This window comes from Miniopterus schreibersii, assembly GCF_964146895.1.
Source record: "Miniopterus schreibersii genome assembly, chromosome: 12".
Classification (NCBI taxonomy): domain Eukaryota; kingdom Metazoa; phylum Chordata; class Mammalia; order Chiroptera; family Miniopteridae; genus Miniopterus; species Miniopterus schreibersii.
Genome location: NC_138112.1, coordinates 56,847,320 through 56,919,408, shown reverse-complemented (window position 1 = coordinate 56,919,408; position 72,089 = coordinate 56,847,320). Strand labels below are relative to the sequence as shown.

The 72,089-nt window shown below is 44.3% G+C and overlaps 1 protein-coding gene across 1 annotated transcript; it reads right to left on the bottom strand.

Moving 5' to 3' along the window:
* Positions 1-28,630: 28,630 nt before the first annotated feature.
* Positions 28,631-66,951, bottom strand: EHF (ETS homologous factor). The gene is made up of 9 exons (XM_081154382.1): positions 66,715-66,951; positions 45,848-45,947; positions 41,856-42,101; positions 39,644-39,706; positions 37,024-37,092; positions 36,837-36,905; positions 31,739-31,801; positions 30,351-30,546; positions 28,631-30,239 (listed from the first exon to the last, which is right to left on the bottom strand). Exons 2-9 carry the CDS (start codon positions 45,942-45,944, stop codon positions 30,140-30,142), a joined length of 903 nt encoding a protein of 300 aa, XP_081010508.1. The 5' UTR covers positions 45,945-45,947; positions 66,715-66,951; the 3' UTR covers positions 28,631-30,139.
* Between the last annotated feature and the right edge of the window lie 5,138 nt (positions 66,952-72,089).

The following is a 72,089-nucleotide window of genomic DNA, read 5'->3' as shown; positions in this document are numbered from 1 at the left end:
GTGTTGTCTGTGTCCAGTTTTTGTTTTCTTTTTCGCTTAATCCCTTCACCTATCACCCAGCCCTTAGCCCCCCTCCCCTCTGACAGCTGTCAGTCTGTTTTCTTTATCTATGTGTCTGTTTCTATTTTGTTCTTTAGGTTCCACATATAAGTAAAATAACATGGTACTTGTCTTTCTCTGACTGGCTTGTTTCAGTTAGCACAATACTCTCCAGGCCCATCCAGTGTCTCAAAAGGTAGATTTCCTTCTTTTTTACGGCTGAGTAGTATTCCATTGTGTAAATGTACCACAGCTTCTTTTATCCACTCATCTCCTGACAGGCACTTGGGCTGCTTCCAGATCTTGGCTATTGTAAATAACACGGCAAGGATGATTTTCTTTATCCAGCTTGTCTTTTCTTTTTCTTAGATAATGTGCATTTCACTACAATAATTTTAGCTATTGATTTCTTTATATTAATCCTGTTTGTGATTTGTTGGACTTTCTGAATCTAATTGGTATATTTCTTAAAATCTGGAAAATTCTTAGTATGTATCTTCTCAACATTGCTTTCTCCAAATCTATTTCCTCCTTCTGCAATTCCAATTAGATATGTTAGCTTTTTCTTAGTGTTTTTCCTTTCATCCTTCCATGTCTTTTAATATTTATTTCAGATTTTCCATATCTTGATCTCTCTATGCAACATATTTGGGTAATTTCTTCAGATGTATCTTCAAGTCAAATAATTAACCCTTCAGCCAGGAGATTTTGATTCCTATAAAAATTTTAACTACCATTACTGTGTTCTTGTTTTTTCATTTCTAGATGTTCTATTGAATTATTATTTAAATCTGCCTATTGCTATTTATTCATCATATTTTTAATATTCAATTTTTATTCTCTATCTGTGGATCAAGTAGCTTCATCCTTTATGGGTCTTTTTCTTATTTACTGTGCCTTGTTTTTTCAGGTATATTGAATTTTTATTTATGTGATCATTAAAACATTACCTCTGGGAATCCTCTGTGGTTGGGCTAAACGACCACTCACCAGGGAGGACTCATGCCTTCACCTGCCAGTTACTTGGGAGAGCTAACTCAGGAACTACTTCTGATATTTGGTTTGAAGTGTTTTGTACCAGGCAGGTAGTAGGGATTGAATCCAAGTTCCTACAAGGGCTCGCTTGCAGATAGGAACCCTTGGAGGAAGCCGTTTCCTCCCCTACTCAGAGCCGAGGTGGAGACACACCCCCTTCCTCACCTGCCCTCTTTCTGGGTGGATCTTGTTTTCTTAGACATTGTTTTGCAGAGGGAGTAGTCCTCTCAGGGTCTTAGTTTTGTGTAGGGATCTCTGCTCTCACTCCCACCTTGAGCATTCAAGATCTGCCCCTTGTCTTCATTTGTTACAAGTGCAGTTGTCAAAAGCAAACCAAACAAAACAAACAAGGTTATAGGTTACTGGAGAAGCTTCCAGATTTCTTATTTATTTCTCTCTATAGGTTTGTATTCCAACTTTAGATTTCGCATTTGAAGGGTTCTCTTCTCACAATATCAGTTAGAATGCTTAAAAGATTTTTGTTTAACAACTTACCTATCATTTTTAGTTTTTTCCCCCTACTTCTTCACTCTTTCTGTCTTTTTCTTTTTTTTCAGAAGGATTTTACACTATCCAGTCATCTATATTGCTGGAAATAGAAATCCCCATAATGTTCTTGCCCTGTCTTTTCAACCTGGAAAGCTCAGTCATCCTTAAATTCCTAACTCAGGTATCATCTCTTCTGGGGAACATTCACTATCTCACTCTCCTAGAAACAAAATAAACTAGTCCATCATCTGTGTTCTCACATACTTGAAACATACCTTTAATAAAGAACTCTTACATTTTTTATTGTAATTATTTGCTTATCTGTTTCCTCCTAATATTCTGCAAGATCCTGGCAGAGATTTTTAATTATCATTCTAATTTAGATTTTTAACACAGTGCCAGACACAAAATAAGCATATTTATTTGAATTTGAATAAATACATGAATAAAACATCATTGTTTACCAAATGAAGTCCAAACTCATTAGCATGTCATTCAGGTACCATCGCAATCTAATTGCAACCTAATCGTCCAGCCTTATCACTCAATTAATGTGTTGTTAATTATTGTATAGATTATCTATTAACTCATTCATTCATACATATATTCAATACCCAAGTATTTTTTGAATAACTATTATGTGAAAGACTCTAGGCCAAATAGTGAGAATATCTCCATGAACAAGACAAATATGACCTTCCTCTTCATGGAATATGTTAGTAAAAGGGACCAAATATTAACAAGTAACTACATAAATATTTAATTACATTGTGATAAGTGTTATGAAGGAGAGGTAGAAGCTCTATGAGATACTCAGCAAAATGTGGTGGTGGGCCGGTGGGAAGAGCATCCCAGGCAAATGGAGCAGCTCACAGGAAGGCTCTGAGGCAAGAAAGAGCAGGATGAGGTCACCCCTCCTTCCTCTCACTCCGCAGCAACAGCAGTGAAGCAGTCATCGTCCCTTGAAGGGGTCCACAATGATGCCTGAGCTCGACGTGTCCCCTCTGTCTAATCTATCCTTATTAATTGTCTATCTCTTACCGCTTTTGTCTGTCAAGATATCATGCTCCCACTTCTTTCCCAAAGGTTTTATCCACGAAGTCTCCTTTGGTATGGAATTTATTTTATTTTACTGCTCTTTGTTCCCTCTTGGTTTCTCCATCTGGCATTTATCTCATAATTCAGCGCTCTGTGTTGTGAGCTACGTGCGGGCGAGGGATATATTTTGGCAGCTTGCTAAGTTTCGGCTGTGAAGCATCTCCGTTCGGCCACAGTTTATTTCTGTGGCAGAGTCACATCCAGACTGTTGTGCCAGACCAGAAACCGCAATGATGTCAGAGGAGAACTTCAAACTGGTTTACCAAGGGGAGAGTTTTTGAAAAATTAACCATGCCAAACCACAAGTTCACGGGGTTGTGGACAGGTAGGCAAGACTCAGGAACTCTTCAAGCTTCCTTCGCCTGTTAACCCATCAGCTTGGCATGAAATAAGAAGTCCTGAAATACTTGATTTGGTCATGTTAGATAACACAAATCATCCGGCTCTGAAGGCAGGCGGTTTAACCACCTGCTCCTTCCACAAGGAATGGGCTCCAAGGACTGTCTGCTCCAAATCATGCTGGATTGGAGGACAAGGTGTCTGGGGTGAGAGGACATTTAGGTGAGCTCAAAGCAAGAGTTAAAACGAAGACTCACATACCATATTTTTAAATACTTAAAAATTGTAAAGTAAGTTCACACACTGTTAAATAAAATATGTTCTGGCCTCCTACCTTGACAGATATACCTTGAAAACAACATAGAAGTTCAAATTTCAATTTGGGATCTCAAGCACTTTGGAACACGACGCTCTGGAGAAACCAGCTCCTGGCATTCGCAGGGAACCCCCTCCTTCTCTCCCCACCCCTGACTCCATCCCGCACCAAGAATGTCTTGCATGCACACGTATGGAGATATCACACATCCAACCTCTATCATACCGTTCACAAATTGGTTCCCATTGCTAGCTCTTCCAGAAGCAGTGATCCTCAGAATAGGCCTAAGGAAGAAGCCTATGCAAACCTAAGAAGCACGTTCATCATTTGAGCAGGGGAATTACTGGGTTTAGAAGCATGGTCTTGAAGGAAGGATATGGGTTCCAGGAAAGCCCCTTCCTTTGATCCCATGGACCCTTTACCTTATTGGGAGAATCCTAGTAAGAGAAGAGCCAGAGTGGAATCTTCTAAAGCGTAGGGCCTGGCTCAGGAGCCCCCTTACTTGCATGGAAAGGGACTGTGGTCTGGGTACTAAATTGTGGTAACAAAGGGGAAGACAGCTTCCAGCACTTGAGGGTAGTAAAGTCAATATATCTTAAAATATCTTCTGTATTTACACTCACACTTCAGATGATCTCATCCAGTTTTATAAGTGTCAATATTATCTCCATGCTGACAGCTTCCAAGTTTTTATCAGTAGCTCACATTTCTCCCTGACCCCGGACTTGTATATCCACCTGCTTGCTTAGTATCTCCGTTTGAAGGTCTGATAGGCGTCTCATTTAACATGCTCAAGCCTGATTCTTCTTTTTCCCCCCTAGATGCACCTTCAGGAAGACTTCTCATCTCAGGTATTGACAACTCCATCCTTTCATGTTCTCAGACCAAAATCCCCACCATCCCTGACTTCTCTTTTTCCTTATATCCCACAACAAATTATGACATTTTTACCTTCAAAATATGTCCAGAATGTGATAACATATCTGATCATTTATCGCCTTCACTGCTACCCCTTGTGGTTCCAGACACCACCATCTCTTCCCTGGATCGTTGCAATAGCCTCTAGCTGCTCTTCTTGTTTCTGCCCTTGCACCCGACATTGCCCCACTCCCCGGCTTTTTTCAAACCTGAGAGTATGTCCTGCCTCTGCTCAAAATACCAGCTTTGAATCTCATCCAAAGTAAAAGCCAGACTTCGAAATGCCCACAGGTCCTGTGTAATGAGCTCAGCTACCTGCCTGCTTTCATGCCTACATACCCTGTCCCTCTCCTGCTCTGCTCCAGCCACACTGGGCTCCTTTTATTTTTATTTTTTTTTAACCCTTACCCAAGGATATTTTTTCTATTGCTTTTCACAGAGAGAGGAAGGGGGAGAGAGAGAAACATGGATGTGAGAGAGACACATCGATTGGTTGCTTCCCACATGCACCCCAGCCGGGGCCGGGGATCGAGCCTGCAACCGAGGTACATGCCCTTGGCTGAAATCGAACCCTGGACCCTTCAGTCCTCGGGCGGACACTCTAACCACTGAGACAAACTAGCTTAGGCTGGGCTCCTTTTATTTGAACACATCAAGCTGTCCCTTGCCTCAGAGCCTGTGCTATTGACTCCTAGTATATAAAATACAATTGGTTTTTGTATGTCAGCTTGTATTTTGTGATTGCTAAATTCACATTAGTTAGAATGATCACTTTATAGATTTCTTCAGGATTTCCTATGTAAGAAAAATTTTCCTCTGAATTGTAGTTTTCACCACTTCTGTCCACTCTGTATGTCTTTTATTTATATTTGTTGGATGTTGTTATTAGGTGAGTTCTAGGTAGCAGAATTCATTCTCTCGGTTTATTGTGTGCTCTTGAGACATGGTGAACTCTCATGGGCTCACCTGTCTTTGCTGATATCCTGAGATTATGCAGAGGCAGGCAGAAGCTGCTTCTCTCATTGGTGATTCACATAATTTTCCTTAGAAAATTATTGCTAACCATTTGACGCAATGGTTTAAGCAAGCTATGGGCCCAGGGACAAAAGCAGACATAAACTTGTGACCTGGAAGTAAACCAAGCCACCTTGGGTTTATCTTGGGTTGGGTTCCCAAGAAGCAAAGTCTGAGATGGGGTGACTGATTAACCGAGAGAGTTCTCTCAGGACAAACCTGTAATGACATGAGGACAGCAGGGTGATTGATGTAGAAGCAGCTCGGCATAGACATCATTTCAGGGAAAGCCTAGTCTCGGCCTGATCCCACAGGAGCCCTAGAGCATTCACTGTGTCACAAAGGTTGTCCTTCTCAGAGGAAAGGGGGATAAGCTCGTATACTCCTGCTTTCATCAGTCAGTGGCCACATGCCAACTTCCAAAGTGAGGTTGTGAATCCTTCAGCAATAGAGCTTCTGTCAGTCAAGGCGACTGGCTGGAGAAGGGTGCAAGTGTGATCCTTTAGCACCAACACCCAGAACAGCTGATGGAGCAAAAACAGCATCTGCTGCAGCGGGTGATTCTATGTGTGAGATCCTGAGTCAAGGTAGGAGCAGGGGCTCCCAAATGCCACTGTGAAACCTGGTTCCGAATGGGAAGGCTCAGGAAAGCCAGATGGAAGCAACCACAAAACCACAAAACAGTGTGGATACGGAGGTTGCGGTGTGAGGAACCAAGAATGAAAGTAAAAAATTCACACAAAATCAGATTTCATACCAAAATTCTACCACCAAAGAGAAATCAAATGCTAAGAGAAACAGCGATGAAAATCAACAATCGAGGCACAGATTCACTCCAAGTGAAATCAGTGTTGTGCAGCAATCTGACAAGGACTTTCAAAGACTTTCTTAAGAAGTAAGTCTTCTTAAGATACTCAAATAATTAAATAAAAAGTAACTCCCAAGGAAAAGCAAAAAATCATACAACAAAAAATAGAAATGATACAAGTAGAAGGATGAAAAAGAAGCAGTTAGAAATATTGGACATAAAAAAATATATAGTCATAATGGAAATAAATACAAAATATAGGATCAACTCTAGATAAGCACAGTCAGAGTACTAGTGGATTATATTATGCTGGGGAACTCAACAAAAGCACAGCACAGAGAGACAAAGATTTGAAAAATTAAGAAAGCAGCTAAGAGATATGAAGGGTGGATTGTCCAGGCTCCAAAAATCATTTACTAGGAATTTCAGGGGAGAGAAAACAGGGAAGGTGGGGAAGCAATATTTGAAAAACTAGTAGTTAAGGATTGTTATAATTAAAGAAGAACCTTCAAATTTGAAATGTTGTCTAAATATAAGTGGGATGAATAAAGATAATTTATACTTAGGCAAAATGTGGCAAAATTTCATAACATTAAAGCTAACTAAAAACATCCACTGAAAACACAGGCGGGCTACAGTGATGATCTCATTTGCATATTGGCTTCCAGAAGCAATAATCTCTTCTAACTAGTGAGAAAAAAATAGATGTCAGTTTAAAATTTTATAAGCAGTTACTCAATTATTTAAGAGTGAGGGCAAAATTAAGACGTTTCAGACATAAAAATATCAAGAGAAATTACCTCACAACTCTAAGAACTATTAAGGGATATGTTTTATTAAGAAGAAAAGCAGACTCATAAAGGGACATGAGAGCAATCATGAGTACAAAGATGTATAAAATACGTCAATAAATTTAATTCACTGATAACTGTTTTAATAACTGCATTTTTGTGTATTTGGGAAGATAAAAGTAAAACTTCAAACAACACAAACAAGATGAGGGATATGCAATGAACCAATTTAACATGGGCTAAGTTCTTTGTCTTGCATATAAAAAAGTAGACATACAATGTGTTGACTAACTTTAGACTCTGCTAGAAAAGATATTGTGTTTAAAAACGTGTGGCACGTTATAATTCTGTTCAACATATTTTATGTTTCTTGTGAGGTTGCCCTCCCTTTGGAACAATTATAATTCTCTGAATTACTGACATAAGACTTGGCCATTTGACTTCTTTGGCCATATCATTGGCAATAATATGTGCTATTTCCAAGTGGAAATAATATGTGTATTTCACCATGATCTCATCACCCAGAGAAGCAATAATCTCTTCTAACTAGTGAGAAAAAAATAGATGTCAGTTTAAAATTTTATAAGCAGACTGAGGTTGCCAGATAAAGTGCAGGATACTCAGTTAAATTTAAATTTCACATAAAAATAAGCAACAAATAATTTTAGTATAAGTATGTCCTGTATAATATTTGTGACGTATTTTTACTAAAAATTACTGATTATTTATCTGAAGTTCAAATTTAACTGAGATAAATACCCTTCACAAAAATGAACTGAAAATGGATCACAGACCTAAATGTAAAATACAAAACTCCTAGAAGATAACACCGGAGAAAATCTAGACTACCTTGGGCATGACAGTGACTCTTTAGACATAACATCAAAGGCACAAACCATGGAAGAAATAATTGATAAGCTGGACTTCATTAAAATTTAAATCTTCTGCTCTGCAAATACAAGTGAAAAGAATGAGAAGGCAAGCCACAGACTGGGAGAAAATATTTGCAAAAGGCACATCTGATAAAAGACTGTTATCCAACATATACAACAAACTCTTAAAACCCAACAATAAGAAGACAAATAACCTGATTTTAAAATGGGACAAAGTCCAAATACTTCACCAAAGAAGATATACAAATGGAAAATAAACATATGAAAAGATGTTCCACATCATATGTCATCAGGGAAATGCAAATTAAAACAAGGAGATACCTCTACACACCTATTAAAATGGCCAAAATCCAGAACACTGATAACACCAAATGTTGGCAAGGGTGTGTAACAACCAGGACTCCTGTTCATTGCCGATGGGAATGCAAAATGGTGCAGCCCCTTTGGAAGTCAGTTTGGCAATTTCTTACCAAAGTAAACATACTCTTAGCACATGATCCAGCAACCATGCACCGTGGCATTTACTCAGAGGAGTTGAAAACTTATGTCTACACAAAAACATGCTCATGGGTGTTTATAGAAGCTTTATTCACAACTGCCAGAACTGTGGTACAGCCAGACAGTGGAATATTATTCAGAGGTAAAAAGAAATGAGCTATGAAGCCATGGAAACACATGCAAGAACCTTTAATGCACTATATGAAAGAAGCTAATTTGAAAAGGTTGCATGATTCCAACTATGTGACATTCTGGAAAAAGAAAAACAATAAGAGGCAGTAAACAGAACAGGGGTTGTCCAGGATTCCTGTGATAGGGAGGGATGCATAGGAAGAGCACAAAGGGTTTTTAGGGCAGTAAAAATACTCTGTGTGATATTATAATGCTGGGTATATGTTATTACACATTTGTCTAAACCCACAGAATGTACACCAAGAGTAAACCCTAAGGTCAACTGCGGGCTTTTGGTGATAATGATGTGTCAGTGCAGGTCCATCAGTTGGAAGATATATACCACCCTGGTGGAGAAAGTTGATAGTGGGGGAGGCTGTGCCTGAGGGGGGGCAGGGAGTATATGGGAAATCTCTCTACCTCCCCTTCAATTTTGCTGTGAACTTAAAATTGCTCTAAAAAACCAGTCTTGATTTTTTAAAAAGACAAGCTATGTACTAAGTATAGATAGTTTTAAAGTATATAGCCAAAAAATGGTTCCTATCCAGAGTACGTTAAAAATGCTTACAAAACAACATCAAAGCAATGAAAAGTCAATGCAAAAAAGTCAAGGCAATGAAAAATGGACCAAGTGTATTAGCAGAGACTTTACAGAAAAGAAAAACTGAAAAGACAAAAAATACATGGAAATGTGCTCAACTCATTAATTTTTGTGGAATGCAAATTTTAACAATAAGATACCATTTCACATCCATCATATTAATAAAAATTCAAAATTATAGGCATGCCAAGTGTTTGCGAGGACATAGAACAATGGTGATTCTCATGCCTGCTGGGAGGGCGCGTGGACACCACTGCTTTGGAAAACATTTTGGCGTCATCTAGGAACACAGAAGACACACTCTTCAATATAGCATTCTGGATAAATTCTAACACATGTGCAAGAAAATATGGGCAAGAAAGTTTATTGCAGCTTTTTCTTAGGAGCAACAATTTGGAAATGATTCAAATATCTATCAACAGAAGAATGGGTAAGTTGAAGTATATGTATATGGAATACATGAGATTTATATATTTTTACATTTTTTGGTCTGTCAGTAATACGGGTTATGAAATGCCAGGAAGCATGTGACATACTTATTGGAATATCTATTAAGTGCTGCTCACTGTTTCATATGTGGTTCACACATTTGTCAATGTGAGGCCTTCATCCATGACTTCAGTTCCAGAAAGTTAAAGCAAAGTAACATTAGCATGGGGGTGCTTCAAATCGTTCAGTACCTTAGAGGTAAGAGTTATTCATCTTACCTGCCTTAGAGAAGTGTGTGTGTGTGTGTGTGTGTGTGTGTGTGTGTGTGTGTAATGAGAGTTTTATTTATGACACATTACATTAACTCCAGGAAAATAAAGCCCAGCCAATCTATTTTCAAATTACATTGCACTTAAAACAAAGGTAAAAGAAGAGCATATGTGAATATTGAGAAAACTTAAATTACAAAATGATACAGACAGCATAAGACCATCTCTATAAAGTTTTTAAATGCAAAATTTTGTTACTTACAGCTTAGGGGTAGATACATAGATAGCAAAAGTATAAATTAAGCATGAGAATCCAGGAGTATAATTCTCTCTCAGAAGAGAATAGTACTGAGAGTTGGGCACCCAGGAGTCTCCAACTGTATTTGTTCCTGTCATTCTTTATTTCTCAAAACAAAAAAACTATACATTTATTTATGTTTGAAATATTTCACAATCATTTAAAAAATCTAGAAGGGAAAGTAAAATTAAATTTATATTGTCGTTTTTAACAGTGATTATAGTGGGTGTGTGAATTCATTTTGTGGTTGTTTTAGGATTTCATTTCCTTTTATAAAATCTTTTTGTTGTTCAGAAGGACATTTTTTTTCTGAATGTGAAATAATTAGGATTTCTCCCAATCTGAATAATTCAAACATGTGTATATGTGTGTGTGTATGTATGATATAGCACATATTTCTTTAGTAATAATAATGCCAGTTAACACAATTGGAGAAATTTTTCCTCCATCAATCATCTAGAACATTTGGTGGAAAAGTGATTTTTCTGGACTATGCAGATAATAATCTCACAAAGGTCTTGGCATCCATGGAATGACCTCATCTACGGTGGTTTCCAGGGTTTGGATGGGAATCAGTTTCTGCCTATTTCACCACCTTAGGAGAAGTGAGAGGTGTTGCTCCAGGGGCCCCAGTCAGCACCGCAGCTACTGGGAGGCCCTGCCCAGTCATGCTATTGTTTCTGAAACTAATGAGATCAGCAGCTTTTTACGAAACCGTGAGTCATCTCTGCTGCTGAAGATTTCCAGGAGCCTGAGGAGTGCCTTGAAGTGCTGGCCTCACCAGAGGCGCTGGCATCACCAATCCTTCTCCTAACACCGAGCGCCACATCCAACCATCGCCAATAGTCACAAGGTCACCAACAGCCAAAAAAACTCCTGGGCTCCAGATGAAGTCCTGAAAATGAACGCAATCCCAGTTGAAATTCCCGTTGGATTGTGTTTCAGGAACTTGATCTTCTGACATTTATATTGGCTCACAACTAATCAAGACATCATTAATTTTAAGACATAGTTGAAAACCAATAATAAAAGCAGTGTGATTTTGGTTCAGAAACAGACAAATGAGCCAATGGAAGAGAAGGAATTAGTGTCTAGATAAAGATAGACAACAGATAGATGGATAAATAGACATAGATGGATAAACAGACCCACAGACTCACTGAGAGAGACACCTTTAATAAATAGCATTGGGAAACTAGAAAACTAACAATTATAGGAAGAAAATCAAAACTAGATTTTTATCTAACTCCACAGATTAAAAACCTAAATGTGAACAGTAAAACTATAAAATTAATAGAAGAAAATGTAGAATGCCTCTGTGACCTAGGAGTTGGTGAATGGGGGACGGGAGGGGGTGGCGCTCATAAAACTTCCAGAACACAAATGCTATGGAAAGGGAAAAAAAGATGGATTTGACTATAACAAAATTAAGTAATTTTGTTCCCTGAAGGACACCATGAACAAAAGTAATAGGTGAATAACAGAGTAAGGAAATACATCTGCAATCTCTAAAACCAATAGCTAAAATTTTCAAGGAAATTCAATGTTAGACAATAAATAGCCCTAATAGATAAATGAGCAGAGGGTGTAAAAGGCAATTTACAGAAGAAGAAACACAAAAGGTTATTTAGTATATGAAAAGTATTAGTAACCAGAGAAAAGCAATTTTAGACAAGATAGCTCTTTATACCTGCTCTAAGTACTTTTGTTCCCTGAAGGACACCATAAACAAAAGTAATAGTTGAATAACAGAGTAAGGAAATACATCTGCAATCTCTAAAACCAATAGCTAAAATTTCAAGTTTCCCGAAGCTGCACAGTGGAAGTCTTGGTGAGCACAAGAAGCCACAAGAACCTTCGTGAGCTGTGAGTGGGAGTTTAGACCCAGCAAGTCCACTCCTAAAATGTGTATCTTAAATGAATCCTGTACCAAATCCCCTGAGAGACCAAGCGCCCGAATATTACCTGCAGCGTAGCTGCAGCGCAGGCAGAGCCCTGCAGACGGGCGGCCTGCTCGTGGGTGCACCAGGGGAGGGGCAAACCTTGGGCATTACTGGCGTAGCAGTGAGGTCAGCCGACTAGGTGTAAATGTACAGGCACGTGTCGCTTAGCGACGGATACGTGCTGAGAAATGCCACAGTAAGCTATCCCGTGGCCGTGTGGACATTACCGAGTGCGCGTACGTAAACCTGGATGGTCTAGCCTACTGCACACCTGGGCTGTATGGCCTAGCCTATTGCTCCCAGGCTCCAACATGTTACTGTACTGAAAACTGTAAGCAACTGTAACACAATGCAAGTACAAAATTAATAGAAGAAAATGTGTATCTAAACATAGAAAAAATACAGTAAAACTATAGTATAAAAGATAAGAAACGGTGCCTCCGTAGGGCGCTTACCATGAGTGGAGTTGGCAGGATCGGAGTTGCTCTGCGTGAGTCAGTGAGTAAGTGGTGAGTGAATGCGGCGCCTTGGACGTTCCCGGGCATTACTGTCGATTTTCTAAACGCTGTCCCACAAGCCCTCCCCCTGCTGCCTTCCGAGAGGGTGGGAAATAGAACAGCGAAGCTGCCAGGGCTGCTCCCTGAACAGGAGTGGGCTGGATTGGTTGGAAGTGTCGGGGGGACGCCGGCTGGGTAGGGTGTAGGTCAGCATCACAGCCTGTCGGGAGGGAGTGAAAGTTGGCCTGAGGATCAATAGGATGAGCAATCAAGTTGGGTGCTGCCCCTGAACGAGTAAACAAATGCACCGATTCGAGGGTCAGCAAATGTGACGACCAGTTGTCTTTCCTACCACTTCGCATTCCAGCCTGAGGACACCGCTAACAAAGCGCAGCCTCCTGTAAATCTCTCCCTGCATCCTACCTGGAACTTACAATTCTTCTCAGTAGAGTCGTCAGGCTCTTTCCTTCTATCATTTGAAACATTACAATGGTGAAGCCTGTCTCTGGCCTCATACATTCTTCCTCCCCGGGACATTTATATGTTAACTGCTAATATATTTAATCACAAGATCGAAACTTTAGGCTCAAGACAAAAACCCAAGGTGGAATTCCCAATATATGGGAAAGGAGATGTGGAAAGAGGTGGCTTTCAGTCCCAACAACTTCATTTCCTTTTTACCAAGACATAGGATTAATGGCAGAGACCCATGTTTTAAATCTATGGCAGAATTCCAGATTTTTCTAAACAGTCATAATATCAACTATTCCACCACTCCCGCTGGTCAGACGATGTGTTCCAACCTTGGTTTTTCCTCTAAGGTCCCATGAGCTCATCCCTTTTTATGTTCCAGGGACCTGGCTCTCAACAGATTCTAAATTAATTGGTTGTCCAATGATCAATTTCTCTCAGCAAAAAGGAGATCTCCTTTCCCACGAAGCCATGAATCCCCCTTGCTCTCAGACTTTGTTCCTCACTTCCTCCAGTCTGCCCAACCATAATGACACAGTAAATTAGCCCTCTCAGGGATGTCCTAAGAGCCAGTTTCTGGGGAGACAGACTGACAGAAAGGGTAGTCAGGGCCGTGCCATGCCCATGCTTTGGAAAGACACTGGAAATGACTGGTGGGTGAGTCATGTGGTTGTGTCACTGTGTTTGTTTACAGGGACCAAAGCTGCATTTGTGTCCATCCAAGCTTATAGATTCGGAGGAGAAATGATCTCAGGAAAAAAACCAGAGGCTCCTATTACTCCAAATTACCTGCAAAAGGTAGGTGCTAAGCTGCCCGAGGGTGGAGGTAGGATAGACTTGGAAACTTTAGTGAAAGGTTGCAGGCAGGCACCTGTCCCCAGTGTAGTGGGCAGTTTGTAAAGAGATGTTTACCTATGCGAAGGTTGAAGAAAAGAGATTTTGTTCTTCCACATACCCCGTGGGACATGTGGGAAGTGAGTCTAGGACAGCCTTTGAAATTGCTGGTTGATATGATAGAAGAATACGTAACCTGGTTGCCTTCAAGTTCTATATGGCAGAATAATCTTGGGTGAGTCTCTTAACCTCCCTGAGCCTCAGTTTGATCATCTGTAAAATGGTGGCAATAATTATAGGGTATTGAGATGCAAGGCTGAGACAGCTTATATGAATCTCCTGGTGTGTAGTAGGTGCTCAATGAACATTTCATTTCTTATTCATCCTCTTTGCAGTTTTTTCAGGTATAGAAATTTGGAAAGATTCTACAATTTGCCGAAGACTTTTCCACATCAGTAGTGAACAGCAGACGCCTGCTCTCTGCCTGGAAAGTGGGCGATCTAAGGCATTTTCTGAAAACTCTTTTTGCCCTCTCGCCTACCAACGTCCACTGGTGGAGGCCTGGCTGGGACTGAGGCCGAGGAGGGGAGCACCGGTTCTTCGGGCTGAGAGGGGAGAAAACCCTGACAGGGAGAGCTCACTGAGAGCAGTGCTTAGCTCTGTGGTGCTATCATCTTCCCCAGCCAGGGAACAAAGCAGAGGCAGCCCATGGGAGGGTCCAGCCCAGCATCATGGCATGTGGGTGCTCACAGCACCCACCTGGCACAGCTGACCCAACGCCATGTCACTGGAACAGCAATAACCATGTAATGACAGCTCCCACTCACTGACTGCTTCTTGCGTAGCCAGTCACAGGCCAAACATCCAGCCTCGCAAGGTGGTTGTGACATTGCAAAAGGACATCATCTCAAACACTTAGTAGAGCCCGTGCATATAGTAAGTGTTCAACAAAAAGTCGCTGCCGGCCCTTCACAAACATGGTCTCATTTCATCTTTGTGAGAACATTATTAAAAATTATTACCATTGTCTCTATTTTAGCAATGATAATACTCAGGCTTAGGTGGATAAAGGAACTTGGCCATGGTAAAAAAGCCAGCAATCAGTGGAAATCAGGATTGAAACTACATACGTCTGAATCCAAAGCCTGTGCATTTAACTGTTAGGATATACTGGCTCACAGGCCTGCTCGTGGAAGTTGGGACCTGCTGGATAGTCTCAGTTTAATGTTGCCAGAGTGTCCGCTTTTCCTTGGGGCCTGGGCCCTGAAGCTGAGCACAGTAAGAGGGAAGCAGATGCTGCATTTTGCCCAAAAGGCTCTGGCTCCGTGCTCACTCTTCATTGCCAGGAGGCCCTGAGAGTGAAGGCTGATGGCTCAGAGGAAGGGCCTGGAGTGAGTTTTATAGTAGGGCCCGTAGAGGTTACCTAATCATCAGGGTCAGTGGACTCATTTGTTCAGTCCAGTTTGATTTGGTTTGACTTTGCTTTGGAACGCTTTGCTCAAATGAAATTTTATAGGAAGGCCCAAAGTGTAAAGTCAACAAAAGTGGAACCACTCTGTTGAAAGTGAGTGGGAGATCCAGAGCCTCACCTGCTCCAAGGAGCCCAGGCATATGCACCTCTTAATTCACGAAGGGTGGCCATGCAGCTGGGGACTAAGGGCAATGTCATCGGCCTGTGGATAGAGACAGTATGGATAGTGGAAAGTAGGTGGGGCTTTGAAGTCAGGCGGTCCTGGGTTCACATCTCACGTCTGCCCTGTACAATGTGCGTGATTTGGGCAAGGAAAAGAGCCTTTCTGACTTGGGACCAACCCAAGTCAAGGAGCCCATAGATGACTGTCTTGCCCCATCTGGCTGAAGGCAGGATGTGAGCAGAAGGAAGACCTAGGGAAACACCATGATCATTAAGAAATTTCTTAAGAGTCAAAATGAATAAAGAAAAATATATCTTAAAGCAAGCATTATAACCACAAAGGCTGAAAAAATGCACATCCTTGCTTTCACTCAACATTCATCATGTGTTTAGAATTGTTTGGTACTGAGATTAAATAGGCAATATGACCAGTGCCTACCCTGGTGATGCTTACAGTCCAGTGTATGTACAATCACACACACACACACACACACACACGCACACACAATTTCCCAACTCTTCCCAGTGTGGCAAATAGTAAATTATGACAATGCAGCAGCTTGGAACCCTGGACCCTGGGAATCCCTGTCCTGGTTCTTGTTACTGCAGAAAATCACCAGAGGCTTCTCATATGGGTCAGGCTTCCCTGAGGTCAACAGCTCAGATCTGTATCTTTCCTGGTCTGGTTTGATTCTAGGATTCATTACCAACCTCTGCCTTGATTTTGCTCAGGTCCTGGTATAACAGGATGACTTGGAAAGTCTTTTTTCTTTCCCATGGGTGTCCCTTCCACCTCAATCTACTCTCTGGAAAGCTATATAAGGATCAGAACGCAACAATTTTAAAACGATACTTTCCTCAGGAGCTCAGACATAAGCTTAATTAGTTAATGTGTTGAAATTTGTCACGAAAACAGGTACCTGGAAGGAAACAAATGTTTTCACAGCTTCTGGATGCATAATAAGGTCAGGAATATTATCTCTTATGGGAAACAGGCCCAGTCACTGCTGTGGAGAAGACCCAACCCAAGTCAAGGAGCCATAGAGGACTGCCTGCCCCATCTGGCTGAAGGCAGGATGCGAGCAGAAGGAAGACCTAGGGAAACATCGTGACCAAAAAGGCAGGAGGCAGCTCATTGGTAAAGATGAGGCAAGTTATTCCATTCTCTTCAAGCTTCTCTCTTTTCTTAAATCATGTTATTAGTCTTCTTTATCTCTAATTACTTTTAAGGTGGTTTTTTTTTGTCTCTTATCTTTGTCTTTGTTTTTCAGAGTTTAGCAATGAAAGCTTAGGTTTGGTTTCCTTCTGGTTCTTTCTTCTTGGAGTTTGAAGGAATTATTGAACCTGTGGGTTTTAACCGGTTGGGAAAATTCTGGCCCATTATCTCTTCAGTGTTGCTTTGGCTTATTTCCTCTCATTCTGGGACTTCAAGTATACTGTTTTTAGATATATTTAGGCCTCCATATATCTTTTCTATTATCTAGTTTTTCTCTAGGTTTTGGGTCCTAATAATGTTTTACTGAATTGTGTCTGACAAATTGTCCAGACTCAGAATAATGTTATCTTCCTCCTGAAAAGGTTCACCTTTTCCTCTGCCAAGCAGATAGATTGGGGCCATTAACTTCCACCAATCAAGCACTAAGCTGATTTGCAGTAGATCTGCAAGCACGGCAAGGAATCTACCCCTTCTGGTTTGTTTCCCGTTTGTGAAATTCCCAGTAAGATCCTGGGGTGTTTATTGAAGACTTTTCTACCTGCTTGGTCCTGATCCCTAAGTCTTGTCCCTTTGGCATTATGACACTAACAAAATTTTATTCTTCTTTGAGAGCCTAGGTTTTTGTTAGTCACCTTTCGTAAGCAGTTGTAGAATTGGGCAAATTCTGAGGGGTGGGAAATCTGATGGAATATTGGGGGGAGTTCTCCAGCCCTCTCTTCTCATTATTACGCTAAAGCTTCACTATCTTCTATTTATCGACTGTCCCAATCATTAATTCTCTGACTCTCAGTAGTTGCCTCCTACCTGGGCCCTTTGTTTCAGACCTAAAATTGAAAAATGCCCTGAGAAGAAAAAGTCACTTAAACTGTCAGCTCACTTTCTTGCATGATGATTCCCTTTTCCTTGGGATTCTGTCCCCTCAGGTAGGTCCTGGTTGCCTTAGCAGCTCTCAATGCCTTCACACTTTTTGGATCATTTTGCTGGGAGCTACTGTATTATAGTTGAAAGTAGAAGTCTGTTGTCATGTTATTTGAAATTTGAAGAATGTTTTGATTTCACCGGGCCAAAATTGTATCTTATTTTTATGAAGGGTAAGAATAGGAAATGCGGATGAAGGGTCTGATCTGTAGATAATGGGAAGATTTGGCTTTCAAGCTCAGAGATGACATGACTGAGGCTGCATTTTATGTGGAGTTTCTTGGCAGATGTGTGTGGAATGGAATGGAGATGGGAGAGGCAGGAAATGGAGAAACCAGCAATTGTTTCCCGACTGCTTGCCCCTGCTTGAGAAATGACCCAACCTTTCAGGCTCCTGTTTCTTGCTCTGGAAAAAAAATCAGGAAAAGGTGTTCTCTTTGCAACAGTGAGCTTATGGATGACATGTCCTAACAGAACTGATAAGAAGTAGTTCAAAAGTAAAAATAAAGACTTTGAAGCCATGTAGTCTTTCGTTTAAATCCTATCTCTGCCACTAACTGTATAAATTTGGTAAAATCACAAACTTTCTGAACCTCATTTTTATCTGTAAAATGGGAACACTAACACCACACAGAGTTATTTCACAGATTAAATGTGATTTTAGTGTCATGGTTGAACCAGGATTCAAACTCAAGCAACCTGGCCCTGGAGCCAAGTGTTTAAATCCTGCAGTATATTGTCTCTCTGAGAATCATAGATTATTGTGAAATTCCTCAAGTCACATATTCCCAAAACACAATATCCTGCATTTTGCAGGTCAGTTTGGAGGCAATAGGAATCCCTTCAAGGTCACTCAAGTCCTGGAGTTCTTCTGGCTCATCCAGATCAGAGATTCAACCAGATCAGAGATCAGTAACTCCAATGCTAGACTCATTCAGGAGGTTACAGGAAAAGACTTTGTCCTGTACACAGACAACTGCAATCAAATTTTCTGATACAACATTGTCACCTTTATTAATACGAGTTAATGTTTCTCCTACTCAGGACTCTGTCTCTACATGTCCCAGGACTTAACGGTTCCCAATGCCATAAAACACTCCACAAGGGAAGGAAATGAGCTCCATCTATTTGCCAGGAAAAATCCTTTCCCCCATCTCCCATCTCTCCCACGGGGTTCTTCTTGACCCCCTTGTATTTTTCATCCCCAGGTAAAATCTTCCTATAAGAAAATAACTTATACTATGGTAAGCAAGCTGTCACCAAAATGTTCTACTCTTCTTTAATAAGAAAGAAGAGAAAAGGCTAAACTCCCGAAGACTAGACCACATGCTCTGTGTTCTCCGCCTGCAAAGCTTTGTTCATGCCTTTTCCTCTGCAGAATACTCTTTCCCTCAGCCCCTGTCACCAGCTACTTTTATGGTTGTATTAGGTAGTACTCTGTGATTTGCAATCAACAGAAAACACAGACATCTAAAATTAGGATCTAGCCCAGCCAGGCGTGGCTCAGCGGTTGAGCATCGACCTGGGATCCAGGTGACCAGGGTTCAATTCCCGGTCAGGGCACATGCCAGGTTGCGGGTTCGATCCCCGGTTGGGGGCATGCAGGCGGCAGCTGATCAGTGACTCTTATCATTGATGTTTCTAGCTCTCTTTCTCTCTCCGGAATCAATAAAGATCTATTTAAAAAAATAAAAATAAAATAAAATAAGAATCTATTGTCTCCTGTTAATGAAAAGCCTAGTGGTAGAGAGGACTTCAGGTGCAGCCTGATCCAGGGATTCATGATGCACCAGGGATCCAGCACTAGTTTTATGAAATTTGATCTTCTCTGCATCCCTCCATATATTGACTTTATACAAACGAAAAAAAAAGTTGCAGTAGTTTTATGATACACATCCTAATATCACAGGATCTTGAGGAAGAATGTTCCTCAAGAGTGTTGGGAATCCCAGCATTCCCAGCAAAGAGTCCTGAGACTCACTCTGATTGCAGCAGCTTAGGTCATAGTGATCACCTTCACCAAGAACACAGAGGTGGGCAACCATGCCAGGGAGGTAAGGGGAGCCATTTCTAAATAGTTTGGCAGATATACACGATGGAATATTATTCAGCCATGAAAAAGGAAGATATCCTCCCGTTTGCGACAGCATGGATGGACCCTGAGCACTAAGTCAGAGAAAGAAAAGTACTGTATGATATCACTTTATATGCGGAATCTAAAAAGAGGAAACCTGCAAAAGCCAGAGTCTAAGGGGGAGAGTGATGGTGTTTAAGGATATAAATTTGCAACAAGTATTACATAAGCCATAGAGATAATGCACAGTGAAATAAATATCAACTATAATATTATACTATAATTATGTACTGTGATAAATACTGCTACATCGACAATCATATTACGCAATATATAAATGTATTAAAGTAACATGTTGACCACCTTAAACTTACATAATGTCACACGTCAAATTCATTTAATACAAAAAGAATTTAGCCCTGGCCAGGTAGCTCAATTGGTTAGAGTGTCGTCCCAGCACACCATGGTTATAGATTTGATCCTGGGTCAGGGCACGTGTGGGAATCAACCAATGAATGCATCAATAAGAGGGACAAAAAATCGATGTTCCCCTCTCTCTCTCTCCCCCTTCCTCTCTCTATCTAGGATCAATTAAAAAAATTTTTCTATTTACAACTCACTTTAATAAATATAATTTAATTGATTCTCAAAATAAATAAATAGCTTCACAGAATTATAAACATTTAAATAAATTTCGGACTAGATTCAAATTTATTTTCATAAATTCTTGGAACTTTCTATTTGGAACAACCTCAGAGAGGATCCAGTTGAACCTGTCAATTTACAGAAGGAGACACCAGAGCAAGAGTTTAAGAAACTTGCCTAAGGGCCCACGGCCAGTTAATGATGGAGCCAGGACTGAACCCAGTCCCCATGTTCCTGCATTTTCCTGTTATGGCTCATACTGCCGGGTAATACCCTGGTTACTTGGCTGTCTCCTCCATAAAGCCTAAGCTCCAACTTAGAACGCCAGCTTGTTCGTGAGGAAGCCGAGCTCAAAGAGGTTAAGCCACTTGCCCAAGGCCATCCAGCTTGTAAGTCAAAGTGTGAGATTTGGAACTGGGGGTGTTCCAAATAAAAACGTGCTTTTTACTCTAGTAGCCTGTTTTTCAGTCCTGGAGACTTAAAGATATCTCCTTCCCAAAGAAAGGAGGGGCATCAATGGGGGGAGTAGCGCTGGAACGCAGGTGGGCTCTCACGCTGACCTGCTGTGGGAACCGGGACCGGCCACTTGACCTTGCCTTTGCTCCGTCTCGGGCTCTGTGGCAGCCGCTGGTGCAGTGCCTGGCACCTTGGCCGTGATCAATGCGTAGTTAAAAATTGTTGAATATGGGAAGCACTTCCTTCCTTGTACACACAAGACAGCAACATCCTTTCCTTCTTGCTTTCTCTCTCATGGGGAACCTCGGGAGGGAGTCCAGCATGGGCCCGGAATCCTGCGTATCCCCATTAAGGTGACTTGTGTCCTCAGGTCAAACTTAAGAGATGTCTTCTTGTTTTCACAGCTTCAGCAGGGATCCCAGGCTCTACCTCGTGTGAATACACTGTTTGTTTTTCTTCTCTCTGTTTGCCATTGGAAAAGTCCATTAGTGCTGAGTGACATGACTAAACAGTCAAGGGGAGAACAGTTGGTGTGTTTATAACTCTTGGGTAAATACCACTTGTTATTGTCACCGCTGAGGCTTTCAGAGAGGTGGCACCATTCCTGGTCCGGGACTGTCCTCTTGTCAGCTCTGTCTTTCAGCAACCTGGAAAGACAGGTTTGGAGGAAAAGAAGGAGTCTGAAAGGACTGGTGAGCAAGAGGAAGGAAGGTTTGAGAAAGAAACCGGGACCCTGAAAGAGACACAGGGAGCAGGGGCGGGGACAGGCTCACACACACACGGATACACACACAGTGAGGCGCAGGAGAACCGTCAGAGAGCTGATGATCTCACGACCAGTGGTATCTGGTGCCAGGTTCCACACTCTCTTGTGCTCCTTCCTTAGCACTCCCAGGGACCTCTGCATTCATCATTTCTTAGCAGCTCTGACTTGGTCTTTCTGGTTCCTCATGTGCTTCCACTAACAGCTAGGATGTGCGGTTTTTCCTCCCAGACCTGGCTGGCACCCAGAAGGGAGACGATGTTGGCTGGATTAGCAGAATCAGCATAAGGAGGTTGCAGGGCATCCCCATGAAGGCCAGGAGGAAAAGGAGCTTCCTTGAGGATGTCTCTAGGTGGGGGATGGAAGATGCATATGACTGTGAAAAAGCCATGACTAGGAAAGCTCACACTTGGATGAAAGAGTATATGAGTGGGAAAAATGGAAAACTGGCTTCCCCTACTCGCCAAGAGCCTGGGTGACCTTGAATCTGTGCATTAAGCTCTCTGAGCTCTTATGGTGAAAGTTTGGACCAAACGATCTTCAAATTCTAAGCATCTCTGGGGCTATGATTTTAAGGCAGATCAGACACCAAATCCTCTTAGAATCTTAGTCCCTGGCTAGAAATGATCAGGCATGACTTAAACTCAGGGTAAAATGGCTTGAAGATGCCTCTGTTGGCTAGATATCATTGCGTTCCCAGACTCAACACTCTAAATACTTCTCTTTGAGTTGTCACAAATTCAGGAATAATTCCTTTACTTCACTCAGTGCTTCATTCTTTTCATAACACCTTCCCAGAGAGACAACAGAACATCAGGATGAAGACCTCAACTCTGGACTCAGCCAGACAGGAGTTCAAATCTCAGCTTGGCCCCATACCAGCAGGGAGAGCTCAATCAAGATTCTCCACCTCAGTCTCCTCATCTTCAAAAGGGAGATAACAGTAGTACCTATCACATGGGATTAACATGAGCATTAAAAGAAAAAAATAAAAGCTTAGTGCTTAGCACAGTGCCTTCATGTATAAACCATCCATAAATTATAGAATAATTAAATATTAGAATCTCTCCATTCCATTCCCACAATACGAATGGGAAGTAGGTATATGTCCCCATCTAAGAGATGAAGAAACTAAAGAATAGAGAATTTGAGTGGCCTGGCCACAGTCTGCAGCCAGTTAGAGTGGAAGCCAGGACCAGAAAGAAAACAACCTGTACCTACCTGTAGCCTTCTGAAGTCTCTGAACTGAGCTTTTGAGGGGCTAAGCTTTGAGGGAAAGAGCATGTAGAAAGAGAAGAGGTGAGAGCTGCGGGTTTAATTTTGGGAAACATATAGTTAGAAGGACAGGAAGAGTAAGAACTAAAGAACGAATACTCAGGAAAGCAGGGGAAGAAAACTGTTACGGAAAACAAGGGAACAGATCTTTTGGAAAAGTGGAGAGACAGGTCATCAGTGTCAAAAATCATGAAGTCAAAAGAAAGCCCATGGAATCTGAAAATAAAAAGGGTCCTTTGTTTATTCAACAAAGAGTTATGGAGTCATGTACATATGTTGGGCACCTCCTAGCTCTAGGAATATGTTGGTGAACATGGCAGACAAGGCCCCTGCTCTCCTGGGCCTCACTTTTTGGCAGGAAAAGTAAAATGCTAGAAAAGTAAACTAATAAATTAAAAATATAATTTCAGATAATGTAAGCTCTGAGAAGAAGATAAAATGAGGATAATGTTCTAGGACATGATGGGAGGTAGGTGAGGTGCTGGAGCCAGTGTCATCAGTTAGCAAAGGTGACTTCTTGAACCGAGACCTGCATGACCAGAAGGAGCCAGGCCCACAAAGACCCAAAGTGCTTATAGAAAGAAGGAAGAGCTAAAGCAAAGTCCCGAGGCCAGGATGACTTTATGACTTTTAACAAGGCATTTTCAGGGACTTGATGTGAACAGAAGCCAGATTCCGATAGTTAATGGAAGAGAATTGACTTATAAGGAAATAGAGAGCCTATGGGTATACTACTAATTCAGGAAGGTGGTCTTAAAAAGAAGGAAGAAAATGGTATTCGTGACATTTACAGCAGAGAGTGGGCAGTGCCAGACATTCCTATTTGGGGATCTTTTCTTTCCTTCTCATGTCAGTCATCTCCCCCTATTGCCAATATTCTCAACCAGACGGCTACATCCTTGGAACAAACATTCATATTAATGACTGGAGGGTATCTGTGGGATTTGAAGATAAACTCCAAGGCTCCACCGACAGCATCAGGCTTGTTTGCACTGGTAGGTACTGTCACCTTTCCAGCAAACACAGAGATATTTGCTTTGGACCTTTCCTTTTTAGTTCTCTGCAATTCCGGGTCACCTTTGATTTCTAAGGCTCACTGGATCTTATTTCACTGTTGGTTAGTTTTGCTCACTACCCTTCCCACCCTCACCCCATCCTCCCGGGCTAGATTCTAGAGTAGTTCTGTCCAACAGAGCATTCCTTGATTATGCAAATGTTCTATATCTGCACTGTCCATTACAGTCACCACCAGCCTTGGGTGGCTAGTCAACACTTGGGAGGTGGATAGTGCAGTTAAGAAACTACCTTTTTTATTAATATCATTTTAACTACTTTTAGCTTAAATAGCCACTCTTTAATTGCTAGTGCCTGTAGTTTTGCACAGATAGTTACACAGAGTTAAAATTCAGGAGACTTTATAGTTCCCAAAGAAGAGTAACTTTGCAAGTTCATGGTGAATACTGAGAAATGCGCCAATGCAAATACATAATGCCCAGGGAAGTAAGGGAATTTCTTTTCAATGAAGAAAAAGAAAAGGGATATATACAAAGTTGGCCAAGCTTGATGTGCGTCAATATTATCAACATACTAATTCGGCCTGTTATGAAAATTCTGCGTCTTCTAAGTCAGAGAAGTCACCTCTAAAGAACATCATTTCCCTAAATGTGTTTTAAAGGGTCCTGGTTTCATAAAATCTTCTTTGATAAAAAGCATCCATTGTCAAATAGGCTTGGGAAATTGGGGACACTTTTTCCCTCTCTTAGATTCACAAATCACATCATCACAATAAAGACGCCAAGAAAGCCTAACAGTAAATAACTCTGAACTACATTGTTTAATTCAGTATTAACCACGAAACTCTGTGTGTGTGATATTAGCATCCTGACAAACTAGAGAAATATTAGGGTTAAGTGTATGGACTTTGGGAAAAAGAGATCTGAGTGAGCAATGCCAGCTCTCCCACTTATTACTAGCTGTGCATCCTCCAGAAAGTCATTTAACTTTTTTTGACCTTCATTTTCCCTCATTTGAAAGCTGGGTATAAAATCCATATATCACAGGCTTCCATGAAAATCAAATGTATGTAAAGAACATAGCACAGTTCCTTGGACCAAGGGGATCTTCCCAACATGGTTAGCTATTATTATTCTCATTACTATTTATGAAGTTAAATGACTGAATGACTGGGACTTTCTGCACCCGGGAGAAATATGTCATGAACTGGCAGAGCTCGCTTACTGCCTGGAAATGTTTTTAAGTCTTGTGTTGGAAACCTGCATGTGAGAGCAATCTTTGCTACCTCCCTTAGTTCATCCTTCACTAAGAATGTACACTCAGCACTGAATGCCTTCTTGCAATTCATTCTCAACACCACAGCCAGAGGGGTCCTTTTAAACCAGAAGTTGGAGCATGTCACTCTTCTGTGGTCCTCCACCTCACCCAAAAGAAAAACGAAAGCCCTTATGAATGGCCTCCAAGTTCTACATGACCTGGCCTGCTGGTGCCTCTTTTACACTATTTCCTACTATTGCTTAATCTACTCTGGCAAACAGATTTTCTTGCTGTTCCTTGGACATGTTAAAAATGCACTCACCTCAGGACCTTTGCAGTTGCTGGTCCCTCCAATAAGGAATCATTCCCCCAATTATCTTCAAGACTCCTTCCTTTATATCCTTCAGATCTTTATTGGAATTTTTGTTCTTAACCCTGCCTAAACTTGCAATATATCCCTCCATGCTCCAGCACTCTCCTCTTCCTTGCTCTTTGTTACTTGACTACACATCTGACAAGCTCCGTTTTAATCATTTGTTAGTGTTTCGTTTCTTGTCTGTTTCCATTCGATAGAACATAAACTTCATGAGAGCAGAGTTGTTTGTCCCTCACTCTCTTGCCGTAACTCAGGGTCTAGGAAAGTGCCTGGCACAGAGCAATGCTCAGCAAATGCTTATTAAATAAATAAATGCAGGAACTGCACAGGTTTCGTCGCTAGAGACTAAGTGCGTTCCCTCTGAGCCCAGCTGCAGGTGGCTTGTTGAAGCACGAAACACACAGTTACAAGATGGTCTACGTGGTTTTTATTAGTGTTTTCTGGGACCCATCAAACAAACAACAACAAAACATAGTTTGAAAAATAGAATTCTTTCCTAAAAGAGAAATACTCAATTTGAATTTAACATTGTTTAAAAGGGCAAGATTTCTGATTTTTTAAAAAATAGCTGCAGTAGGGTCGTTTCCTACAAATTGTCTACCCAGAAACCAGATGGGAAGAAAAGGAAGAAATTACGCAGGTAGCTATGAAAAGATTAATCCAAATGTAGCTAAACTTGTGACAGCTTATACGCTTCAGGGGTTCATAAGGCATCATTTCAATAGGTTTTTATTAAATTCTCTACCTCTTATTGCAGAAATGGGATCCTGAGAACCAGCGCTGAGGTTAATCAGCTCTGACGCTGTGACTGCTCTGCTTCTTTCTTTCACACAGTAAGTGCTCATCCATTAGGTTCCTATGGAGTCTCGTTACACCCCATACAGTTAAATAGTCTCCTGCATACTTGGTTTCATGCAGTGCATAGAGTGGGTACTCGACAAATGCTTTTTCTTTTAACTACAGAATAATAATATAATTGCTTTCCCTCTTACTATTTTACCTTTTCCTATATTTTATACATTTGAAAAACAACACACTTGTGAAACTAAAATCTAACATGCACGACTCACCTTATCAAAATACCCCTCTGTAGTTTTCAAAAAAGAAAAATATATATATATATAAACCAATCCCAAAATACTAAAACTTAGAACTGCTTTACACTTAAATAGCAATTTACATCATATAAACACATTCATAATCTTCATTGGTTAAAACAGGGCAAAGGTTCATGCCTGGTTTCTTATACCAGGTAAATCTCACAGTTCCTAATAAAGCAACAGAATTCTCGTCCAACACAAGACTCGCGGAAGCGAACGGCCTATTGTGGTTGCGTTTCAGCGCAGGTAAGAAGGCGAAGTAAGGGGTCTCACAATAAAACGTTCCTCTAGTAGATAACATGTCCTTGAAGTTATGGCCGTTGTGCTTTTATTCCGGTGAAGAAATGATTCACATCCCAATTCTGGATATGACCTCCCGATTCGAGGAGTCTTCCAGAAGACATTCATTTATTAACTCAAAAATATTAATATCTCATGCTAGGTACGGGAAAAAAATATTGATAAGATATAGTCCCTGCCCACAAAGAGCTTACAGTCTAGAAAAGCAGAAGTCTTAGAGAAAGGACCAGCTTGTCCAAAGGAAAACTCATAACCTGGGTCTGCCCGGCTCAGAAGGCAAGTTCAAGAAGGTACAGGTCTGGCCCTGGGAGCCAGGGCCATACTCAAGTTTCATCAAGTCAAATATCTAGGCACCACGAGTGATCTGAGTCTGATAAAGTCTTAGCGATACATTTCCTGCCGCAGGTTCCCATGAAAACTACAAATAAGAGCCCGAGCCTTTAGCTTAAGGACGGCTCAAGGAGACCACGTGGAGTGACCGTGTGAGCATCCAGGGGAGAAGCCGTGTGTCCCCCATAGAAGGGGGTGCATGACCTGATGCTGTCTTATCTCTGGGGTTTTACTCTCCCTTTCAACACTGTGGTGGGAAGTGTTCCGTTCACGCCCCAAGCTGGCATGGCTTTGATTACCTTGAGTTCTCCAAGTCACGAACAGCCCATAGAAAATGGATCGAACTCAAGCCAAGACAACAGAGAGATATGCTGAGAACTTAATACTCCAGCCTGTTTAAGTAGGAACCGGGTGCCAAGAAACCGTCACTCTCAAGAAATAACACAATCTGCTAATTATCTGCAGCACTGTTCCAGTGAGTACTCCCCAGACTCGCTCACCACCTAGCAAAGATCGCTTTTCAGCGGAGAGGGTGCAGAAAGAGCCAGTTTGGAGGAACGTGGGAAGGGCAAACTCAGAGAAAAATCTAGCCACCTTAGATGACAAACAGGCAAAGCCAAGGAAGGAATGGCAGAGAGAGAATTCGCAGGTGCCCCTAATATCTTCACACAGTTCAAATGCACACAGACGCCCAAACATTCACGTGGTTACGCCGGTTCAAATAGCTAGATGTTTAATTTGTTCTGTGTGAAGTATAGTCAAATGCTGGGAAGGCCTCAGAGTTCGTACGTAGCCCGGCTTGGAAAGCAAGGTGTGTCATTTACAGGAATGTCTCAGATCTGGGCTGCTCACTGTTCTTTCTCTCAGTTCCCTCGGTAACTGTTACTTAACAACACTAAGTAACACCTTTGTGGAGGCTGACAAAGCCAGGCAGAAACAAAAATGGACTTGGCTGTACCTCCAGAAGGCCATTCATCTCACTCCCCTGGTACGCCAAGGTCACTATTCATAATGGCTGTCATTTTAATTAGGGCAAATGGCTAATTCTTCTTACTTCCAGCCTTCTGAATACATTACAAACACTTTACAACCTTTGACTAAGAATTGCTCACCTTGCTGGCTAAGACACAGTGGCAGGTGACCCATTAGCTGATGAAGAGCGCTCCCTCTTCTTGGTACGTGTCCTTAGCCTCGTATTATTGCTCAAGAGAGGCAGGAGAGAGGAGAAGGCCAAGGACATGGGAGCCAAAAAGAAAAGTTGCAAAAGGGATCTGGATGCTCCAATCCATTTGCAAAATGCCTGCCTGCTCACAGTCTTCCCAGATCACAGGACCCAGTGATGTCTCCAGGTACCCCAGGCACTCCCATCATTGAACAAGTCTCCAGTTCCTACTGCCCACAACTCCTGCACTGTTCTCTAATTTTCTCTTACATCTTTCCTTTCTTTTCTATATATGTATGTACATATATATATGTACATATATATGTGTGTATATATTTTTTTTTTTTAATTTTTTTTTTTAACATTCCTCTGGTGGCAAACCTAGACAACACACCACTCACTTTCGGATGAGTACAAATGAGACAGGGAAAAGGCGATCCAAAAGAGGAAAGACTATAAAGAATTAACATCTGCAAAGGAGATTTTCCCTGGAACTCCCCCCATCCTCTCTCTCTGACACACACACACACACACACACACACGCACACACACTCCTCTCTCAGCATTTCCTTCTACAGTGTAATTTTTACTCTGCCTTGTGATTCCAGATTTTAGTTCTTGCTACATTAGCTTGTTCAATTTATCTGGCTTTGGCTCTCATCTGGCGTTCTGAGAAGAAGTCCCTCTAGATATTTAAACCCATTTTCCTTAATATTTTAAAAATTAAACATAGACTGATTTTGAGCCTTGCCTCTGCCTCTTGCTGGAGACTAAAAGACCTTACGTACCTTATTGTACTGCGAATAAGTCTCCAGCGTCATCCTGACTGACTGAATCAGTGGTTCTCCGCCAAGGGCAATGGGAAATGTCTGAAGACATTTTTGGTTTTCACAACTTCGGAGAGAGAAGTGCCACTGGCGTCTAGCGGACAGGGGTCACAGATATTGCTAAAGGTCCTACAACACACAGGGCAGCCAAATAATGCACAACAAAGAATTATTCGGCCAAAACCGCCAGTTGAGAAACCACGGACTGTAGGAGCACAAGAGCAAACTCACCGCCACCTCCGTTTCCCATTCCGTTTTTAAACAATCGGGATAAAAAAAATAACCAAGACCGACCCTTCCTTAGGTAACCAGAGGTGAGCAGAGGCGGTGAGTGAAGTTTTCCCACCAGTCGTCCAAAGGGGAGGGGAGTGGCCTTGGCCTCAGGGCAGCCACCCCTGAGCAGGCTGAGGCCCCGCGCTCTCCTGCCGGGTTCAACCCTGCAAGTCCTGTGGGTGCGCGGCGACTGCACCCCCTGGGCTGTGGAAGTCCTCACTGTCCCCTCAGCGGCCCCGGGTCAGGCTCCACTGCCAGCCTCCTCGGCTGCACCCCGCCAGCCTGAGACCCCGGAGTTCGCCCACCAGCCGCGCCCGCCTCTCCCGGGGAGGCCTCGGGGCTGCTACTGCGCGAAGGACACGCCACCTTCTGCTAAATCATTTGCATATAAAAATATTTAATGCCCTCTGATATTTTTCCCCCCCTTTCTCTCGGCAAGAGAAGCCTAAGGCCACAAAGCCGGGTCCTCTTGCAGGGTGAAGGACTTCACAACACAGGCAAACAAATCACCACCACGGACAGCGTCCCGGCGCCCAGGAAACTGCGCTCGCTCCGCACACGGGATACACTTCAAAGCAACAAAGTAATTCTATCAGCTGTAGTGTTCCTTCTTCCCGTTAGAAGTCCGTTATTTTTTTTTAAATTTTTATTCTTTTTTGGTCTCCTTCCCGCGGTGCATAAATATCAGAGAAAAGCCGTCTTTGCAGTATTTGCGCCCAGGAGCTGTCGGCTCGGGACACGGGGTGCGCTTGGGTCTGCGTCCCGAGGGTCAGTTTTCGTTTTCTCTCCACCCGCGCGCGTTCTTCCCGAATTTATACACCAGCCTCCGGCCGTCCACGCGCTCCAGGATTTCTCTTTTGTAGTAATACCTGCAACACAGGGCACGGCGTCAGGGGGCCGCCCGGGGGGCCCGCCGGGGGCGAGCTGGCGGCGCCCCCCCCCACACACACCCTCGCGCCCCGAGACCGGACACCCCGCACCTCATGGCCCGGCTGAGCTTCTCGTAGGTCATGCTGCTGTTGTTCTTCTTTTTCCCCCACAGCTGAGCCACAGCCTCGGACTTCAAGAACCTGAAGATGCCCTCCGACCTGTCTTCCCACTTGATTAACCCGGGGTTCTTGTCGGGGTTCAGCAGGATGTCGCGGATGAATTCCCATAAGTGAGTCCCCCGCGGGTCTGAGAGCGGAGAGAGGAGGTGAGCCCGGGCCCGGGTCACAGCGAGGGCGGCGCCGGGGACACTCGGCTCTCCCCCGCCCGCCTGCAACGCCAGGTCGCAGAATCCCCAAGGACTGTACATTTCAGAAAGGCGTTTGCGAATGGAATGCACGGTTTTCTTTAGTTTGCAAGTCAGGAAACCGGGACACAGAAAGTTTAAGTGGCTTGGCCGAGGTTACCTAGTTAACTAGCGGCAGAGCCAGGAGGAAAGAACAGGCGTTCGGTGCCCTATTAGAGTGTCTTCTAAGTATTGATGACAAATTGTCCTGGATTCATGTCAACCTGTTCCTTCCCCAGAGGGCACCTTTCAACCACTTTTATTTAGCAAGTACTTCAGTTAAATCGATGGCACCCAGCACTGGGCTTCAGCGCATCAGTGTTTTCTGCACATCAATTGGGGTCTAGCATTTCAACTCCTAGAATAGACCAGGGCGGGGTCTGGCTGGGGTTGAGGGGGCCAATTTGGGAATGAAGGGGTAACGGTAATAAGATTAGCAACCAAATTCAGCTTTACCCCCGCTGGACTTGGGACACACAAACCCACCCCAGCCCCCCCCCCCCCCCTTGAGAGGCTGTCTTCATTCTGTTCTGCAGAATGACCTGGAGTAGGCACATAATGAAGAGGTCCAGTTCCCTGCAATTTCTAGATTATACCGTCTTGATTTATTTCTCCCCCCCCACACACACACCTTGTCTCTGATATTTAATACACTTTCATCAGTTCTTATTACCTGGGGAAATACAACTCCCAAGGAGCACTTAAGAATAAATACTCATTTCTTGGAGCAACAACTCCACAAAGCCAGGAAGCCAGCGTTCAGCAAAAGAAAACACTACTGCATCTCAGCGCAGCTTCTCTCCTACCTTCCTCCCCCTCCCACTCCGTTTTCTGGAGAAAGGGACACCGCGAACCCCACGCCTACAAGAGGTTCTTATTCACTGGGTGTCTCAGTTTTAGAACAAAATGGGAGCGATACTCATTCACTGGGGCTCCACTTGAGAAACAACTGCGGGGGGTTTCTCACCCTCCCTAGTCTGGGGTGAAGCAATAGAGGCAGCAGGCAGAGGGTGTATTTGTCTAAAAACTAGTGGCCTCCGATTACACCCAAGGTGAAGGGTTGGCTGAGCACCGTCTGAAAGCCGCACAACTCACTGTGCTTCTTGGTGTGGGACTTGGCAGGGGGGTCTTGTTCCTTCTTCACATCCGGTGACTCTGCTATGGAGAAAAACGAGAGTTAATTTACCTCTTTCCTTCCATTATCATGTATTCATCCACCCACCCACTTAACTAATATTTATTGAGCACCTACTACATGCCTGGCCCATTTCCAGTATGTGGCAGTGGAAGAAAATATTGCCATGGAAGATATTGTGCCATGGAAGAAAATATTTCAGGGTAAGAACTTGGGTTAAAAGTATGGAGACGGGACTAATTGATAATTTAATATAAGGTGGTGGTTACAGAAGAGACCAAAAGGGCGTGAGGGAAACAGCCATGCAGAGAGCTTGTGCAAGAGTCTTCCAAGAACATGAAGAGTAAGTGCAAAGGCCCTGAGGTCAGTGTGTGTTTGATATGGCCACAGAGCAGCAGGAAGCCAGTGTGCTGGTGAGCAAGGGGCAGAGGGTAGGGGCTGAGGTTTGGGCCATTAAGGCTTTGTGGGGTTTTTAGGATTTTAGCTTTTATTCTGAGAGAGATGGAAAGCCACTGAAGGATTTAGGTCATTGAAAGGGTTTTTGTTTTTTAATACAAAAATGTAAACATTTATAACAAAGAAAGATGGCTTTTAAGCCAAAGGAGTCCCTTTTTGGGCATGCAAAGTTACATTTTAATCAGCCTGACAAAGAAGCCATTGACTGGCCTCAGCTCAGTACAGAGGGCCACATGGACTATGGAAACACAGATTAGTTTAACAAATGACTCATTATGGTAACCCTGTGACTATCACCAAGGAGGAGATGACAGAAGCGGATCTGTGAAATAAAACTTCTTGGAAAGAAAACTAAATAATCTAGCTCTGTGTGTGTGTGTGTGTGTGTGTGTGTGTGTGTGTGTGTAGGCACTTTAGGTGTCCAAGGCAGAACTTAACAAAAAAAAAATCACACAATCAAAAATCTACCAATTTTAGTACAGAGTAATCCCTAAATGCAAACCAGTTTTGTTAAGAAACTGGGCCAGTAAAATGCATCTCTTCTGTGTGAGGTACATCGGGGCTTCCTAACCTAGGCTCCACTAACCCAGATGTGCCTTCAGGGGCATTTCAGACTGACTGAACATATATGCGAAGGGAGAGGGTCCATGGCATTCATTCAATTGTCAGGAGTGGTTCATTACTCAAAAAAGTTTGAATAAACATTAGCTCCTGTTTTCAATGTTTAAGAACAGCTACTATTATTGAGCATTTACTATGTACTAGGCACGGAACTAGGCACTTTACATGACTCATTGTATTTAATTCATACAATAACCCTATGAGGTAGGTACTATTATGACGCAAAGCTTATAGCTATGGAGAAACTGAGACACAGAGAGGTCAAATGACTTGTCTTAAAGTCACACAGCCTGAGAGTAGAGCCAAGATGTGAACATGGTCAGTTTGAACCCAGAGGCTTTACTCAAAACCACTATTCTGTGCCATTTCTTAGGCTGGTGGCACACAACAGTTTTGATGAAAGTCTTCCCTGCCAAGAATCGGGTTCAGTCCTCTAATGCTCTAGTTAGTGGGAAAAAGTAATTCCAATCTGACGATTCTGTATTTCCCAGTGCGTACGGACACACTTGCCTGTCTGATCACCAGCTTGTCACCGCGCTCCCAGCAGTTTCTCTGAGAGCCGTGGCAAGATGGGGGAGAGGGATTTAATGAGATCTGGTTAGAAAAGAAACCTCTTGTTCTGGTTAAGAATTCCTCCCCTGGCTTTGTCAGCAAGAGACCTGCACCTGCCTTGGGTTTCTCTGAAATCTCTAGCAGGACAAATTCACAGGAAATGCAAGGAGACTTCACTCTCCCTCCCTGTAGGTTTCAGGGTGAGGTTGCAACATCCCATCAGGATGTGACAATGTTGCGACAGGTCTGGCACTCGCCCCGCTTCCCAAGTGATACATCACTCTGACAGGGCCACGTTGTTCTTCAGACAAAGAGTGGCATTTACCCAGCGGGCCACAAGCAAAGCTCATCTCCAGATGGCAGCCAGGAGGGATGCAGGGCCTTTATGTCAAAGCCAGGGTTGAATTCAGAACAACCTAGTGTCTCCTAGTTTATTGGCCCCAATCGTTGCATGTGGGTTCCAAGCTGGTGTAGAATCAATTACTTTGGGGTTAGGGTAACTTTGTGAATAAGACAGAAAACTTAGACCCTCTTCCCAGAAAAATGCACATAATTATACACTGGTGAAAATCTGTAAGCAATTTCAGGGGTTTGTGGCTCACTAAAGAGTCCAGATTTGAAAACCCCAGGCCGGATAGACCACGGAGAAATTTTCTCTTTGAAATGTCAGGTGTTTTACCTAAGCTAGACCTCCACCCAGTTTGAGAAAGACCAAATAAAAGAAAAGAAAACCCCCAAATACAAATGTTTCCGTGGTCCTATGGAGGTATATGCAGCCAAAGGCTAAAGGAAACCCTAATTTCTTCCAGCCCCCTTGTCCCATGCTGTGTGGCAAGCTGTGGAATCCCTGAGCTGCCTTAGCACTAAATTCTTTTGATCTGAAGCCTCCCTTTAATATGCTGGCCTCTCCCCCGATGTCTCCCCCTCACCCCCCAAATAAAAGCCAGAACCTTTGAAGGCAGCCATGTGGTTAGGTGACTCATGCCCATAAAAGAAGGGCTCGCTCTGGGGAAGTGGTCCAGCTTGGCCTTCTCCCCCAGGGCGGCCAGGCCCTCGGCCAGGGTCCGGCCAGGGCAGGGGCAACACCAAGCCTCGGGTTGATGGTGCAAGAGCCAGATCGTGACTTCAGCTAAGCTGCTTAGCAAGAAGCAAAGATTAGAGGCATTTGCATATGATTCAGCTGTGAGCCATTTCTTTACGGGATATACAAATTTCAGTGTTATAATAGACTGTGCCACCCTCGCTTTAGGCTCAGCAAGACAGTGAGCACACACAGGGGCCTGGGTTGGCGTGATTGGCTCGGGGACTATCGGGCAGATCAGGAGCACTGGCAGCAGCCATTTCATGAAATGGGCAGATGGCAGGGAAATCAAAACAACCCGCCTCCCTCCTGCCTTTATCACAGAGGGCATCAGTTTACCCGGCCTCGCCTTCGCTCGGCTTGTAACTTGCATTAAAACATAGAAAGATATTTAACTGCATTCAGCTTAATGGGAGCTTGAAAGGTAAAGACTCAGGCGAAGGACAAAGGTCCTTCTTTGGGGGGGTGAGGGGTCTGGTCCCGTCCAATAGACACTAAACTATACTGAAAGGGATTGACCCACCCAGGGCTATAGTTAAGTATCCTACTGGCGGGCTCTGTTATTCTAAAGAATTTGCCAACCCCTGACCCTCAGTGGACTCTTCAAGTAATAATTCTAGTAGAGGACCTCAGTGTTATAATCGTGGAATAGGAATGAGGGATGGGGGATCCAGGATTGGGGGAGATAACCTAGAGCATATTTGTAAAGCTCATTTTAAGACTTTTCAAAAGTAGAGCAGGTGAACTCAGGAGACTGGGTTTTCAGTTACTGCCAATATGAAAGCAGAACTGGCCTCTAAGGCCCCATAGACTCTGAGATCCTAGAAGTCAGGATAGGGAAGAGAGAAGAGAGGCCTGGCTGCGAGGGCTGTAGAGACGTGATTAGAGCTTTTAGGTTTCCTAGGTGTCTCAAGACCTAACCACCCCTGAGGCTCAGGAAGTGGTTGGTTACTTCTAGTTGGAATCTTTTGCCATAAGCCAGAGACCCAACCAGATGGACGTGGGAGGTGACACCTTAGGAAGCATGCGAGGAAGTCAGAGGGTGAGCAGGTGAGTGGTTTCCTCAGCTCTGAAACCCTTGCTCTTGACTGAGTGGTGGTGATTGCCACAGAAATTTCACCTCGATTGGCTCAGTTCCCCCAGAAGGGCAAATCTACTCAGAGCCTATCCAGTGTTGGATCTGTTTCCTAATTTCAACAGATACTTAGAGTGACACATAGTATGGGTCACCTGGGGGGGGGGGGGGATAGAGAAATGAATTGGCCTCACTTCTTAACCTGTTCCAGAAGCATTTACACTGGCTCCCAGCCCTGTCTCATTCAAGGGTCCTGACCTGAACAAAACCTCAAACCGAAAGCTTTCATCATTTTGGTTCTCAAAAACATTCTCAAAAAAAGCAAAAAAAAAAAGAGGGAGAAGGGGGTTGATGTTTGATTCTGTGCTTTCTTTCCCAAACACTCACTTAAATCCCAGTTCTGAAGTTGTCCCAAATTCAATTCCAGGAAATTAACAACCCACTTGTGACAAGTCTAAGCTCCATTTCATAGACCCAGACAGATCCACAAGTTCTCACACAGATCAAGGGTCAACATGAACCCTCTGTTCATCTCCCCAATGCACTCATTCCTACACGGTACATGCCAATGTACCTATTTGTAAAAGGAAGGGGAAATCAAATCTGAACCCCCTTTCCCAGATTCCCAGCAGACCAACCCCCTCACTCAGTGTAACCTTGATTGGGTCATGGATAGCCCCCAGGTGCATCCAACCTTAACCAAACACAACTAATGTGAACATAATTCAAAAAGTGTAGGTTGTCTGACTGATTGGAGAGTCCAGATGAGCCATCAGGGTCACACTTCAAAAACTGACAAAACAGTGTGATTTTCAAGGTCCTGAAAATTTCCAATCGCTACCCCCTACCCGAAGACCATCTCCACAGATTCTCGGACTTCTGTTAGACATTCTTTCTCTAAAGCCAAATACAGTGTGTCAAAAATTAAATATAGCCTCTTACCCCATAAGTATACTCAAGTATGAGCAATTTTTTCAGATAATTTCCCAAGAGCAAGTTTTTGTTGAAAAGAGAGTTTTTGTTATCACAAGAGAGTCACTTGGTTTTACAGGAGACAAACACTTTTCTTAGAGTCATCCTTGCTGGTGATTTTCAATGTACAAATATTGGCTCAAAAGGAGATCTTGTATAAATAGTAACTCCCTTCCTTTCCTAGCCTAGGAATCAGAAAGGCTTCCAGCAAAGTGGAAATGTAGGATGTCTGTAATTCTCATAATGCCCAGTAAGAACTAGCATGAGGCACACTTAGCCTTTTGATATCAGGACAACTTACCTACAGGAAGGTGACTTGTGGTTGTCATGGAGATCTGGGCCCGGCAGAAAGTTTTGCTGTCCAACAAATCTGTAGCAATGAAAAGATAAAGGATATTGAAAGCCCCCTCCGGACGACAGAACTATTTGGCTATTAGAATAAGAAAATGAGGATGTGAAAGAGCATTAAGTGCTGGGGAGTTAGTTACCTACTGTGCTACCATAGTTGGTGTCATATAAATAGTTTTCTTCTTTCCAGGTGTTCATGATGGAAGGGTCTGCAAAGGACAGAAAATGGGAATGGTCAGCAATTGTCATCCCTGGGAGAAGAGTTTTCCTTTTCTAACTCACTGCTCATCAGAGAAGCATGAGGCGTAGGGGGTGGTCCCCAAAGAGAAGGGATACAATTCTGCTTCAGCCACATGTTACTTTATAATAATGCTACCCCATGTTTCTTCCAGTGTCCTGGGGAAATGGACTTTGTTATAGCTCTATCCATGTGTTCTGCACCTCTTGCATTTTGGGGAAAGTTGCAACAGTGAGATCCTGTCCTAGACCAATGCTTGGGTTTCCTGGGGAATTTTTTTCGTCTGCAAACAGCAGTGGGTAGGGTAGGTTCAGGAGCCTGGTGTGGTCTTGCATTCTACTATATAATGACCAGAATATTTTTACACTAGAAAAAGAAATTGTTGGCGACAAATAGATTCATGATTAATGAGCATCTTTTTCCAGTAATATGTCCCTGGGAGAATTAACGATGTTTCTGCCAGAAAAAGTTTAGTCAGATAAAGATCATAGTGTCTTTATTGCTGCAAATCCAGAGAGATGTCTCCTCAGGTTGGGTGAGAAATCCCTCCCTCTAGGATTTCTCCAATTAGGTTACAGGGCAACATAAAATTCTCAAAACACAAATCCAACAAACAACTTTTAAGAGTAGGGCTCCATTGTCTCATCTTGCAAAAGCACCTCTCTCTCTCAGCAAGCATGTCTCACTCTGATTGACTCCAGATTTCAGATTCAAAGGAAACTCCCCTCCACCTACCCCAAATGAAGCCCAACTCCTACACAGCCCCACAGCTGGGCTAGTCTCCAACAGAAGCATTTTCTTTCCTGGCTGGCCTAGAGCTGCAAGACCTGGCAAGGAGTTCTCACCTCATCCCTACAGGAACTCCCACCTTTCTTCTCTTCACAGATCAAGGCTGCCCTGGGCTCCCCTCCTGCCCAGGTTCTGAATTTCTGGGCCGGGCCGGGTGGTAAGCCACTGGCCGAGTTTCATTTTGTTTTTACAACATAAAAGGTATAAAACCTGAGTCACTGGCTAAGTCCTCTTGTTTACGACACAGGGATTTAGCTGGTATTTTAACTAATAGCTACGTGTTTGGGCACCCCAAACCCAATCTCTCGGGGTTACACCCTCTCTCCTTGTTGGGTCACCTCGTACACCTGTTGTTGTCTCTGAAAACAAACTGAACCAAAAGACTTGGAGGTGTTGGCCCCTCTGTGAGCCTCTTCTCCCCTCCTCCCTGGGTGGACCTTCTCCACCCTTTGGCTTAGCTTTTCTGAACTGGAGACACAAGAATGTCTGGATAGTTGAGGAGGAATTATCAAGTTATTTGGGACCTCTCTGTACCATTCTGGCTACGGTGGGGTTACCTGTCAGGTCACTGTGGGGTGGGGCACACCATCTCTGCTGAATTTTGTGTCTGCCTCTAGGGCAATCAGACCCATAGAGCACAGACAATCCAGGTAACCCAACCCCTGGTCTGTGGGGGAAGGGCAGGGCTAGGAAAAGCTAATTAACATGCTTAGCAGCTATTGTTTTTTCTTTAATAATGGTAGACTAGCCCCCTTATAAAAGAGCAAATAACTGCATGGGGCCAATTTGGGTTCTGAGTGACTCACAAATCACCCCTGGGTGAAATTCTGTCCTTAGCGACTGGCACTCAACCCTCAGGCAGGCCTGTGGCAAACTCGGTTGGCCCTCATGGCTTGCAGCCTCACTGATGAGGACCTGGGGAGCAACCCTGGAGCAGTGGCAACTACACAGTTTCGGGGTGCCCAGTGAACTTGGGAGACTTGCACAGGTCTCCTTATACCAAGGGGCTATAGGCCAAAGGTCAATGTGCAAGGATCTCTGGTTGGTGCAAGGCCACAGGGACAAATTCTAGGCAAGTACTGCCCCCTGCAAGACTAGGGGGGAGACCAAAAGCGCCCAGGTGAGAGGCTGGGACAGAGGAAGGAGAACAAAAACGAATATAGATACCATGGGACTGCAGACCCCACTCAGAGCCCAGAATAGCCTTTCATCTAAAAGTACACATAAGGGAGGAGTTGGGTTCCACAGCTGCCTTTGACAGCACCTCTTAGAGCCCCCTAGAAACCACGGCAAGTACAACAGCAAGCCTGCAGCTTCCTCTTTTCTGTGTAACACTCCATGGGGGGGGGGACACACCAGCCCTCCCCCTTCCCTCCCCTTCTCCTAATGTGGTCGGGTCCCGGACTCTGTGCGGTAGGAGGAGGCCCACTTAGACTGCATTCTCCCCAGCTCCTGGATGATGCCCTGACCAGGAGTGGGAAGCAGGGAAGTGTGGGCAGAATTAGTCTCACCATCAGTCTAGAAATCAGAAAGAGTTGGCAGTCACTGGGCCCAAGCACAAGGGATAAGGCTCACAGAGGGTGGCCCATTGGAGACAGCCAGGGAAGAGGCGTCCCTGGGTTTCCTGCCAAAATACTGGCCCCGTCCTGCTCCCACACTCCCTCGCATTCAATCCCAATTGTCCTCCCCAGGGCTCTGCCTACCAAGTTGGCTCTCTGTCTGCTACTACTCACCCGTTTGTTCGGTCTTGACAATGACATTGTGTGTGGACTGGAACAGGTCACTGCTGCACTGGCCTGTGAAGGACAGATTGGGAAAGTCAGAGCGGGCCCCCATGGAGCCAGAGCTTAAGCAAGGATGCAGCTGGCTTCTTGGAAAGGCATCTGCCAATCCCGCTGCATGATCACCTCTGTTTGCTTATGGGAGGGGGCTTCCCTCTCTTCATCTACAACTCAAGCTTGAACTTCCTGGCCCAGAAAATCAGTATCTCAGGCACCCACATTAGATGGAAATATTTGGCCTTGTATAGGGAAGGCATCCAGTATGGTGGAAATAGAACATCAGAAATCAGAAGGCTAGTTTTCCACTAATAACTGCAAGAACTTTGCCTTCCTGAGTCTTGGTTTCCTCATCTGTAAATTTAGGGGATTAAACTAGATAAAGTCATTACTAGATGGCATCTAAGGTACTTTTCCATACTAAAATATGATATGAAATGAAAACAAAATTACAAGGAAAACCATTTAAATCTAATTGACTATTCCCTCTGATCTTAAATTTAATCAAATCCATTTTGATTAGATCCAATCTATGAGATATGTCTGGTAAGTGCAGTGATTCTTCTCATCTTTATGCCTTGCAGCTCCTCTCTGGATGTGTCATAAATAAAAGCACATATATACATATGAGGAAATCTCATACGATTTTCCTCTCTAGCCAGATTATAAATATCTCAGGAGCAGGGTCATGCCTTTAAACCCTCTGACCTTCAGTTGTCCCATCTGTAAAATGGGTACAATATTTATTTTCTCAGAAAGTCATTAAATGAATCAACTCACTTAGCGTGCCTTAATAAATATAAGTTAATGGAATGTCCACAACAAGGTAAACAACAAATCAAAGGGGAGAAATCTTGCCATTAGGCACTTCCAGAGGCACCAGCAGCACCCAGTGAGACCAAACAAGTCCTGGGAGGTCAAAGATGGAAGGTCAAAGACAGCCACATCATCTCCCAGGGCTCCCTGCCACAGGCTTCAATCAGGGCAAAGCTTTAGAGGACTGGATTTCATTGGAGGTGAGGAGGTAAATATTTTTAATTCCTCAAATGTAAGTCTGCTCTTTCTGAAGATTCCTGGGGGTTATTTATAGAGCCTTGTTTGGTTTGGTTCTAGTAAGAGAAAAATGTGCAGTTGCAGCTGTGAGGTGGGGGAAGAAGGAAGTTCCCAGGAGCTGAATGAGGTCACCGCAAGTGGCCAGCACCACAGCCGGCACTGTGCCCAGGCTGGGTCCTGCTCAGCGCTGGTGGCAGCCGTCAGGGCCTGAATACGGCTCGGAGCCCTGGGCTCGTGCTGTCCAAGCGCAGCTGGCCGCCTCCGTAGGGGTCCTGCTGAGACAGGCCACTCGCCCCTCGCGTGTATCGCCGCTTTCCAAAACAGCGTGGTTCTCGGAGGAGCTAGTCTTTTTCTAGCCATTATCAGGGCAACCTCATGCCAGTGTCAAAGACATTCTGCAAGACGAGTCATGTGCCCCACCACGTCCGTGTGTGTCTCAGCTGTCACCGAGGCACAGCGTTTCAATGGTGCCTTCCTGGGTGCTGGGTGAGACCTCGAAAGAGAGACATTTGCCTCTAAGGGCAGCCCCGGCTCCAGAAATCACTGCAGAAACACCCTACATGTGTGCCGACCATTAGCTCTAAAACCCTCCCCCTGCCTTTTTTAATTAGTTAATGAAACTTTTAAGAATCTGTTGAAATATTGTAAGACTTTTCCCCTCCCCAAACACAAACATAGATCTAATTTTGTGTATCTTCTTACCATCTTAGGTTCCATCTTAAGAATCTAGGTCTAGAAGTTAAAAAAAAAAAAAAAAAGTAGCCATGATGACCTTCACAAGCAAGTAACTGGGAATTAAACTATCAGGCCCTGTTTGCAAGGCAGAGAAGAAAAGGTTTTCTGAGAGTAGCAAGTATCCTGTGACTATCCTGCTAGCACATCTGGCAAATTAACAGTAAGGAAAGAATTAAATTATATTGGGTTTGTATGGGATTAGACACACGTCGAAGCCTAGGCTTCGTGCCTGTTCTCTCACCGCCCTTCTGCTCCCCTGTCTTGGAAACAGTAATTTGGAGGAGGTGAGCCCGTCCTTTGAGTCCCTGGCTAGGAATCCTGCTGGCTGCAGCGTCCCAGCTCCTCCCACTGGCTCCGGGGGGGTGGGAAGGATAGTCACCGTTCCACTTGAGGTGCTGCAAGTTGCTGTAAAGGAGCTGGCCCGCCGTCCCCGCCGCCCGGATGAACTCCTGCAAACTCATGTTGCACAGGTGCTCGCCGTTGATGTCAAACTCCTGGAAGGGGATGCAGCTGGCATCCAGCTGGTTGGTGTCCAGGAGGTGCTGGAGCCATTCCCACACCTGGTACTTGGTCCAATACTGAGGATGGATTTCATGCCACTGGCCTCCAAAAAACCCGCTGGAAACTGCAAGACAGAAGGTGGTTCTGTGAGTGACCCGTGGCTGTTCCTGGGCCGAATTCCAGGCAGGAGGATGCTTTGCTGGCTGCTGGAAGTCATGAGGGTCACAACCACCGTCCCTGTGCTCCAGCGGGGACTGGGGCATGGGACAAGCTCTGGAGACGAAGCTCTGGGAAATGTGGCTTTTTCCAGCTGAGGTGGGGGCCGATCACTTAGGCTCCGTGCATCTTGATGCCCTCCTTAGTATAAAATACTTACTCCTGGGAGCTGGAAGAGGTCATGAGACCTGAAACAGTCTGAGATCATGAGCTCATTCCCCACCCTCCCCAAAGTCCCATTAAGGCTAAAGCATGGCTACAGTTTCAGCAACTTATTATTAGCTATTGTTCGTGCCCATATAGTTTTCTTTCTCTCTTCTTCCCCCTTTCTCTCTCCCATCTTTTTCTCTCTCACACACACACATATACACATATGTATCCCAAATTCAGACCATTTCCAGCCAAAAATGAGGCCTGAGAGTAAGGTTCTTTTCTCTGTGATGCCTTTGCTTCTGCCCAAAGTGGTCCAGGTCCCTTACCTGCTAGCTACGCTGATCTCCCCCTGCCCCACTGTTTTTATAGCTACTACAAGGTCATTACCTTAGGTGGATTCCCATTTTTTTATCCACTGAAATTAGGGACAAAACTGCCAAGCCACCCATCAAGGCTCTTCACTAGCTATTTATTCTTCAGGTGACCTATAACTTTTGCCTTTTTTTTCTATGTTGTTCTTTCAGGCCAGTTTCTATTCTACCAATCACTCCCTGTTGAATTCCTGTGCAGCTTTCAAACTCTGACCACCCCGTGAGGGAAGTCATCACAGGTTTCCAACTGACTGTGAGGGCTGCTGACCTCTGAGTCTCCAGGAGATGTGTTGGGCGTTTCTCCTAATGGCTTTAGTTATGTCCTGCTTTTCTTTAGGACTATCTAAGTACAGCCTTATTCTCCTCTATCAATTGTATGCCCAAGGTCATGGACTCTGTCTTACCCATCTTGGTATCTCCTATGAAAACTACCTTAGAGGCCTTGCCACCTAAAGCACTCTCTTTAGATTTTTTTAGTGGAATTTGTTGCTGAAGAAGAAATAATGTGGAAACCTGGAAGAGTGTGAGGTGCATTCACCAGATAGTCCATCCAAATACCAGTGCAGAAGAGAAGTTCATTGGAGCCAATAAAACTTGCTAAGCTTCATTTGAGCTAACCATTTATGTCTGGTTACCATCTTGTGCTCCCTTAAGAGAACATCATCAGCCCAAAGTCCTGGGGGATGGAGAAGGGAGAGCCAGCCTCTGGGGGCATGTAACAGGGCTGAGGGGTCTCACGGTCCCCTTGTAAACAGAGATCTAGGCAGAATAGCACTCTTCTGAAAAAGTGAGGGCAGGGGTAAGAGGAATACACTATTTCAGCCCACCAAGCTGAAGCAGAGGAAATCCAGCTGAACACGGCACACAAATATTCTCACAAACTCAAGGATGGGCCAATAGAGGAATGCATAGCACAAGAAAACTGTCCCTAACTTTTGCTTCAAGGTCACGAGAGGTCAGTACTTCTCAAACTCTAATGTAACTATAAATCACCAGGGAATGCTGTTCAAATGCAGATTCTGAGTCCACAGATCTGGGGTGAGACCTGAGTTTCTGCATTCCTAACAAGTTTCCACATCATGATGATGATGATGATGATGATGGTTTGTTGATACAGTTTGTGTTGCAAGAAGCTAAAGAACCCCTAAGGATTGGATTCCCATAACGCCCATGGCCTAGCCCTCAGTACCTCCAGAGGAGAGGCCGAAGGGGGAATGTTTCCAACCCAATCCCACTTTTCTCCCTTCTTCAGAACCCACCCACTGCTTCCAGACTTCAGAAGCACTAAGACCAGTAGGTTGAGATGATTTAGGCATGAAGGTGACTGCCCTGGGTAATAGCTGCCACTCACAGTGTGTACTTATACCTCATGGCTGGACAAAAGCAGCCCTACACCCTCAGCTTGGGCCCTGAAGGGGAAGCCAGTGGTGGAGACAAGGACTGGGAAAATCTAGTCTAAAATTTTAATTACATAGAAATAGTTCCAAAATATAAACACACAGTGGTTACACGGGATGTTTCCATTGCCTTTCAATCTTGGAGGTCTCACAAATATGACCGTTTAAGGATGGGATATATTTTTTGTGGTTCCATGAATCTTTGTTCCATTTTTCTAAAAGATCTGTGTTTCTATGACAGTACAGCTCTCGTAGTACAGACAGAGGCAATAACTCTCAATAACCCAACAACCGGCCTAGAATATTTCTTCACTCAACCTCACATGGTCCAGATTAAAGGATAGTTCCTGGTAGTGCCTCCTCTTAGTACTTGAAAGAACCAGAGAATTTTATATGAAGCCGACTGGGAAAGTCTCCCCATCAGCCAGTGGACTCATCAGATTCCTGAAATTTCAAGAGGAACACCTAAACTCCTATGAGTTCAGCTCTTCTCTGTCATTCATCCCCCACCCCATCAATCATGACCAGGAGCTGAGCCTTCACTGGGGCCTCAGGAAATTAAGAAGTAAAAGTGGCACCTAAGTTCTACTCCCTGCTGAACAAATTGCCTCGGTTTTCTCCAAAGCAAACAGAAAGAATGCTGCCTTACTCGAGGGCCCAGTCTGAAGAACCTCCCTGCCCTATTTGGAATCCTCCTTGGAGGTCCCTCAGGCAATCTGAGGCCAGGAACAGAAAATGTCACTGCCCAGAAAAGGCAGCAATTTGCTAGGACAGGTGACGAAGTAAGGGAAGGTCACCTGTGCAAGCTTTTAACCATGTTTGGCTGGGGTTCCGAGTTAAGAGGCGGAGCTGCAGGTGGAGACCAGCTGCCTGTTAGAGAACATACCCCTTCCATTACCCTTCCACGCCTTCTCAGACTCTGCTCTCCAACAGGCCGTTTCCATTTGTTAGGGGAGTCAGAGCAGCAGAGTCTCTGGCGAGGAGATTAGCAGCAGGTGCTGGACAGGGGAACGCCCAGAGCTTCTTAAAGCCACCGCAGTTTGCGGCACAGCAGTCTGCCTAAACTGAATGCCTTCACGAAGGGGTGTGGGGCCCTGATTCAGCAACAGCTTCATTCAGTCTCGCTTCTACTGTAAGCCACAGGCTTGGTCACCAAACCCTCCCTGAGCCCCACCAACCCCTCCCTCTTCTAATCAGTAGGTTCTAGATTAAAGCACTAACAGGGGGGGCACATGGTCTCCTAACAAATCTCTTCTTTCTGACAAAGGTAGGTCAGTGGAACATGAAATAGAAAGATGGAGCTGCTATAACCCTTGCCTCCTCTAATTCCATGCTTCCGCGCAACACACACGCACAGGTGCACATGCACGCCTGCGCACATGCATGCACACGCACACACACCTTTCTCTCCTATCCTATCTTGATAGCCCAAGCCAAACTCTGTGAAAAGCTTCAACAGGTGGCCTTCCCTGTGGACATCTCTTCTACAACCCTCTCTGCCAGGCTGCCCACCCAGAACCTTGAGTCTTAGGAGGAAACAATGAAATATGTCAAGTGGGCTTCAGTGTGGAGCACCCAGGGACCTAAAGAGGGCTCCAGCATGAAGCGTTTTCTCCATTCCCATGGTTCCTCACATCTCCTGCTGTATTTTTCATACATTAAGTTATAAACAAAGCCTAATGAAAGCAAAGCAAAAATCCCCATGGGGCATGACCCCCGCAGGGCCCCCTTACCATTGCACATGGGGTAGCTGTCTGTCCAGGCTGGCTGCTGGTGGAGGAGGTTGTTGCTGGGGTTGAGATTCATTACACCACTTCCTTCCAGAATCATGATCTGTAAGGGGATCAAACAGCCCGTTCAGTCAGTGCCTCTTGGACAAACGTCACTTGAGAGTACAGGTCGGAGAGTTAATTTAGGAAGACAGCAAAAAAGAATTTGTCATTCCAACCATTGCCTCCAAGGCATATTGCCACAGCCCTTTCAGTAAAAGCAAAACTCACTGGCAATTAAAAATTTCCAGGTCCAGTTTTCATATGCATGAGGCAAGGTTTTACAGCCACCCATTCATAAATGAATAATCTCTGATCAGGAATGAAGCGGAGGGAAAATGCAATACCTGTTCACAGGGCGCGTCTGGCCAGCAGCCAAGCTTTTTTTTTTCTTCTTTACAAAAGTGAAAATGCCAAAGAGATTTTGTTTAAAGTGGAATTGCAAACAATGAAAATCCAAGCTGGTAGTAGCACCTGTGTGAGAACCCGAAATCAGGCGTTTCCAAGTCCCAGGCCATGGGGGCAGCCCCCCACTCGTGCACCCAGCAGGCATCCTCAGCACAGATATCTGCCAGGGAGTGGGCTGGGGCCAGAGGGCCTTGGTCACATTTTACCTAGAGCTCCTCTAGTATCTGGCTCGGTGATGATATCAGGAATCCATTGGCTTCCCTGAGGAGATACTGCTCCTCCCCTTCCTTCCTGGTAAGGGTTCTGACTAGCTTTCTCTCTCTTTTTAGAATGCCACAAGCTTCAAAGGTGACCGATAGGTGACTTTCTCAGTCTGAGGGCTCATTTTCTCAGTAGAGGACCCAGGAGAAGAGCCTTGCTTCCATGGGCTTGCTTGAATGTTCTAAACAATGTAAAAATTTCATAGTTCAGAAATACTCTCTTCCCTTCTCCAGTACCTATAATGTTCTCACCCCCTAGCCAGGCGCCCTCCACCTGTCAGAATCCAGCCCCATTTGAATGACTGTTCAGTATTCAAAAGGAGAACAGCCTGTTTCCAGAGGCACTTGAACGATACCGACGATCTGTAAAGGTAACCCGTACTTCCTAAATGTTGGGGTGGGGAGAGAAAGCCAGCTCTCTAGCAGCAGATCATGGAAATGTTTCTGCCTGTTGGGGGGGAATCTTGCACCCTGGAGTATCCCCAACTTCCCCCAGGATCAAGGTGCCCACCCAGAGTGGTCCCAGACCTCAGACCCTTCCTCTGATTTAGCTACTGCTCCTCTGGTTCTGTGCAGGGCCTGAGAGGGGAGGGAGGGGCCCGGGAAAGGAATAAAAGTGCATTCATATATTCATTTATTCAACAAAAATTTATCAGTCTTATGATAGGCTGGGCTCTGTCTTAGGTCCTGGGGACAGAGCAGTGATGAAGAGTTAAATTAGGCTAGACGGAGGCCTTAATGGTGACTATTAACATCGTCACCATGGTTATTTGGCAAATATTGGGCCTGAATCCAGCCTAAGTAGAAGGTGGAAAGGGAAAGACAGGGTGGGAATGATGGCCACTGTGACAGTGACGGGACCACTCGAGATAAGACAGGAGAGCTGGGCTCTACGTGGTGGACCATGTGTAAGAGTTTCGAAGCCAGAAAGAGCAGGGGTTGACTCCAAGCTCCACCACTTACCAGCTAAGATTAGCGCTAACTCCAGCAAGTCATTCACCTCCCTGAGCCCCCATTTCCTCCAACGCAAAACGCAGATCATCATACCTACCCTGGGCACTGATTGGAGGTTAAATGAGTTTCTACACCTAAGTACTTGGCACAAACTAGGGCAGAGCAGGTGTCACTGTGAGGAGAGGCACAGCCTCTTTGGGTAACTCGAACCAGAAGCAACCATGAGGCTCAGTTTCTCCACACAATCACCTAAGGAAGGTGACTACGTTGATTTTTTTAAATATGTTTTTATTGATTTTTTAGAGAGAGAGAAACAGTGTGAGAGAGAAACATCGAGGTTGCCTCCCGCACTCACCCCTACTGGGGACTGAACCCACAGCCCCGTCGTGTGCCTTGACTGGGACGACACTCACCCACCTGAGCCACACCAGCAAGAGCGACTGAATTGCTTTTCAAGTTCCCTTCCAGAAACCTCTTTGATTCTCACCATCAGAGAAGGAAAAACCAACCCAAGTTAAAACTTTCCCTTTTTCACAATAACTAGGCCTTTCCCCATCCAGCTTTTTAGAGCGATCGGCCTAAAGCAAAGGAATCAGATGAGGGATTTCAAGGCAAAAGAAAACCTTAGTCCCCAGAGGGTGGCTTGGGAAGGGAAGGGGCATGGCCGGCCTCCTGTTTGCTCAAGGCTCGGCCTGTTCTTCGCCAAAATTTGCTCAACCACAAGCAATAAAAAGGTTACTGTTTAACCCTGAAAGGGCTGAAGCTCAGAGCCCAGCCCATCTGCATGGAGGAATAGGCCCTGCAGGTTGGGGGGATGGGCAGGGAAGACTTCCCTGAAACCCTTTCACAAGGATTTGCCTGCAGGGCTGTTTCTAAGTGACCATTTCAGTGGAAGCAAGACCTGCCCTGGCCAATTCTGAGTTACCTGCTGGGTTGGCTCAGATCTGTTCACCACTTCCCAAAATAAACCCCCAGAAGGCAGGGTGGTGTAAGGGCTAAGCACCCTGGTTTTGGAGTTGGGGAGAAGTGGGCTCAGATCCTAGTTCCCCTGATTACTGTGCATGACCTTGAGCAACTTCCAAGTCTGTTTAACCAAAAATGTTCTGATTTTCACTTTCTCCACCTGTAAAATAGGAACAATCCTACACTCAAAGCACTGTAAGACTCCAAGGAGGTCGGACGTGGAGAGAACTTAGCAGGTAGTAAAAAAGAATTCAGTCAGTGTCACAGGACAACATGGACCAATTCTCCCCTGGTGACCCAGTGCCCACAAGCCCCTTTCCTCAGGGAATGCATCATTTCTTGCCACGACCTTCTGGAGGCATCCACAGAGGAGCCTTAAGGACTACAAGATCGCAGTGCCCCATCACTGCTTGCCCCCCATGAGGCTGGCATGTGTGAGCACTCTCCCTCCTGACACCCCCTTCCCTAGGGAAAGCAGCCAGCATAGTGAGGGACCCTTTTTTACAGGGCTCAGTAAATGGTTACTACTCATAAAAGAGTTTATGTGGCTTAACCCTTAGTGAGTCACAGTTCACTCGAGCTCACCCAGCCTTGTGAGAAAAGAAGGTCAGTGTTTCTAGCCCAGCCTGCCATCGCAGGGACAGTGCCCTCAGGGTGGGCACAGAAGGCCCAGGCTCACACAGCTGAAGGCCCTTCACCAGCCCTATGCCCCTCTGGGGCCCAGTCCTTCAGGTGTAAAATGAGGACATCTGCCCCCCAATAGCCTCAGAGGACTGCTGTGGAGATCAAATGAGATAATGGATAATAAATGTGCCTTGAGAATTTTTTTATAAAGAGCATTATTACAACTAACTCACCACACTCCCCTATACTAATATAGAACTTCTATGGTACCTAGTGATTACTTTATGGGGTATGAAAAGTAATCTTTTTAATTTAAAAGTAGGGGGATTATTTACTACCCTTCTTTAAGCTTCCTACTTTACCTTCAGCGTAGCTTTTATTATTTCCTACAAAAAGGGGGGAGGGACACAAAGAAGAGCAAAGCATCAAAGATATGAGGGAGAGACTTGGAATCTTTGAAGTCTGGCTTAGAATTCAGGCTGCCTCTCTGAGCCATGTGCCCTCGAGTATGCTAACTTTTCTGAGCCTCAATTTCTTCCCTGGTTTAAGATGGAGAGTCATGAGAAACGTAGATGTCCTCTAGGCCTGAGGACAGCTTTGAAGGATAAATAGTCTAATGGGTTTAAAGGTGCCTAATCGGGCACCAGCACACATGCCCTCAATAAAAATCAGTTTCCTTTCCTTTCTTTAAACATCAGTATTTCTCTAACACACTTTACTTTTTCCAGGGCTGAAGAAGTGAATTCAGAGCCTAAGTAAGAAAGATTTCTGCTCTTTGAGTCGAAAGCAAGCTTGAAAAAGGACTCACCCCTCCTCATCTCCAGCTCAAAGGGGAGTTTGGCGGGGGGGGGGGGGCTCAGCCACCTGCACTAGGTGAAAAGCAGCAATTCTGAACCTCTGCATGACAGATGTTTGGGGCTGTGTGGTTCTTTGTTGCAGGGTCATCCTGTGCATTGCAGGATGTTTAGCTGCATCCCTGGCCTCTAGCCATTAGATTCCAGCAGCATCTCCACACACACGCACACACACAAATGTCCCCTGAAGCTAAATCACCCCCGGTTGAGAACGCTGGTTAAAGACAGAGGCCATGGAAGTGACAGCTCTGACTTTGATCTTGCTAGGGTGGTGACCTTGGGCAGTGGGAACAGGCATGGCATTAGTACCTACCACTAGGCTTGCGAGAGAGTTAAATGAGATAAAGGACAGTAAGGCCCCAGGACAGTGCATGGTACAAACCAAGCTATTGCATCCTAGGCGGAGGTTTAAGAAAATGCATGGGTATCAGGGCCAGCTTTGTCTCTTCCCAGGTGGTATCCTGGGAATTCAGCATAAATTGTTGCTAGGGCTATCAAAAAATGCACACACACATGGACTGTAAGGTGTATTTCAAACCCCAAGACTGAAATGCAATGTAGATTATCCAGGGTTTTTCCCCCTCTGCATTCTCTTATCCCCGCTTCACGTGTAGGAAAAATGGGGGGAAGAGTATTTGACTCCAGACCCCCATTAATCATCCAGACTTTCACACTGACCAAGGCGTCACCCCCTATGCAAAAGTTTGCAAGACTGACACCCTTGGAGACTGACACCTGCAACTTATCGGAAGAGGAGGAGCCACGCGTGCTACCCAGTAGACTACAGTGCAGATGGGAACCTCGCCTCAGGCCTCCAGCCAGGGCCTACTGGACCTTAGGCAGCAGCTCCCCTGCAAATGACGGGCCACGAGGGTTTGGCCAATCCGAGACTCATTTTTGCTGTGCTGGAGTGGCCCCTGCCTGCGTCGTGGCGGGAGGGGTAGGTCACTCCCTGCTCCCCACTTTGTTAATGGGCAGTTTCAGATTAAACACAAATGCCCACACAGCCCTAAATTGTCAAGGATTTGGACAACTTCTGTGCCACTCACACCTGGAGACAACCCACCACCCAGTGCGCATGCCTCCTCTAGGGCTTCATCAAAGACAGATGCCCTTCTAGCCCCAGCTCGACCACCCCACCTGCTGTGCAGATTCAACCAGAGTGTCTGTAAAATCCTCAGCATGTTCTCTCTTACACGGCAAGTGCCCAGACATGTTAGCAGTCGTTATAAGGACTGCCCGCAAGTCTCTCTCTAAACTGTGCTGGCTGGATTTGAGGACATTCCGGGAGCCAGGGTGGACTCTTCAGGGGCAGGACGTACAATGGTCTAATGGTCAGGCCGCCACACTTGAAATCCTGCCTGGCTTTGCCAAGTTACTTACTGAAGGGGCAAGTGTGGACAAGTAATTCAGCTTCTCTGGGCCTCAGTTTCCTCACTGATAAAATAGAGATGCTATGAAAAGGGTGTTGAAAGATAAAACGAGAGGATACCTGTAAACTGCATAGAGAAGTGTTTGACACATAGTAAGTACTTGTAAATATTAGCTGGCTTTTATAAGAATACTTGTTATTTATTGTGCTGTTACTATTTTATCGAACCTCCAAGTTGGAAATTGAGGGCCAAGTTCATGTCAAGCAAGGCCTCTAACCTCCTCCATCTACACAGTTCTCCCCAGTTTCAGCTGGCTGGCACAGTCGAGCCTAGAGCTGGATTTCCTGCCTCCCGTTCTGGGCTGCTGTGTGGGTGCATCATTAAGCTGAGCTATGAACAGCATCTCTGAGCCATTGCTCACTGAAGCCGTGCTGTGCCCCTGTGGGCACCATGCCTGCTCGAGGGACTGAAAGCCATCCCTCCTGCTCCCATGTCTCCCACAAGACACACTGTGACCAAGGTTGCCAGGAGCAGTGGGAGGGCACACCTCCACAGGCCTGGGTATCGCTCTGCGTTGCGCTCCCACACACCGTGGCTGGTTTGCAGGTGCAGTGGAGAGCCTCACGTCTAAAATGAGAGCTCCTGCCAGAGAGTGGCCAGAGAGTTGCTTTATCCTACAGGGTCCCTTAGCACGAGGAATGCTCAATTACTGCAAAGAATGGAGTCTAGGATTTGAGTAAGAGAGACAAAAAAGCAAGGGGAAGGAGGCACCACTGGGACTCTGGCAGGGAGCTGGGGCCATGTACCCCGGAACCCAGGAGGCTATGCCCAGTCTCAGGACTCCTATCAAGACCAAGGACTGCTCAACGGGCCTCTCCTCTTAAATACTCAGAGAGAACCTCCCAGCAGAGACAAATACAGCCCAGCTTGGGCTTGCTCAGCTGGAAGGAATGTCTTTTGCTCCATGGTGGGATTATTATGACCCATGCCTGAATGCTGTAAATAATAATAATAATAACAATAATAATAATAATAATAATAAATAACTATACTATAGTAGCTAGGGCTTATTGAACACTTAAAATGTGCCAGCTCTGTGCTAATAGTTTTAAATGCATTATCTCAGTCAAGACTCACAGTAACTCTATGAGGCTAATATTATGTCATTTCACAGATGGCCAATCTGAGGCTCAGAGAGGTTAGGTAACTTGTCCAAGGTAACACAGCTTAGTAAGAATTGGAGCTAGAAGAAAATTCAAACTCGGACTGTCTAGCAACAAACCCTGGGAACTTAACCACTTTCTGCTGAGAAGAAGGTATTTGCCAAGGAAGGATGTTGCCCTCAATGGCCTCAAGCCCACCCCCCTTCCATTCATGGTCCAGGCATTCTCCCTGTGCCATCTGGGGCCTCACACCTTTCCCAGGCTTCCCAGAGACTGTAAAATCTTGTGGCCCATTTAATCACGCAGGGACCCTGACTGAGATCCTCTTTCCTTTGTGCCAGAGCAGCCTGAAGCCATCTCTCTTTCTAATATAGCCAAGAGCTCCTTTCAGGATGAAAGAATAGAAAGTCGCCTTCACTTTGCCTCTTCTATAGTACACTTGGGTAGGAATGTTAGTGGTCCCAAAGCTGGGGCACTTTAATTCATGATATTCTTTTAGCCATTAAAACAGATTTATACATCTATACATAGGTACACACATACATACATATACACATACATGTATACATACATACATACAGGATGGGGCAAAAGTAGGTTTGCAGTTGTTCATATGGAAAATAATACAATAATTAATAAATAATAATATAAGATTAAGCTGTTTCACATACTCACAACTGTAAACCTACTTTTGCCCCACCCTGCACTTACAACTATAAATACTCTCTATGACTCAATAAAGTCATTGTATTTTATATTTTGGAAATAAGCTGGTCCATAATTATTCGTGCTTTATCTGAATCAGACCTCAGGCCAAAGAGCACAGTGTGCTCCTCCTGCAAGGGGAAAGATAGACTGGGAGCACTAAGGGCCACAGAGCAGATTTTAGGCAGGGCTTGTGCCTGTGTTCTTTGTCCCCAGCCCCAAGGGACTGGAAGTCAGAGCCATGGTCTGCCATCTTTCCAACTCGTTCATTCATTCAGCCGCACCATCCCCAAGCTGCCACGGAACTGGCTGGTGGTGGGTATTTTTACTCCTCAAACCACAAGAGCAATTAGGCATTTTCAATAATTATTTTGGTGGTGCCAGTGATATCCAGGCCATTCTCAGTCCTTAATCAGTTACCAGCAGGTGAAGTCAAAGCATTTGCTTTAAGGATGTTGCAACAGCTTACCGACTTCCTGTTTCAGTATGACTGTCATTTCAAAAGAAATACACTCCCAAACAGGAGAGAAGAAAACACGTACATGTGAAGTCTCACTGAATGCAATACGGGCGAAATTCATGTTTTCCAAGTGAATCAAAATGTGAATCAAGGTTGGGGAATGTATTTGACCCTCTCGGGATGACATCACAGGTAATTTCACAACCCTGTAATGTGTTTTGAAGTAGACATTTCATGCTCCCAGGGGCAACATCTGAAGTATTATTCCTGGGCTTTCAAGCGTTTTCGTGAGCAGTGATGCAGTATTGGGAGGCCAAGTGTTGATCCATTATAGATACACTTTACTGACTGTAAGCCATTTGGAAATATACATATTATGCTGATCTTTATCATTCTTGGTGCCAGACTCAGACAAGACAAAGATACTGACAGCAGACAGGCACCAAAGTTGATTGAAAGACAAGATTACAGTACACGACCTGCAGGGCCTTTATCAATCCCATTCAGATATGACAAACTAAGAAGAACAGGGCAAGCTTTGAATCTTAGAAGGTCACAGAGCCTTCCAAGACCTCAACAGAAGCCAGGGCTCTCTCTTTTTACCAAAAACCCACATCCACACCTGGTTTTGCAGGTATTTTGTGGGCCCCACGCTTTCCGAAGACCATCCATTGGCCCCTACAGATCTATGGACACCATGGATCTTTAAGAAATCTCTCTTGCCCGGCCAGGCATGGCTCAGCAGTTGAGCATCAACCTAGGATCCAGGAGATCACGGTTTGATTCCCAGTCAGGGCACATGCCCGGGTTGCGGGCTCAATCCCCAGTCAGGGGCATGCAGAAGGCAGCCGATCAATGACGACTCGCTTATCATTGACATTTCTATTTCTCTCTCCCTCTCCCTTCCTCTCTCTGAAATCAATAAAGATATATATATATAAAAGCAAAGAAGTCAACTCCAGTTACCAAACATCCTTAAAAAGAAATCTCTCTTGCACTCAGGTTGGATTGAAATTTAAAGAAGACTTTTTAGTGGAGTTGGGGTTGGGAGACATGGTTATTCCAACCTATAAGAGAAGGCCTGAGAGATTCTATTCTTGCTCTTTTACATGGCTTCGGTGTTGCCTTGTTCCCCTACAGGGACAGCAGGAAGGGCCCCACAGCCCCTCTCCTTCAGTAGCTGAAGTGGGAACCATGCATTCAGGAAGGTCACTCTGGACCTCTGTTTGGCAATGCAATGAAGAAATCATCAAATTTTCTACCACCCTGAACTTCAGCATCTGTCTTCCCACTAACCCCCTTTCTCTATGCTAAAACCAAATGATCCTAAAGCAAGTATAACAAACGAAGACAAAAAAAAAAAAAAAAAACAGACCTCACTTCTTATTATAACCACAGGCCTTTGTAGGTCTTTGAAGGCAGAGGGACTGCAGCATCCATGATTACCCTTATGATGTTTTTTTCCCTCCCTAGCTGAAGAGGCCACACAGGTATTTTTAGTTTGGCTATATACCACCTGTATCCTCATCATCCAAGGAGAGGTTAAACTTGAAGTTTCCTGGGATCCCACCCAAGATCTCTGGATCAGGATCTACATTTCTAAGAACCTCCCTTAACCAATCCTTAAGCACTCTCACAGGTAAGAACTTCTGGTCATAGGTTCACCTACTTGCCTTCCCTCATTTCCCACAGTAAGACAACCAAATCCAGGGGATATCAGTCTTGAAGGAAACATCCTTGAATGCCAGGAAATCTTTGAAAAGTCAGAGACAACACATTCAATCCGGAGAACTCAAGCTCCAATCTGTCTGTGCAGATTCTATAACCATGTTATTTGCCAACGTGAAATAAAGCAGTTCCTAAGGCTCGGTACCACCAAACTGGGGAATTCAACAACGCTCAGCTACTTATAGGTATGAGTCTCTGAACCCTCAACAAACAAACCCGCCTCAGAACACAGCCTTTGCAGAGGGATTTTATGATGGTTACTCCTACGAAGAGAATCTCGTGGCTGGCTGAGTCACCCCTTACCTGATCCCACCCCCACCTTAGCCCTTCAAAAGGTTACTTAACCAGCCTAGATTTTAGGCTTCATACCCAGGAAAACTGGTGTCTTAGCTCTTAACCTTCAGTGGAGAAAAATTATCATCAAAAAATTCTTTTCATGCTACTATAAATATTTATCAATTGCTATATATATATATATATATATATATATATATATATATATATATACACACACACACACACACACACACACATATATATATCTCGATATATCATGTCCACTAGATGCTGGGCACTGTGCTGGGCGCTGGGGACAAATCACGACACTGCCCTGACTGGTAGACCATTCAGCAAGGACACCACTTCCAAATAATAGTAGCTCTCTACAATGTCATCCAAACTCAGTCCCCACCGGAGTGGAGCAAGAGCAGACAGAGACAGGCAACCTGCTCTGGCATTTGGAAATGACCAACCTTGAAAAGAACTTCAACTACGTTTAAAAGCAGGATGGATCTTCTTCTTTCTGGCAACCCCATGCCCTTGCCTTCACAGGAAACCCTTACGATGACATCAAGTTGGCAGGCAGGGTAATGCCCCTGAGTTTCACAAAGCAGCCTTGGCCAAAACCAATCTCCACTCGGGCAGAATAAAGCCATTGGCTGTCTGGATGGCTGAACGTCTGTCCCTGAGACAATGGTGTGTTTATGTGTAGGAGGGTTGTTAACATAAAACCCACCGTAAGCAGAGCTGTTAATTCAGTTGCTGGCAGGGGCTTCTGTTATCTTCTGAATGCCTCCTGGAGGGTTTAAGCCCTACCTTTTCATTTGAGTTGGCAGCAGAGGTATTTTTTTGCACCTGTTGCTCTGCTCCGATAACAACCAGTTAAGCATTGATTTGTTGGAAAATAAACAGAAAAAAGCAAAGAAAGGCATCTGCCCAAACAGCCTGAGCTGGTTTGACTGAGCACTCATGCCAATTTGTTTTTCCTATAAAAACCAAAAAAATACCAAAACCAACACACACATACACAAACCCTGCATTTTCAGTTTGGATGCTACCCTCCCACTCCCTCAGAAATAAGAGGGAATCGAGTAGGCCAGCCAGAGCTGGTAGGGCCTAGAGGCCAGAAGATACTGTATTTTTCCATTGGCTAGCTCTGTGGCAGCCCTGAGGGGTGTCCAAGATCTGCAGAATGACATGGCCGGCCTCCAGCCAGGCCAGGTTAAGATCACGAATCAGATTAACAAGGGCAGAGAAGGGGTTGCTGGGACATGATCAAAACCAAACCACACTCTTCCAAACTGTTGACTTCCGAAAGTCAATATGGTTCAGGGAGTAGGTGTGGTCTATGGGCTACCTCCTAAAACAGAGACTCAGAGCGCCTGAATCTCAGTCTGGCCTCTCCCATAGACCTCCTACATCCAGCCTTGGGCAAACAGAATAATTTAAAAACCCTTGTCCCCAGACCATAGCTTTTCCACGGGGGAAATGAGGCCACCCATACCTACCTCAAAGGCGAGCTGTGCAGACTCACTCATGTCCCACCAAGTGACTTGAGGTGGAAAGGACCTAAGCTCAAGGTGTGATTTCTGCAGTAATCCAAGCATCACCACACTCTCATTTCTCATCACTTTGTCAATAGCACATGATGAGCTCAAGCCCAAAAGGGCCACAAAGAGCTAAACAAATCACTCAAATGGAGATCATGACAACACTAATTAAGCAATAGCATCATCACCCAGCCTCCAACACACACAAAACAGAAGCCTCTTAATATCTCGTTTTAAGCTTTGAGAAGAAAGCACAGGGCGTGGGCAATGCCCGATGCTCCCCTAGATGACTGCCTTCCCACAGCTGTCTCTGAGCCGTTGGCCTTCATCACCACCAGACCACTGGCTTAATGGGGGGTCAGGGCAGTGGGGAAATGCCTCAGAAATGCCTGCTTCTCAAGGAGCATTAGGAACAGGGTGTTCCGACAGGAGAGGGATGTGGCTGGCTGAGCATTCCCAAGCATTCTTGTCATGAACAGGGCAGGGAGTGGAGTGCCTCAGAACCAAATTGGGCAGCCAGAAAAATAAAAGATTTAACAACACCCTCAGTTGATTGAAAAATAAATAAGACCAACTGCACTGGAATGCAGAAAGGGTGGAGGGAGGTAAGAGTGGGGATTGGAGCCAAGGAGGGGTTGAGATGGACTGGGACAATGGATTTGACCATTTGGAGATTCAAGATTCTTCCCAAGAAAAGCCCATGATGCTCCAGCTAAGGAAAGGTTGACAGCCACCAATTTGGAATCTCACAGGCTGCATAATTACAAAACAGCAACTTAAACCATGACAGTGATGATAGTTCATATTTATTAAGCATTCACAATGTGCTAGGAATTGAGCTAAGCTTGACATGAATGATCCCATTTAGTCCTTACAATAACTCTGGACAGTGGTACTAATGTTATCCTCATTTTATAGATGAAGAAGCACAGAGAGTTTAAGCAGCTTACCCAAAGACACAGAGCTAGTAAATGAACTGGATTTATTAGAATAAATATGTTGGAGGGGAGAGTGCAGCATAGTTCTTTGTAGCTTTGAAAATGGATCCTTGTATTTCTAAAGAGGAGGAGGGAGATGTCTCTTAGTATTTCAAACTTTCATTTTGGCAATTGAGATTCCTTTAAGTACAGCTCCCATAATTTCTTCCCTAAATGTGAATAGGAGACATACCAGTCATCCTGGTGCCCCAGCATGAAGGTTCCCTTTAGCATACATCAGTGCAGATGCTACAAAAGCACTATTTCATGGCCACTCAAACCCATCCATCAAAACTTCAGTCTGGCTCCCTGCTGAAAGCCCCAGATTGACTCAGGGGTTAAGCTCGGCTGCCTGAAGCCACCTCAGACTTATTAGCCGTGATAAAAGAGCAGTTATTATTACTGAAAAGTTAAGGGGAAACTAGGGCTTCTTTGGAAAAGCACCTGATGTCTGAGCTGTCACACGTCCTGATGACAGACCTGCCATGTTGTGGACATCACACCAACGAGAGAAAGACTGCGGAGGTGTCTTCCTGGGAGCCTGAATTCCATCACTCTGACAAATAAACCCAGGAAATTTCTCACCCTCTTCCACCAAGTCCATGATTCAAACCTTGGAACTATTTGTAAAAATTTAGCCGTAAACCACAGACAGAACCTCAGAAGCCTTATTCCATTATTACCTTTGTAGCTTAGGAAGCAAATGATATCTGATTTTTTTACAAATTAGATGATCTCCTATTTAGAAGAAAAAATTAGGGTTTTCTTTTTGTACCAATAATCATTAAATGACAGCAGGGGAAAAAGCTTGAGTTTCTTTTTAGTGCCTTCCTAAAAGAATGATAGACGTGGCGCACTGCGTCCCACTTTCCCTTCCAGAACACACTGCTCTGCCTCTCTGAGCTCACTGGTCTACGCACTAAGCCCTCTGGAAAATAAAAAATGCAAAGGGAATACAGTCAATAATGTTGTAATAACTATGTACGGTGTCAGGTGGGTACTAGACTTATTGGGGGCATTACTTTATAAGGTATATAAAGGTCTGACCACTATGTTGTACACCTGAAACTAATATACTATTGTATGCCAACTGTAATTGAAAATTTTTAATTATTTTTAAAACTGAGAAAAAAATATCTGCAAGGCAAGCAACTCCTTACCAGAAAGGTTTTCCAAGGAATCAAATTCCTTCCAGCTATTCTCCCATTCCTCCAGTTGGTTCAGAGGAAATCTCTGGAGCTCTAACAAAATTAGAAAGCTCACCAGCTCAGAAACAACAGCATCCTGCTGGCCAGGCCTCAGCTCTCCCCCAGAGCCCAGCCAGATGGGGAAGATAAGAGGGAGCAGGGGGCTGGCTCTCCACCCGAGCGGCCAGCGGCCCGGCATCGGGAGTCATCATGTTCGAACCATTTCAGCACATCCAGAGGCAGGCCCAGCTACGCAATTTGCAGGGCTCGGTGCAAACGAAAAATGCAGGGCCCCTTGCTCAAAATGTGTGAAGAATTTCAAGGCAGAAACAACAGAGCATGAATCCGAGCCCAGGCTCTTTCGAAGTGAGGGGCCCTATGTGACTGTACAGCCTACACTCAGGACACTGACCCTGTCTGGGGGCTGGGCCCCACTGTTGCCTTCACCCGCACCAGTCATCACCGCAGGGGACAGGAGGAGAATCTTTTCTGTCTTTGCGCCATGAGCAACTATCTGAAGTAGTTGGGAAAATGAAACAAAAGATGACACTGAACATGCATGTCAAGGCAACTGGCTCACAGCAGGCCCTCAACAAATGTTAGCTAATATTACCATTATTATTATTGCTATTGCCATTACTTTCATTATGCCAACTCTAAAGCTACCCGTAAGCAGGAGCAATGGACGGAAAACACATATTCTATTTGGATAGAGATCGTCCACTAGCTCATGCTGTTCAGACGTCTCTTCGTTAGCTTTACGCGAGACAATGCTCTGAATTAGGAGTTCCCTTTTATTTACACCATGGACCCATACTGAAGCCCAATGAGACCTATGTACTCCTCCTCAATATATTTTTAAATGATAAAATAAAATATATAAGATTAGAAAGTTTCTATTGAAGTACAATGACCAAAACACTTTTTAAAATAAATGCCTGATATAATAATATATGTACTTCTTTATTAAGGCATAAAATAAGATTATCTAGTACAGGTCTAATAACCTCCATGAAATATAGATAGTGGTGAGTGTCACTATTTTGAGACAATTTGAAACAAGTGTAATGGGATAGGAACATGCCCGTAACTTCTCTAGGTGACAGTCACAGTTACAGCTAATGCTCTAATGCTACTGTGGAGTTTTGCTTACAATCATATTGAAAGAAAATGTTAAGTTTTAGTTAGGTTACTAAAAGTGAAAACAATTTTCTTCAAATCCAAGTTCACAAATTCCCTGAATTCTCTCCTTGGACAACAAGAGACCCTTGGATCCCAGATTAGGAACCCGTCCTGTTTTATTAACAGCAAAAACTGCTTGTTCAACTCAAATAGCTTCTAGAAACCATTTCCATGTGGCCAGAAGCCTCATTTGAACGAATTACAGGAGGCAGACCCCATAGTGTCTTGGCATAAGTAGTAGGAATTTTTTTCAAAGCCTCTAGAACACCTAGGATAATGCCTTAGCTGCAGTGAGCAGTAGATACCTGGAAACACTCCTAAGAATTTTAGGGGTGGGCAATGTGAACTGCCTGGAGGGGGATCAGTTTCTTCTGGAGGCTCCTACAGGCCAGGCATCCAGACACAGGGATAGGAACGAGCTGTGTGCCTGCCCCAGATCTTCTCAGAACTCCCACAGGTTGTGGTTTGCAGCCAGCTCAAGACAAGGCTGTTTGGAGGTCCCATCTCCCTGCCAACCACCTTCCCCAGTGAAAACCTACAGCATTTCTTTCTCAAGATCGCAATGCAGAGTCAATGCTGATCGTTTCGAAGAACAAAATCCCAGAATTATTCATCTACTTGGATCCAACAGAGACTCACTGAAAACACTCATGTTGAGGATTTATCTTCAATTTCCACTCCATATATTACCAATTATTTACTCACAAGCATTTGTCTAGGTGCTTTCAAATTCTATGTGTAATTTATTCCTGACAACAGTCCTGTGCAAGTGTCATTAACCTCATTTTCCAGGTGAGGAAACTTAGATTCTAGGGCTCATATAACTCACTCAGAGTCATGCAGCTACCCACTGGCAGAGTCAAATTTGAACCCAGGTATCCTGAATCTAAACCTAATGTTCTTTGTACCCAGGCAACCAAAGCCCGTAGCCTCCTGGCCCTTTAATACACAAACAAAGCCTGCCCTTCATCTTCATCCCTCAACCCATCACCTTCTGACCAGTGGAGTCACAATGTGATCTAAGTGCTTCTAATTTTACATGTGGACATAATTGAGGCCGAGGCTGAATTTGGGCCAAATCTAATGCCCACTGCAAAGGCCAAGTAAGTCTTGTCAGTAGTCGGCATGCAGACAAGGCTGAAGATAACCTCGCCTTTCAGACCTCACTTACCTGAACCACCAGAATATACCATTATCCCCACTGAGGGGATTATTTAAAGGGTTCCTAAGAGGGATCCCAAAATAATCTCTGAGACAGCCATATTCTCCAAGATCCATTGTCATATACAAAAAATAGGACACCTTCGTCATATCCTAAGAAAGACTATTCAGACTTTTGGAAGAAGTTTAAACATCAGGCTGATAAAGAGCTGGAGGGGTGACAGAAAGTTCTCAAATCCATAATTGGGCAAATGAGGGCCAGTCTCCAAAATTGTTTATTTTGTGTCTGTAAAACAGAGTGAGGGGAAGTGGCAGAACATGAAATTTTAAGTTCACCACAATCACAACAATATCACAGAAAGAGTGTATGTAGACAAGGTGATACAAAAGTAAAAATCAGTAGTTGCGTTAACATAGTGGGGTTAAGGAGGTGGTCATTAGTCTAATAATCAAAATATAATAGGTGCTGGGGCTCCTTTTTATTTCAGCTTTGTTTTCCTCAGAACGCATGTTTTGAACGCACCCAAGCTGGTTGTGTTTTAAATAAATAGGCAGATACTTTTAAAAGCAATTAAGACGCTTCAGCAAAAGGAAGGAAAGGGGGTTCTGACGGTCAGGGTGTGGAAGAAGACTGGGGGGGAAAAAGATAATGTGAATCTGATGAACTGGAACCAGGGGCCCAGCCCTGTAAAAACAAGGGGCCCAGCCCTGTAAAACAAACTGGAGACAGTGTGGTTAGGTGCTAGTGAAATCAAATTTTAAAAGAGTATTTTTACAGGGTGTCTCTTTTAAAACAAGGCCAATTAAAACCCTGGGAGCCTCTTTAAATAGGCCACCCTGCTTGACCCTGTTGCAAAGTCTGGTTGCTCCAGACATAGGCTGAGGCCCTCTGAGAACACCAGAGTCTCCAGGTTGGCTACCCAGTGGCTCAGCTAGTCATGCGCCCCTTCTGCTCCCCATAGGGTCTTCCTCTAGAAAAAACGAGTCCCTGTCCATCCCATAGATTCAATAATTCATGGACTGTCAGTCAAGCGAGCTGACTAGTGCCACACAAACTGAGTCAGCCCCATGAGTGTCTGAATGCTCACTTTTCAATAGACTGCTTTGGTGTTTTATAGAAGACGTCATTAGAGTGCCTACTCGTGTACACCAACTGCTCCCTGTGGTCACAAAACAGTCAGCTTCATCCACTTCTACACTCCCACCAACTTTGGGAACAGGAGACAAATTGATAAAGATGGGATGTTGTCATGGGAGCAGGCTCGAACACCCCCAATAAAGGCTCCAGGTATCTGACCTTACTTAGTACCTCTACCAGCTATATCCCTTAGCCAAAATTCTGAAGACCCCAAGGAAGCCATCTAAGGCTCCTACTGACTGTCTATCCTGTCTCATCCTTAGGAGGGCATCTCCCACCCCATTCTCAGCTTTCACAGACTCCAGGTAAACCTGCTGACCTCTAGGCAGAGCTGGTTGTCCCCGGTCATCAGAATCTGAGGGTTGAAATGAATCTTAAAGCCAATCAGATTCAAATCCCTTTGTCCAGATGAGGAAACTAAATGCCAGAGAGGTGGGGTGTGTAGTTCTGAGCACGTAGCTTTGCCGGAGCTAGAAAACCAGGTCTTCTTACTACCAGCCCTGGGCGCTGTCCTGCATATGGCCTTGTCCACATTGTGCTCAATCACTCAAAAGGGGAATCTGAAATTCTTCAGGGAAAATTCTTAAAGAAATATGTTTTTTCCCCTTCTGAAGTCTAATAAATTTTTTATCAAATAACTCTGAGGGATCCATAGAAATTTCTACTCCAGTACATCTGAGTTTCCTGACACCAATGTTATTCAGCTTGAATGTATGTCAGATTCTAATATTAGCGTCAGTCTCCCCACCACCCTGTTTGTTTCCTGCACAGCTTAATAGTCTGACCCTTTAAAACCCTGTCCAATTTAAATAAACAGAGTTGTTACGTGTTTCTAATAAAAGCACAATTGCCTGCTCCTTAGGAAAAATTATATTCTTTAAAATCTTAGTATTAAAAACTAAATCAGAAAACATTAAATAGAGTTTATCTTTCCCATCTCTGCAGTTATTTAACAGATTTCAGAGAATCCTGGCACGATATGGCTGCCATCCTGACCGTCCTCAGATGACAGTCTCCACCGCAGCTTCGCCTTACCCACTCGGTCGGTTACCAGGTAATGAAACCAGGGTGAGAACACGTGGTCTCTAAAGACCAAGCCTGCAGCAGAGTCCATGCCTCTCGACCAGGGCCCCACCCACAACAGAAATGACTGTCACTTTAATTCTACCAGAAAGCCATCTTTACAAGGGAAATGGGCTGAAACACAGCAAAACGGTGTCACCAAAAAATCAGGTTCCAACTTTATATCTGGTTCCTTAAAACTGTGGCATCGCTTCTCTAGTGTGTTACCAGGCTCTCCCATGGCATTCTTGGTGCTCGCCCCACCCAGAGGTCTTTGAAAATCACATTTGTTTGAAAGGACTTAGAAATGACTCCATCTCGGAGCGGGGGGCGCAAACAACTTAATGACCTGTATAAACCTCTGTCTGTCCTTGATGCTTTAACATTGAACAAGGTTCTTATGCTGGGCTTTTAGAAAAGCCAAATGGTCTAAAGAACACAACCCAGGGCTAAAATCCCCTAATTTGGAGGCGGGGGTGAGGAATACGAGGAGGAAACAAAGCATTACCAGATTCACAAAAGCTAAATTCTACTTTTTAGCAGGGAACTTTGGCCCAAAGCACTCACATTCTGACCTGAGACCTGATAGGAATTCCTTCTAGTTTCCAATTAGCTAATTGAATGCAGTTGAATAAATATTTTAACCTCTCAGTTTTCATTTTGTCTCAGTCTCTCAAGGTGTCAAAAAGATATTAAATGAGAATCTAGGTAGCCCAGCCAGGCGAGGCTCAGCGGTTGAGCGTTGACCCAGGATCCTGGGCTGAGGGCTCGATCTCCAGTCCGGGGTGTGCAGGAGGCAGTTGATCAATGATGACTCTCTCATCACTGATGTTTCTCTCTCTCTCTCTCTTCCTCTCCGCCTTTCTCTCTCTGAAATCAATGAAGACATATTTTTTAAAAAATAAAAAATAAAAATAAATTTAAAAAAGAGGATCTGGGTAAAGTTGGTGAATTAATGGGAGCATTACATGGAATCATAAGTGTGAAGGAACAAGGTTTCCCAGAGGTCCAGAAAGGCTCAAGGCATTTCCATTTTGGGGAACTTACAATATATTTTTTTAAAAATAAATAATTATGTCAGAAAAGGGTTGTTTGAATTTAACAAACAGATGCTTATGAACACAAAAGAAAATATATAACTGAATTTGAGATCTTTTGTACACATGGCACCCAGATCGAAGGCATCACCCTGCCCACAACCACCCTGAGAAGGTCCTGTCTGTGCTGCCACCTTGAACAGTAACATGAGAACTTACAGCTCAGTGATTCCCTCAAAGTTACTTCCTTTTAAATGCCTTTGTAAAATACTTTGGAAACATGAAAAAGGATTGTCTCCATTATATTTATTTCTTCAAATGTGATTACAAACTTCCAAATGACCCTCATTTCACGTTTCATCGTTGTTTTTAACATCCATCCACTTAAGCCATTAGCAATTGGCGTGGAAGCAACGTGATCCTACAGGACTTCAGATTAAAAAATTCAATTAATGAGTTATTTTATAGTCTCAGAATTCTAGGTCTCAAAAGGAGGACAAGTGGGGCCTTCTTCAAACTCTAAGTATAGCTATTAATGTCACACTTACAATCTCTTAACAGCCTTTTCTGATAGCATTGCTTATCCATGCAATTCATCCTAATAACACGACTTCATCTCTCCTATTGGAAATTGGCTCTTCCCTTGACCTCTGTGGAATTAGCACACAGACACTCATGATCCCCAACTACCTTTTTATACATGGAAAGGTTCTATCTGAACATATCCTCACATCCATATCTGCAGAATCAACTCCTGAATTAGACCTGCCATCAGAAAGTCCTCAGAATCCAAACACTCCCTCTCTGCCTACTCCTCAGGTAAATACCCAGCAGAGACACCTGTGCCCTTAGACTCACAGAATTTTGCGCTTCATCTTAAAAAGACACATCTCCCACAGTACAGGGAGTACACTAAATCTTAGCAAAGACAGGTGTCGAAAATGTCACTTTCCCAGCTCGGTGTTGTTATTTACCAACAAGATTAATTCTCTCCTGTTCCCAGCTGCATGCACCCTGGGGCCAATATTTCTCCATGGTGTCCAAACAAAATCAAGAGTCCCTGACTTAGAAGGCATTTGGTGCTGCTGACTCACGTCTGCCCGTGTGGTCATAGCAGTCCATTATGGAACAAACAAAAGGTTATTTTGTCACTTTGCGATATGGTGAAACTCTTTGCCAAATTTTTTTTTCCTGGACAAAGTCATTTTTAGGTGTGCAGCTCTCCTCAATGCCCTTGCCTACCGGGGCTGCCTGACCACTTTTTCCAGTGTGAATGTGAACATCCTTGCTTATTTCCAACCATTTTCCAACACCAGAATATACTAAAAATGACTCTGCCTTTCCCTATAACTGAGTCACAAAAATTACCAACAGAAGACACCTCTATAAAGCTAGAGCATGAACCCCAACAGCTATTGATCCAACCAGTTCTTCACTGACTTAGCTGCCTATTTGGTTCAGAATTCAACCCAGGGAAATGGCTTTGTCACACAGATAGGGGGAAAACAGGGCCTTTTAAATTCACAGTGACTGAAAGTCCAGACTCAGTGCAGGGGATTCACAGATAACATCCAAAGCAGCCCAACTGCCCCCCAAAATACAATTCTATTGAGACCCAGTGAGGTAAGCACAGGCGAGGCGAGCTTCCTTCCTGCCTGCTGCCTCCCGGAGTCTACTTTAGTTTCATCTGACTCAAGGCAGGCTTCTCCTTCCACTCAGGTGGTTGAATTCCAGAGTCAAAAGAAGGTTTAAAAAGAAGGACTTACCTCATTTACTAAAGATTCTGGGTGGGAAATCCAATAGCTGTGGCTAATGGAGGGGAGGCAGCATGCAGCTCTCACACCAGCTCCGATGGCGATGGGGAACCAAGGGTGTTATCACGTCTGAGCCCGCATCAGAGTGAAGATAAATGCCTATGACAATAATTTTAAATCATTTTGTAAGATGTTAAGCAATAAGCCACCAACCGGGAATTCCCTAAGTCACTTCCCCCTCTTCTGATTGGCTGCCGGGCCCTTTAAAAAAATAAAATAAAGGATTACAAACATTGGCTCATTTGCATTTGGCCAACTCACACGTTAGTGTTCAAACAGAACAGGTCTAACCAGGTTATGCCTGTGTCTCAGGAACAGAGACAACCTATTAATGAATGAGGAATTGATTTAGTGGTGACTGTTCTTTTCAGCTTAGAGGCTGTTTCAGGGGGAAAGTACCTATGTGCTCCCCAAAGCCGCCATCGGGGAGAACCTAAAAGTAAAGTGAGCAGAAATTCACATCTGGAGGAGACGATGGTGTAGGGAGTGACGTCTGTCTCGTGTACTAACCTATACTTAGTCCCCTCTGCTTCGGCATCAAGATCTTTGCCCTGGCTATGCAGGTACCAGGTTCTGAAGGGGCTCCCAGACAGGTGGCCCACACACAACATAGGTTCTCTTGTTAGACACCACAGTTGCCTGTTTGATAGTGGCCCTTGGCAATTTCAATGGACTTTGAAAAGCCAGTCTCCCCTGGGCCCAAGTAAGATCCTTGGAAGAAAATTTAAAGGGAGGGTCCCAGGAGAGGGGATCCCCTCTAAGTCATTCAGGTGAAATAGCCGGATTATCCAGGTTCTTCCTCTTGACACTTACATGGTCGTTTTAACTATCAACACTCCCTATAGGAGCTACAGAGAAAAATAACAAGATGCTAAAACCAAAAATAAAGTAACACAGTTTGGCCCTAGCCAGTCTGGCTCAGTGGTTAGAGTACTGGCCTATGGACTGAGCGGTTCTGGGTTCAGTTCCTGCAAAGGGCAAGTACCTCGGTTGCAGGCTCAATCCCCTGCAGGTCAGCACATGAACAGGAGGCAGCCAATTGATGTCTCTCTCTCACATTGATGTTTCTCCCTCTCTCTCCCTTCTGCTCTCTCTGGAAAACAATGGAAAAGATATCGAGTGGGGATTAAAAAACAAAAACAACAGCGAAGTTTGGGCAAAAGCCCCCCGGGGAGGCTCTATGGGTTTTAAATGCCTAAGCAATCTTCATCCCTTGGGACAAGGGCCTGCCTCACTGGGTCACCAGTACACACCCACCCACACAGGTGAGGGACTGTTTCTGGCAAGGAAAAGTTCCCTCCCCTAACCATTAACTTTCTCTCAGGTCTTTCTGGCCGCTGGCCTGGCATGAGCTAAGCATCCAAGCAGATTTCTTTAACTCACAGGCCACCCCTCTGTGGGAGAAGAAAGGGAAATTGAGTTTTGACAAAGAGCCTGTGATTAAAACCAAGAAGTTCCTTGTGGGAAAAAGAAAAGTCTGTATATGGGCAAAGGCTGAATCGAACTAAAAGTAAGCGGTTGTTAAGTCAAGGTGAGTGAGCAGTAGTAACATTCCTTTCTTGCTTGTTTGCCCAGCTTATGCAGCATGAATGCCAAGGGCTCTGAAGGTAGAGAAGACTTGGTGGAAGGGCAGGGGTGGGATTGGTAGGGCCTTGGAACTCAGGCAGGTATGGAAGAGTTTTGAGGTTTGGGAGTCCTACTTAGAGAGGCTCTAAAAAGCCCCTCTACCTCTCTACCTTCGCTAAATATTCCCCACCATTCCCTCTCTTCAATCTTGTATTTCCCAAGGGCCTTGTTAAAATGTAAATGTCTGATAAAAACAGTAAATGTCATTATGGCCCATTATCACATTAGCCCCAATTAGTCTATCAACTCCAGATCTGAGAGCAGGGCCCTGAAGGAACGGCCACGTGAAGTGTTGGTTGTGTTTTGTTTTTTTGCTTAATGATGAATCAGGAGTAGCAACTGAAGTAACAACTCCACCTACTAAGGGGTGTGTGTGTGTGTGTGTGTGTGTGTGTGTGTGTGTGTGTGTGTGTGTTGGGGAGGCAGGGTATTACTAGTGCCAGTGGGACTCCTCTACAGCTTTGTCCGAGATTAACCTGGAGACAGCAGAGGGGACAGGGGGAGGTGGATAGGGGTTGTGTGGTCAAGAGGTGATGAACTTCAAAAGCAACTCCAGAAGTGACATCAGTCTCTGGGCCAGTGCCAATCACCTTTAATTATAAGCCCTTTATTTTCTAGCTGAAAAATTCCAGTTACATCTCCATTTCTTTATCCATCTTATCCTGCCCACTTTAGATCAGAGGACAACTCCGTTAAGACACTCTTAGGAGAGTCATTTTGGAACGGTGGAGACAAAAGAGGATGGAAAGATGTCACCTCATACTCATGAGCCACTGTATTTGTGGAGTCTTTATACATAGAAAGTACTTAACAATGTGTCTGGTGTTTAGTGGGTACTTACCATTGGTTCCCTTCCTTGGGACTTAGTTGAACATCCCAGACAGAAGAAAAACAAAAATAACACCCACACCCCCCACAAACTAGATTTTTAGATTTGTGGCATGCATAGAGAAATTCCTTCAGAGTATGTATGTGTGAGGTCAACTTCCACAAGACAGCACTTGCATCAATATAGATGAGAGAGAGAGGTAGATGATAGATGATAGATAGATAGATAGATAGATAGATAGATAGATAGATAGATAATAGATAGATAGATAGATATAGATAGATGATTGATGATGGATGATATAGATAGATAGATAGATAGATAGATAGATAGATAGATAGATAGATAATAGATAGATAGATAGATAGATGATAGATAGATAGATAGATAGATAGATAGATAGATAGATAGATAGATAGATAGATAATAGAAATTCTGGTATTTAACTGAGAATGCTAAAAGTTGGATTTGATGCTGAGGCCTTCTATTGCAAGAGTCTCAAATATTCAAACATGTTTCTCATGCATAAGAAGTTTAAAAGTATAACCACAAAAATAGCAAACACACCAGAGCCTTTATATGAACACGTGGTTAGTTTCCTAAAAATCATAACCTTCTCGAGTAGGAATGAGGCAAGAGCCTCATTACCATGTCAGACCTCCAACCCTAGAATAGATTGCACTTGTCCCAGGATCCCAGGATTCTCTGGGAGACTGATAAAAGCACAGGGAAGGAAAAGTAGAAAAATCCAGTGATGAGACAAAGCTAGTTGCCTGGGTTTTATGGGCAAGAAGACTTGAGAGAGGCAAAGCAGCTTGCTCTCAGGCCAAGATCAAGAAAACAGTGGGAATTGGAACCAACTCTACAGACCCAAGTGCTCTGCATAGAAATCTTCCTGATCTTCCCTATAGGTTAAGGCCCTACCACTGCCTCAGACCCGCACAAAATCATGGAGGATTTGAATGGATTCTGATGCTGGCTCCCAAGGAGGAAAAGGGGATGGAGCAAACCAGGCGAGGTTGTGTGCAGCAGCCTGGGGACCCTGCTTTTGGTTGAATTGTCTACCAGCAGATATACATCACAGAACCAAAGAAGCCCAGAGACCTTAATTTCCAAATCAAGGCCAAGGCAAAGAATCACTCTGAGCCAAGCATCAAGCCCTAAGGGGTCTGAGCCTTCACACCAACACAGGTTGTGGTTACAAGGTTAATTAGAGTGGTATGCTTGCTTTGCAAGAAAGAGGGTGCTCGCTTACTTTACACAGCGCCTTTTATTTATTTGTGTTTTTTTTGAAAACATATCTTTATTGATTTCAGAGAAAGGAAGGGAGAGGGAGAGAGAGAGAGATAGAAACATCAATGATGAGAGAGTCATTGATCGGCTGCCTTCTGCACACCCCCGACTGGGGATGGAGCCTGCAACCCAGGCATGTGCCCTGACCGGGAATCGAACCCCGATCTCCTGGATCCCAGGTCGATGCTCAACTGCTGAGCCACGCCCGGCCGGGCCACACACTTGCTTTCAAAAATAAACATCGGGCTTCTAAAAGGTGCTGTGTGGCCCGGCCGGGCGTGGCTCAGCAGTTGAGCATCGACCCGGGATCCAGGAGATCGGGGTTCGATTCCCGGTCAGGGCACATGCCTCGGTTGCAGGCTAGGCAGCCGATCAATGACTCTCTCATCATTGATGTTTCTATCTCTCTCTCTCCCTCTCCCTTCCTCTCTCTAAAATCAATAAATACATATTTTTAAAAAAGAAAGCAAGTGTGTGTTTATATATGTTTCTGTCTATCATCCCCTCCTGATGACATGGAGTTACCTCCAGGGCAGAACATGACAACTATTTAGTGAGAGCCACATAAGGATATTACTGTAGATTGACAGGAACAAAAACCTCTGCCTAGTGTGGGGGAAGGGATTGCATAGAGCAGAATATTATCATCAATTACCTTGGATAGAGTCAAATAAGGAATTAAGGCTAACGAATATAATCTTGCCTCTTACCCTCCATTCCCCCGCACCACTAAAAGCCACATGATCAAAATCTTTAGATTTGGGCTTAGATTAGATTCCTGAAGCTCTTCAAATCCTCTTAGGAGAAGCATAGCATCTGAAGGTGGCACCTGAGTTCTCTTAGGGAGGTCTGACGTTGACGGCTGTCCTAACAGATTTGCATGGCACCCTCTGATTGTGTCTCTGCCATCACATCTGTGCCTACACGTTGAGCAAATCCTCTGCCAGTGGCACACACCACCGAATTGCTGAGGTGGGGGACGATCTCGGTGCTGGAGTGGAGGGGGGCGGCTCACTGTTTTGGGAAACACACCCACAATCTTAATATGTCCCTAGTCTTACCTATGTACCAGGGATTACTTTTCTGAACTCTCTTTTACATTTGTTATTCTCAAGACACCTGCATTCACGCCTAACTTAACTGGCCCTGTGCTATCCCTTCTGCCTCACTGATATCTTTTCCTGGCCTTATCTTTTCTCACAAATGGCTGTAGACGGTGCCCTGACTTAATGCCAACTTCATTCTCAGGGCTTCAGGATGGCTCATTTCTCAGTCTTGGGGGGAAGGGGGGACACCAGGCAAAAGTTGGCCTCTTCTAAGCAAACTTCCTGTAGCCAGTATTTTCTCCTTTGTGTGTGGAGAAGGGTTTCTTATAATTATAGCGAGGCGGCCGCAGCCTTCTTTAGCCGGCCGCCCTCCCCTTACCCACAGCCACTGAGCCTTTTCTGCTATAGCGTCCTTTGGACTCTGTGTCCTTGCTCCAACCCAGTGGAGCATCAGAATCACTTTTTACAAGTTCAGGTTCCTGAGTTCCTCCCCACACCTGCCAAATTGGCACCTCAAGGGTTGGGGTGATGGC

What these genes read in the sequence shown, in the direction of transcription:
- EHF (XM_081154382.1), bottom strand. Translation starts at nt 45,944, where the DNA reads ATGATTCTGGAAGGAAGTGGTGTAATGAATCTCAACCCCAGCAACAAC. An exon ending in CAACTATGGTAGCACAGTAG is followed by an intron (nt 36,906 to 37,023) that starts GTAACTAACTCC and finishes TCATTGCTACAG; the next exon opens with ATTTGTTGGACAGCAAAACT. An exon ending in CACAAGTCACCTTCCTGTAG is followed by an intron (nt 31,802 to 36,836) that starts GTAAGTTGTCCT and finishes TTTTCTCCATAG; the next exon opens with CAGAGTCACCGGATGTGAAG.